The sequence below is a fragment of the Mustela lutreola genome, chromosome 3 (assembly GCF_030435805.1).
Source record: "Mustela lutreola isolate mMusLut2 chromosome 3, mMusLut2.pri, whole genome shotgun sequence".
NCBI classification, from domain to species: domain Eukaryota; kingdom Metazoa; phylum Chordata; class Mammalia; order Carnivora; family Mustelidae; genus Mustela; species Mustela lutreola.
This window is the reverse complement of record NC_081292.1, coordinates 184,430,794-184,499,819: the sequence shown is the minus strand read 5'-3', so window position 1 is coordinate 184,499,819 and position 69,026 is coordinate 184,430,794. Positions and strand designations below refer to the sequence as shown.

The 69,026-nt window shown below is 52.3% G+C and overlaps 2 protein-coding genes across 2 annotated transcripts; one reads left to right on the top strand and one right to left on the bottom strand.

Moving 5' to 3' along the window:
• Positions 1 to 10,682: 10,682 nt before the first annotated feature.
• IGFBP2 (insulin like growth factor binding protein 2) lies at positions 10,683 to 35,107 on the top strand. Its single transcript, XM_059168096.1, has 4 exons — positions 10,683 to 11,239; positions 31,899 to 32,128; positions 33,093 to 33,233; positions 34,608 to 35,107. The coding sequence occupies exons 1-4, from the start codon at positions 10,792 to 10,794 to the stop codon at positions 34,770 to 34,772; spliced, it is 984 nt and encodes a 327-aa protein (XP_059024079.1). The 5' UTR covers positions 10,683 to 10,791; the 3' UTR covers positions 34,773 to 35,107.
• Positions 35,108 to 41,441: 6,334 nt separating this feature from the next.
• On the bottom strand, positions 41,442 to 62,118 carry IGFBP5 (insulin like growth factor binding protein 5). Its single transcript, XM_059168094.1, has 4 exons — positions 61,011 to 62,118; positions 47,602 to 47,831; positions 47,272 to 47,391; positions 41,442 to 46,071 (listed from the first exon to the last, which is right to left on the bottom strand). Exons 1-4 carry the CDS (start codon positions 61,342 to 61,344, stop codon positions 45,940 to 45,942), a joined length of 816 nt encoding a protein of 271 aa, XP_059024077.1. The 5' UTR covers positions 61,345 to 62,118; the 3' UTR covers positions 41,442 to 45,939.
• Between the last annotated feature and the right edge of the window lie 6,908 nt (positions 62,119 to 69,026).

Sequence of the window (69,026 nt, the reverse complement as noted above, 5' to 3'; positions counted from 1 at the left end):
CTTTTTAAAAAATTCCCATACTTCTTAAGTTTCATGCCATTCTTCTGGCCGTGTCTTCTATTAAAGCTCTTGATCCTGCCTGTTGCTCTTTATAGGATATTTATTATCTCACGAAGGCAGAGCAGACATTTTTATTCTCACTTTATAGATGAGGGAACCAATCCTCAGAGACTTGCCTAAAATACCAAACCTGGCCAAAAGATTAAAACACTTTATACATTTTGTGCCAATATATAGTACACAAGCTGATTTTAGAAGGTATTCCAAGAAATTTCCTTCATTTGGCAAGATACATATTTTGTTTTCATGTATAGAGGGAAAATAGTATGTTAAACCTGTGTTTTTTTTAGCACATTACTGCTTGCAGTATTTTATGTAAATCAAATGAGTTGACTTAAAGATAATATTAAGTAAATAATAATCAAGATGGTTCAAAGATATGGTAAAATTAGAAGTAGTTTCCCGAATGACCGATATTTGGGTAGTGCTGCTTGGTGTCAGCTCTGTACATAGTGCCATGCCGTCTGTGGGGTTCTATTGCCAGCACATGGCCTGGAGCAAGAGGTAGGAGTGTCTGGTGGAGTGACCAGAGCTTAGGGGAGTGAAACCACATTCATCCAATGACCTTGAGTGAGGGAGGAGCTCTGTTTCTTCAGGCTGCAGTTCTTCCACTTATGGAGACATACCCGAGGCTGCCCACTCATGTAGGGAGAATGGGGTAATCTCTATCTGCTACAGGCGAAGCCAGGCAGGAGGAGAGCAGGAGTTGGGGAGAGGGGTGTGCAGGAATCAGAGACCAGTCGCTGCCCTCATTGAACTTTCTGGGTCTTCGGAAATGGAGGAGAGTGATAGAAGGCACAAGTAATACAAACGCAGATCTTAGGACAGCCTAGATAGACAGCTCCAGTCCTGTGAGGCTGTGTTAGCAGCAATGCACAGGGACAGCTGAGGTTTGTCACACCTTCAGGAAGGTGGTCTACAAGGAGTGAAGCTAGCACACCTGTTCAAGAGGGCCTGACTCCCTCAGGGAGCTTCTCTCATCCTCACACTGGCCTCAAGAACTGGTTCCAAGGAACCTTGGAACTGGGAGGGAAGGGTCTTCCTGTTCCCCTAGGGACTGATTCTTTGCCACCTCCACTCACCCCCACCCCAATGGCTTAGTTTCCAAATTGGATGATTTCATCCTTCCCTCCCATACTCACATCTCCCTCACTTCCCCCTCAGTCCCGGTGGAGCTGGTTCCTGATTGGAAGAGAGAGGCTGCAGTTTAATTACAGAGCAAAGGAGAACCAAGGGCTGTCTGTAAATTGCAGTGTGTGGTCTCTACAGCCTTCTCCCGGGCAGGAAAGAGGTGAGGAGTCAGAAGGGTGCTGTTCAAACCCATTTCTCACCACCCCTCAGCAGCAATTTTGTAAGAGACCAAACATGCCTACAGCAACTTCTTGCCTTCTCTGACTCTCTGTTGAGGCAAGAGATTTCCTGGAAAGGGGAGCTGGGGCCCCGAAGTGTGTGTGGTGTTGAAGGAGGGGAGCAGGGAGCGAGAGAGGACCCGGGAGGGGGAGGTCTGTGTGCTCAGTTGGACACACGGTCTCTGCAGCTTGCATCGCAACACGCCTTTGCAGAGGACTTGGGTTTCATCTGTAGGAGGGGTTCTGCTTTTTTTGATGTTCTGACTATGGGGGAGACTGGTGCCCTTGGGGGGCGGGTAGAAGGCATGCTGAGCCTGTGCGCCTGTGATTTATACTGCCAGGGCTCAGGAAAGCTGGCTGGGTCCCCTCCCAGACTTTATTTATTTAGCTTTGCTTGCTTCTCAGCGGCCTCGAGGGGGTGAGGGTGGGGGTAATGGGGAGATGAGATAATTGTGGGGGCCTGAACAAATTTGCTCAGACGGTTTTGTGTGGCTGCGATCCACTGGGCAAGCTGGGGAGAGAGAGAGAGAGAGAGACCCCTGAGAAGAAAGGGGGTGGAGGGAGAAAAACCAAGTGCAACAACACTGGGAGTCAATGTGAAGACGCAGAACTAAGAGCGGTGGGGCCGAAGGAGGTGGCCAGGGTGAGCCGTCTTGCTCCCAGCTGAGGGCCCGGGAGTGGGGACAGCCTGGATTTACCGAGAGGGGAGGGGGCGCCTGCAGACAGATTTAGGATTAAGCAGTCTGCTGTGCTTCAGAAGCTCCCCCATTGGAATAAGATGGGCTGTTGTTTACCAGGGCCTGAAAGGTTTATTTAACCATTCCAGATAGAGTATCGCCAAACAGATGCAGTCTTGTTCCTCGAAAGAAGAGCTGCGGTGGGGGGAGGGGGGCAGGCTCATCTAATGGAGGCAGCAGCCCCGCTCACATTTTCCATCGATGCTCACCCTGCCTGAGACCTTTTCAGGGAAGCCAGTTGCCAGTTCTCCCCCAATCTGAGCCAGGACCCCTGCCTTGCCTCCCTCTGCCCCCCTGTCTTGCCTTCCTCCTCTAAGAAGCATTGGGGAATGCTGTGTCCTCTCCAGGTCTTGTCCTGATGACCAGGAGGGTCTGCTGGGGCCTGGCCGAATGCCCGATCCAGACTCTCAGCTGGGGACACTGGGGCCCCGGGCACCTCCCTCTGGGCTTCTGGGCTGAATGTGGATGGAGTGGGAAGCCGGGGGGAGCTCTCATGGCTGGTGGATCACATTCAGGTTGGGAGTAAGACTCCAGGGTCTGAATGACCTCCTATGGCCTGACAGTCTTCGAAAGCCTGCTCTCTCTAATTAAGGAGGCCCCAATGCAGGGGTTGGCATTCTGCAGACCTCGGGCCAATTCTGGCCTCCATTTGCTCTCGTAAATAAAATGTTACTGGAACACAGTCACGCTGTGAATGTGTTTGAATATCACCCTTGGCCGCTGTGGGCCTGTAATGGTAGACTTGACTAGTTGTGACAGAGACCTCATGAAGCCCACAGTGCCGAAAAGATTCACTGAAGGGTCTTTTACTTTTGCTGACCCCTGATCTAGAGAATTCAGCCTAATCTAGGGAATTTAGGCTGAGGGATGCTTTGCTCAACCCCCCTCTCTTTGGATGCACTGGGTTGCAAGGTTTTGAACCCATCCAGAACGTCCACAACATTTTGACCTCGATCGCCTTACAAAAGAAGGTGGGGGGGGCATCTGATTTGTTTAATGGTGTACCCCCTACTCGAAGCCTGGAGCTCTGCAGTGCTCCATGTGAGACTGTGAGCTTCTGCAGCTGGGAAGGAGCGGCTGTCACGCTGGAGGTAAAAGGGTTGATTTGCTTCATTCCTATGGGCAAGCCTCTGGAGAGCCGCAGGGCTCCTTGTTCTCCAGGGAATGAGCGGCAGCTTGAGAAGTGGAGGATGCTGGAGTGACAGCTTACCTAAGCTTGTTGGTAAAGAGGGGTGGGGGCCATGCCCGCCATGCTCCCCAGAGGTGGCCCGAACAGCCTCTTCTGTCCTGCCTGTCCGTTCTCCAAGCCCCTGAAGATGAGCTGGCCTGGGGGCTGTCCGACCAGCAGAATGAGGATGATATGATGTGGTGAGACTTCTGGATGCCAAGAAACCTTGCAACTTCTACTTGTTTTCTTGGGACACTTCCCCTTGAAACCTAGCCTCTTCACCCTGAGGAGCCCAAACCACATGGAGAAGACCGGCCAAGGGGTTTGGGGGAAGTCACACCATGGTCGACCACACAGTTCAGCTGCTGGCCAAGAGCCAGCGTCTGGTGCTGGCCAGATGAGTGAGCTGTACTATCAGGCGTGTCCAGCCCAGTCAGGCTTCCAGAGATGACCCAAGTCCCAGACATCGTCTCTCAGAGCAACAGGAAAGGGCCTGTGTACAAATTACCCAGCGGAACCCAATTAATCCATAGTACCTCAAGAGATGATACAGGTGGTAGTTTGAAAATTTAAGTCTGGGGATGGTTTGTTACACAGGGAAAGGTAATGGGACGATGGCAGCATGGGCCATGAGGGCCTAGGGGACAACTGTGCCAGGTACCTCGATGTTAGCAAGTCTGGAGTTAGAGGGTTGGTTCCCAGGGTAGTGGAAATGTAAGGGTTTGACATCTGACTCTATTACACACTATAGATCTTCCTTGACTTACAGTGGGGTTATATCCTGATAAACCCATCGTAAGCTAAAAATTCTATAAGTTGAAAAATTTGCATGTAAGACACCCAGCCTACTGAGCATCCTGGCTTGGCCTAGTGCATCCGAAATGTGCTCAGTTGTGCAAAAGCAGCTCACACAAAGCCTATTGTGTAGTAAAATATTGGAATACCTCCTGTAACTTATTGATTACTGTACTGAAAGTGGAAACCAGAATGGTCATATGGATTTGGAATGGTTGTACTGTACTGGTTGTTTACCCTCGTGATTGAGGGCTGACTCTGAGCCTCGGCTCTCTGCCACTGCCCAGCAACAGGAGAGAAGACCATCCACTCATCCCTAGCCCAGGAAAAGATCCAAGTTGAAAACTTGAAGAACAGATTCTGCTGAAGGCATATTGCTTTGGCACCATTGCCCACTGGAAGAATTGTAAGCCGAACCATTGTGAGGCAGGGGCCATGTGCAGGGTCCGCAGACTGGTCATTTAACCTCTCTGGGCCTCATCTGACACTTAAGGAAATTTAATATAAGAACACCTGTGCAAGTGCTCTGAGTTTTGTTCCTTTCTTCCTCTGAGGTTTTGTTCCTTTCTTCCTTCTTCGTTCCCTGTGCCTGTGGCCATGCTGATCAGCCGGGTCTCCTGCTTATAGTAGGGAGAAGGTTCTGAATTCTCTGGCCAGTTCCATGCCTTGTTCCAGGCTTATGAGGCACCATTGCGCTCTGAGGTCTACTTCCATATCTTTCTTGTTACTCTTCATTGTATTTCCCAGAAGCTGTGTGCCTCCAGTTATCCCCTTCCTGCCTCACTGTGGGCTGGGGATCTATACCCACCCCTGCCTCCCCAAGCTTGGGGTGATTTCCTCCTCCTGCAAACATCTTCCCAGCTCTGTTATTTATTTTTTCTAAGATTTATTTATTTATTTTAGAGTGAGAGAGAGAGAGACAGAGATTGAGAGCATGTGCACGCGTGGGCTGGGGGCAGAGGAAGAGGGAGAGACTTAAGCTTAAGAGAATCTTAAGCAGACTCTGTGCTGAGCATGAAGCCCAGCGTGGGACTCAATCTCATGACCCTGAGATCATGACCTGAGCCGAGACCAAGAGTTCCAGCTTACTAACTGGGCCTTCCAGGAGCCCCCATCTTCCCAGCTGTACTAGAGCAAGGGCTCTCCTGGGCTCACACTGAGGAGCTGTCAGTCTCGTGCTCCATCCCCATACGGTGCCAAAGGACATGCGCCCCTCATCATGAGCAGGAGGTAATAATAACAGCGTGACTATGTGCCACTGAGGGCTGCATGCCGGGTGGAGGGTTTCATTTACTCTTTGCAGCTCCCCTCTGAAACAGGCACTATTATTATCCTCCCCTTATTAGAGATGGGAAAACCAAGGCTCAGAGAGGTGCAGCAACTTGCCCCTCATGGCACAGCCAGTGAGGGAAGAGTCTGGACCTGCGTCCCGTCTGGCGTCAAGCCCTTTCTCTTAACTCCTCTGCCAGCCTCTGGGGCTCCCATTCCCATTTAGATTTCCTTTAGTGTTCTCGCTGTTTGATTACTGTAAAGTCACCCAGCCCAAGCCCATACCTTCTAGAGGGCAGGGCTGTCAAGGAACCTAAGCCAGCATCTGGGGAGAGGCAAAGATGCTCCGAGGACAAAGATGATGATGGTGATGGGATCCAGTTGCCAGCCGGGCACGTGAGGCTGGTTAGGAAATCACCACGGAACACGCCGCCCTGGCCTCTTCCTTATCTCCGAGCACATTTTTCATTTTTTATCTTTCCCACAGCAATGCTTTCCAGATTTTCATTATGGAGTTTCCAACCAAGGCATCGGCTCAGAAGAGCCAGATGTCCTCTTGCTTGCTCATTTGACTTCAGGATTCGTCAAAGAAGAGGTACACCGTCTGCGGCAATTCCCAGGGGTGTGGACGGAGAGGAAAGCACACCCTCTGCTCAAGCAATACACTTACCTCTTTCTTTCTTCTTCCTTCCTTCCTTCCTTCCTTCCTTCCTTCCTTCCTTCCTTTCTCTTTTTTTTTGGTGCTTTTCTTCCTCCTGAAACAAACAAAACTAAAACAAGACTTCCATCATAGAAACGTCTGCACTTTTTAGGTGTTACTCATGGTACTGAATCATGATACATGGGTAGGACATTACGTAACATTATGTGATACGATTTTCTTTTAAAATTCATCCCATTCTATCATTTAAAAGGTACTCTGCTTCCTCAGTCATCCGGGAACTGCGAAATAAAACCACGATGCCGTGCACCTGTATATCCCCCAGAATGGGTATGTGAGAAAAGATGGGCTTTGTCAAGTGTTGGCTGGAATACAGAGCAAAAGACTGCTGGGGCGCCTGGGTGGCTCAGTGGGTTGAGCCGCTGCCTTCGGCTCAGGTCATGATCTCAGGGTCCTGGGATCGAGTCCCACATCGGGCTCTCTGCTCAGCAGGGAGCCTGCTTCCCTCTCTCTCTGCCTGCCTCTCCATCTACTTGTGATTTCTCTCTGTCAAATAAATAAATAAAATCTTAAAAAAAAAAAAAAAAGACTGCTGATGGCGGCAGAGACGCACACACTGACTTTGCAAAGCTTTCTGCCTGTCCTCTGTCTACTAAAGCTGAACACATGGATACCCCATCAGCCAGAAATTCCGGACCCAGTAGAGCTGCAACAAAAATATGTGCCCGTGCTCAAGAAGCAGCTTGTTCTAGAAGGTTCGCGGCGGCTGTGTTCAGAAGAGTCAAGCATGGGGAACTATCCAAATGCCCATCCACAGTACCACGGATAAAGAAATTGCAGGACCGTCATAGCAAGGAACACTGCCCTGCAAGGAGAAGGAACCAGTACCTGACCACATACGAGAATATGGATGCATTTCACCAGAGTGGTGGGGAGCATTGGCCAGACACAAAAACACTGCCTGGTGTATGTGTTCACTGATGTGAGATGCAAAAAGAGGACAAACTCATCCATGTTCGTAGAAGTCAGGGTAATGGGGTGCTGGAGGTAATACCTGGAAGGAGGCGTGAAGGGGGATTCTGGGTGCTATTTGTGCCTGCCTGCCTGCCTTCCTTTTTCTTTTCTTTTTTCTTTCTTTTTTTCTAAGCTTTCATTTATTTATTTGGCACAGAGAGAGAGAGAGAGACAGTGAGAGAAGGAACACAAGTAGGGGGAGTGGGAGAGGGAGAAGCAGGCTTCCCGCTGAGCAGGGAGCCCCAATGCCCTGCGGGGCTCTATCCCAAGACCCTGGGATCATGACCTGAGCCTCAGGCAGACGCTTAATGATTGAGCCACCCAAGCACCCCATGTTCTCTTTCTTCACTTGGGTACTTGTTATAGGGAATTTGTGAACATTTATCAGGTTTATGGTATGTGCACTGTTTTGCACGAACAGCACACTTCAATACAATGTTTTAAAAAATACACTTCTCCGTCTGATGACTTAATGGAGATAAATCCCACCTTGGGTCTGACGTGCCTTTAATATTTCTCTTTAGACTGGCTCATCTTTTGTTAACCAGAGGAATATGCCAGGTTCAGAGGCTTTCAGGAGGCAACAGTATCCAGCTTGAATGGAATGGCATTGTTTTGTTTTCACTGTGTTTATTTTTACGGTTGCCATCTATATATGGCCATCAATCCTGGCTTTCCATTTATGGTAGTGATATACCGTTTATTTTAAAAATAGCTTTTAGTTGCCAAGAAAAAAAAAAAAAGAGAGATCTGACTTCACATTAAACAAATATTATGTAAATAATACGACAGGTGGTACTTGGTTAAGGTAAACCTCCTGAGGGTGGAGTTTGTGAAACACTTTTCAAATGGAAAAAGGCAGGGATTAGGGGGAGGGGAGAAAACCAGTTTCAGCCTGTCCCCATCTCTCAACAAGTCCCCACTACCTGGCATCATCTCTCAGGCCTAAGCACATACCCTTGACAGAGGACTAGGAGCAATTTAAAGTAAGGTATGCTCCAGAAAGAGCAGGCACAGCAGGGACAAGGAGGACAGAGAGCCTGGGTTCACTCAACAAATATTTGTGGAGCCTCTGAGTGCCCAGCGCGGTTCGAAGCCCTGTGCGGGCAGTTAGAGAACAAGACGGGGTTGAGTTCCTCCACCTCTCCAGGCTTCGGATGGCAGAGAGCCATCTGGTAGCAACAGCCAGGCTTTCTGGAGGAGAACTCTGAACCTCACAGGGGTTAGGACTTAAAAAGATGGGGTTAGTGGCGGCGGCGGTGTGTACGGCTGTGCATGTGAGTGTGTGTGATAAAACGGACTCTTACCCAGGGAACTAGGAGAAAAGAATTGGGGTCTGGCCATCAGACTCATTCCAGAGCAATCTCGAGTATTTTGGATTTGTCAAGTTGGCCTCACTTTGTTCATCTCCACAGTGCTTTGCTTAGAGATCAAGAACTTTAAATAGAGCTGGAAAGAGGAAGATTCTCAAAGAGTCCTTGAGGCGCTGAATGAGTGAATGAAGGTCTCTCCAGCTCCTCTTCGGGACATCATAATGGAGAATGTTCTCATACTGCCCAGAGTATTTTTAGAGACAGTACTTTTCATCCATTCACTCATTTATTCATTCAGTATATTCACTGAGTGCCTACTACGTGCCAGGCCCTGTATTTTAGACCTGTGTCCTGTCCACGTGGTAACAGCTAGCCGCCTGTGGGTATGATTTAAATTTTTGGCTAGTTCAAATTGAAATGTGCTCTAAGCATAAAATACACCCCAGAGCTTGAGGATATCGTTGGAAAAAAGGAATGCTACATCTTTCATTAATAATTTATAATATTGATTACATATTAAAATGATATTTTGACTATAGTGAGCTAAATAGGGTATTAAAATGGGTTTCACCTATCTCTTTTCACTATAATCTAATGTGGCTGCTAGAAATTTGAAAATTGCACCGTGGCTCACATTTGTGCTGTGCATTAGATTTCCACGGGACCGTGCCACGCTAGGCACTGTCCGCATGCTGCGGGCACTCAGACGCTAGCGGGTGAGGACAACAGGAGCAAATGCTACCAGAGAGGTACAAGGAGCCAGGGCACACCCAGGAGGAGAGAGGACTGTCTCTTTCTACTTCTGTCAGATCTGCACTAGACACAGCTCTATGGACTCTTCTAGAAGTTCAGCTGCGGCACTCCTCTGCTCAAACATGGACACTAACTTTCCTGCTGGTCCTCCCCACCCCCAAGCTCTCTGCTGGTCTAAGTGGACCTCCTTTCTCCAACCTTCCTTTCTCCTTTGCTTTGGCTGGTCCCTCTGATGCCAGTGTCCTTGCTCTCCCTGTGTCTCCCTGGGTAGATTTCTAAGTTTAGATTTCAATTCTGATTCACCCAGGAGCCCCCTCCTCCTTCAAGTCTCTGACAAACGAGTTGTTTGTCCACCTTACCAAAATCTTCACCCCAAATGCTGGGGTTTCTCACTCACCTCCAGGACCAGGTGGCCACTTGGCGAGCAGTTGTGGAGTTCAGTCAAATGGCCAGGAGTGCTAAAGTTAGAGCAGGCATGGAGGGCTCTGGGGGTGGGGGTGGGGGAGGGTGGCAGAGGCTTGGGAAATTAAACCTAGGCTGGAGTCAGCTTAAAGGTGCATCCCTGATCAAGAGAACCTCTCTGACAAGAGTCTTTGTTAGGGTCACAACATGGGTAATAATTAAGGCCTGGCCCAGCCGGGGCTAGCCAAGAGAGATGACTCAGTTTAAATCAAACAAAACAGGGAAGGGAGGCCATCCTTGTCCATCTGCAAGACCCCATAGAGCTCTAAATGCCGCCCCCCCCCTCCTCTCACACCTGGCAGTCTGATCTGACCTCTCCAAGACCCCTGAGGCAGAGTGTTGGTTAGGGGGGTGGGGATCTGGCACATAGCAAATGCCTCTGGATCAGGGAGAGGAGGCAACTAAGGCATTACTTTGGGGGAAGTCAGGCAAAGAGGAAGGGAACAGGTTTCTCAGTGTCCAGAAATTGCATTTCTGGTAATTATATGTTAGCAGATGTTGGCAGGGTTGGGAAACTGCGGTGGTCACCAGGAGGGGCTCTTCAGGCTAGGCTGGTCTAGTGGATGGGAACCCGCTTCTTCCGACCAACTCACTGATGACCAGAGGCATTTCCCCAAGCAACGTGTGGGCACTGAGTGGAACCCTGAGGATGGAGGGAGATGGTGGGAGCGCACTGAAATCCACCTGAAGGCCAAGACTCCGTCTTATGTCCTTTGCATTGCCCCAGCACTTAGCCCAGTGCCGGCAGCATGGGAAGCACGCAAACTAAGACCTTCTGAACTGAACTGAAAACAGGAGACAAAAGCACCCACTTTTCTCCACTCCCGCGCGGATGCTACCCAAGCCCCAAGTTACTCGCATTCCGCGGGAGTCAGGGAGCCTGGGGTAAGATGGGTGTGGAGGGACGGAGGTTCAGCGGGGCGGCGGGGTGGTGATGGTGCAAGGGACCCACAGAGGCCAGAAGCGCGGCGGGGGAGGGTGGGCGTGCGGGCGTGCGCGCACTCACAGGCCGGCGCGCGGGAGTGTCGGGGGAAGGGGGTGGTCTCCAAAAGGGGGAGGGGAGAAGGCAGGGGGCGGGGAGAAGCAGGGCCCTTTAGGACCCGGCTGCGGCTGCCGGGGAGGAGGAAGAAGTGGAGGAGGCGGCTCCCGCGCTCGCAGGGCCGTGCCACCTGCCCGCTCGCTCTCCGCCGTCGCGCTCACCACCGCCAACATGCTGCCGAGACTGGGCGGCCCCGCGCTGCCGCTGCTCCTGGCACCCTCGCTGCTGCTGCTGCCGCTGCTCCTTGGCGCCGGCGGCGGCAGCGGGGTGCGCGGCGAGGTGCTGTTCCGCTGCCCGCCCTGCACGCCCGAGCGTTTGGCCGCCTGCGGGCCCCCTCCGGCCGCGCCGCCCGCCGCCGCGGCCGCCGCGTCCGGGGTGGCCGGAGACGCCCGCGCGCCCTGCGCGGAGCTGGTCCGCGAACCCGGCTGCGGCTGCTGCTCCGTGTGCGCGCGGCTGGAGGGCGAGGCGTGCGGCGTCTACACCCCGCGCTGCGCCCAGGGGCTGCGCTGCTATCCCCACCCGGGCTCCGAGCTGCCCCTGCAGGCGCTGGTCCTGGGCGAGGGCACTTGTGAAAAGCGCCGCGACGCCGAGTACGGCGCCAGCCCCGAGCAGGTTGCAGGTAACGCGCACTGGGACAACTAGTTCGGAGAAACTTGGAGGGCAGCGGAGCGCGGGCCGGGGGCCGTTCCGTGCGAGAGCGGCGTGCGACGGGAGCTCCGCGACCGCTTTAGTGGAGGAACAGCGGAGTCCTCGACCGGTTGTGGGCGACTGCTTGGGAGGGGGACCCGAAAGTCAGGCCCGGGGAGGGAAGCTGGAGTTAACAGCGTGCGGGAGAGCCCTGGCTGCTTACCGGTTTGGTGGGGATAAGTGGGCAGAGGAGAGGCATCCCTGTTACCGTGGTCTTCCCCGGGTGGACGTACCTCGACTTATATTTTGGAAGGGGGGATATACTGGGGAGGAGGGTGTTGGCCAGACCTGGGGGAGTACGAACTTGAGGCTTAGCTGGGGCACAGTTTGAGTCGGTGGCCGCCGACCGAAGGTTTCCTGGAAAGGTCCGGGTGGAGGACACTGCTGGGGGGCGGAGGCTGGCGGGTGCCGGTGACTTCGGGACGTCTGATGAGAGCGGGGCGCTAGGAGAAGGGCGGCAGTTCGTCGAGGGACCCTTCCGTTTGGGATGGTGAGGTGGAAAGAAAGGACTTGGTACTCCGTAGGGTGGGTTGCTTAGGAGAGAAACGCAGACGAGCTCTGCTCTTATCCCGGGGAGAACGAAGAAGGCTCGTGCTTCTCTGTTGGGAGGAACAATAAGAGAGGGGCATTTCGGAGTCTCTGCCCAGCAGTTGAGTCAGTGTAACTTAAGCCGGGTCGCCGGCTGCAGACCCGGGGCGGGGGCAGCAGTGCTACTCACTGGAGCATCTGGGCCCCAGGGCAGAAGGCAAGACGATGCCCGGGCGCTGGACTGGGCTGCTCTGACCGCGGGGAGGTGTTACCCCCGTCCTGATCCGGGGAGATCCTCCCTGTGCGGTGGAAGGGGGGGCCCCAGGAGTCTTTGTAAGGGATCCTCATTACCCCCAAAACGATTTTGATGGACACGACCAGGCAGTCAGAATCTCACTTTTGTTTTGGTTTTTGTTTTTAAAAATTACAAAAGCCTTCTGCCCCAGTGGTCTGGAGGAGACTGTAATTATTTTTTTTTCTTCTTGGAGACAGTTGGGAAATGTGTCCACTGCCTGCTGCTGTTGTTTTAAAAAGCAAGCGAGTCTGACCAAGTTCCTCAAGCTTAAAAAAAAAAAAAAAAAAAAAAAAAATGGAAGAAAGGAAGAAAAGGGATAAGTGAAAACATTTTTGCTTGCTTGTAAGCTTATGTGGTCATAGTCATGTACCCCCTCCCCGCCCCCCAGGACCGTCAGGCCTCCCCACCTTTCCTCTCCCCAGCCATTGTTTTTTCCCTGTTCTCCTTGGGAATGGAATTGGGGGTAAGAGTTGAAATCTTTCTTCTATTTCTCTGGCACATGTTGACCTTGAGTGCAGAGCAAGTTGGGGTTTCCTCAGAGGAGGTAGCAGAAACCCTGAGTCCCTTTCTTCTCCCTCTGCTTGCTTCCCTCCCCCCCCCCCCCCCCCCCCCCCCCGGCCTCCAAATTAACCCTTCCCTCCTGCTTCTCTTAGAAAGTCATAATAACAGGAAAAGACTTGGCCCTGTGTTCTTGCTCCGTGGCCCCCTCGCTCCTGCCTGCCACCACCCCCCCCCCCCCAGCTCCCCACCAGGGAGGTACTGTGCTTTTTGAGCTGAACTCTGACAAACTAAACATCTTCCTCAGCAGGGTGAACTTTTCAAAGGCCTCCAAGTTCACAGACTCCTTTGGATTGTGATCGTCTTAATCATTAAGTGCCGGGCACAGGTCCTCCCGAAACCTTGTACTTTTTTCACTCTTCCTCCTTTCCACTGGCCGCTCTCCTGCTTCCAAGCCCCAGAACAGATGCGGGAGATTCTCCCCATTCACTCCTCCCTAGAGCCCGAAGGGGGGAGTTGTCAGGGGAGCCCAGGGACAATGGGGTGAGTTCATGGGAAGAATGTCACTCTGGATTTTCTGCCTGGTTATGGGACTCCTTTCCGCCAGCTAGCCCCAGCTGCCTCCTCAGCTCTCTCCTCCCAGTGCCCAGACAGACGCCTTCCGCATATTTCTCTTGTGCTCCAGACTGGGAAGAGGGGGCACGGGGGTGGGGGGTGGGAGGTGGGAGCTAGATGTGGAAGCTGGGTAGGCACCCTGGAAAGAAGTGTTCCAAAGCAGGGTGCTGAGGCTTGAGGACTGGGCAAGAGGGGGCACTGCAGGGTGAAACCTGGGCTGGCAGGGGTGCAGGAAAGAGAGGGGCAAGTTTCGAGGCTTCTGTCCCAGAGAGGGTCTTGGGCAGGGGCATGGCACTGCCCATAGAGCCCTGGGGTCCGGGTTGGGTGTCACGGTGCACAGAATGTGGCCCAGATGCACCCAGAAGAGACCGTAGCCCTGAAGGCTGCCTCCTCCCCCCTCCATCACCCGTCCCCTTTTCTCCCCTCTCTGGAGAACGAGCTCTCTCCCATCCCAGACTGCATTCCTCTTTGAGCAGGTTGCTTTTGAGAATTTTAAACATACCCTCTTATTTTGAGGCAGCAAACCCCAGCAGTTCCGGCTTTGCTGTTAGCTCTTTTGTCTTTGTTCCCAGGACTCAGGGGCTGTGTCGCTGACTTCCTGGGGACGGCTGGGATGCAGGGGGTGGGGGGTGGGGCACATCTGCGGGTGCTGAGCCTCCATCCCTTGGGGGTGATGGGTCGGGACTGGTTGGTTCAGAGAAACTCAGCATGTCAGACTAGGGGTTGGAATAGGTGAGTGAGCCTGGAAGAAAAATGGGAGTGGGGGGCCCCCTGAGATCTGTTGAGGTCTGGATCTTAACAGTGTGTGGGTGTGTTTGCTGATGGAGTGGGCAGGAGTGCCTAGAAATGTCGGGGTAAGAGGAGGAAGTGGGCACCCTTTCAGAATTCAGGGTTGGCGGGGTGGACTGGCTCCCTCCGCATCTCCCTGCCTCCTTCCCTGCCGTGTACAATGCCTGGGATTATGCCGAGGGGCGGAGCCGCCCCAGTGGCCGTCTGGCCGTCTGCACATATAAACGTGCTATAGAAATGTGCAGTCATTCAAAGTCCCAGGGCAGGCAGGCAGGCGGGCGGGCGGGCGGGTCTGAGGAGCCTTTGCATCTGCAGTTGCTGGGGGACCAGAAAGGGGGGCAGAGGCTAGCGCTGATTTACAGTGGTTCAGTGCAGCTTCAAGAAAGGGGAGAAAAGCAATGGGACTTCTGGCTCCAAGCGCTGCTTTGCATCTTGTCTTGCATAAATTTGCATACTGAGTTCAAAGTCGTAAAATAGACTTGGGGAATGAGTGGGACCCACTGTCACTGATTGCTAACACCACTACCTTCCGCCACCCTCCCCCCTTCTGGACAGAACACCCAGCACTTGCCCCGCTAAGCTGCTCTGCCTGAGTCACCAGGACGCGTTGGGAGGAGGAGGTGGGGGAGTTGAGGTGGCGGGAGGGGGACTGAGACCGGTGGTTCCTGGGCCACCTGACTTAGTGGGATGTGGCTGTGTACACTCTGGCCTTGGAGGGAGGTCTGGTCTGGAGGGTGTGGCTCCCCAAGTCCCAACCGGGCGGGTGAGGAGGCAAGCAGTGGTGGGCTGGCTGCCTCCGCCGTCCCTTGTGCTCCTCTGAGGGCTGGAATCCGAGGAAGTCTTGGAATCAAGGGTTTTTTGCCTGCAATCTCCTTACTCACCTTCCACTCTGTCCGCATTGTTCACCGTGATGGTTCCCTTTGTGTGGTAATAACGATCTCATCCATTCCCCTGACAAGGTATTTGAAGAAGCTTTGAGGAAACCAAATCCTCTGTAACCAGGTCATAGGATCTTGTAAAAATAGGGCTGAGGAGTCTCTGAATTAGCATAGGTGGTGGTGTCCAGGGGAAAGAGGAATCTATGTGTTCACGACCACCGCAGAGGTCTGTCTTTGCAGTGGTTCTTGGTCAAGTTGAACTATTGAGTTTCCTGGCAGGCAGAGGGAAGAGGGAAGCTTAGAGAGTTCTAAGATTTTGCTTACCTTAGCACGGAGCTTTAAACTGAAATTTTCGGGCAAATCCTTCCTATGGGTTAGGGGACTATGTAGAAGTTAGTCTTAGAAAGACGCCTGCGGGCCTTGGGAGAAGGAGCCTATTTGGTTCCCTTTGTCCTGCATCTTGAGGACCTCCTTGGAGAGAATCCCTGTACTGGAGCCCATTAATCAGGTTAGCTTCTTGTCGGGTCTCACATTAGCTGTTCTCTGCTGTAGAAAACTGGATGCACAGTTGCTAAATTTTGATATAAGGAAGTTCCAAAAATTCTTGGTTCCAGTGAAATGCAAAATAGGACGACAGTTCCTGGTGGGGGGCTGGGGGCACAGCAGGGTCTTCTGAAGGGAATGAAGGAGGAGCAGAAAATATGTAGGCTCTGCCCACATTTGGTTTTGTTGTTGACCCCGCTCACATGCTACAACACGGTACCAGCAGCAACAACGATGACAAAGGGCTCGGTTATTACTATTTTTGAAGAGCCTCATCACCAGGGACAGCATTTCATTTCAGTCTGTCCGTTCTTAGTGTTCCCAGTCCCCCTTTCCTTCCCTGCTTAATCGATGCTGCTTTTCTAACCCCCTCTCCCCTGGCCCCCTCGGCCTCTCCCACTATGGCTGGGTCTTGAACAGCGGGTTCAAGCGGGTAAGGCTTGAGAAATGGCACAGAAGAGAGATGTACCCCAGCCTTCCACAGGACTCCAGGTAGGTGGAGACCCCGTAGGTGGTGGGGATTGGAATGCTGGAAACAAGTCTAATTCTGGGATGAGGAGGGTGGTTGGCAGAGGAACATGGGGCTGGGCTTTGTGGGGTGGGGGTGGGGGGGCAGGGGTCACCTCCCCAAGGGGGTTTGTGCTAGGGTTGCTCTCCCTGCAACCAAGGCAGAGAGGAGCAAGGTTAAGCTTTTAAGTCACCAGGGGAGCTGGTGTTCTGTTTGGCAGACGTTCTAGGCCTCTCTACTCCTTGCTGTCTCTGGCCAGCTTTTTGCTGAGATTGGCAGGCAGCTGCCAGGGGTTCGGTCGCCTTCCCATCTGTCTTCCTCGTATCATGAACTGGCTTCCTAGCCTGCTTTGTCTCCTGTCTTCCAAGATCCCTGTGAGGGAGAGAGGGAGGCGTTTTACCTCCATGTTGCAGCTTTGGACTCTGAAGCTCAGCTCAGGCTGAGCAGGTGAGTCACGAGCTGAGAGGCTGCTGACCTTCCTTCTGTTCCCCTCCGCCCCCGTGGTCAAGCAAGGGAAGGGGGGGCTGTAGGCAACAAAAGTCTTTGACCCCGTCAGCCCGAAAGTTTGTTCCTGGACACCTGCCATGCATAGGCCAGGTCTGGCTGTTTGCATTCCCTCAACTCCACCGGGAGGCTCAAGGCCTGGGGACTTCACAGAGAGGGAGGTGACCAGTGTGCTGCAGTTGGGAGAGACAAAAGGGTCCCAGGGTGGGGTGAGCAGAGGTGGGGGGTGGCCGCCCTGCTTGTGCCATCATGGGGACCGGGTTCCATTGCAGCCTGAGTTCGAGAACCCGAGTGCTGACGCGTGTGGGCCTTCCTCGAATACCAGTTTACCTGTTGGTGGAACGGGGACGATTGTGTCTCTTCAGCGGGGTGCGCATGAGGACAGCTGTGGTGTCGGCGAGCGTCCGGCCTGCAGCCGGTGCTCACGCACGCTGGCTGCCTTGACGGCAGCCGACTGTGTCTCCTCCCTGACGCCCAGCGAGCTGGCCTTCGAAACGAAGTCCACGTGGGCTGTGTCGGGCTCGCCGCGTGTCTCCCTGGAAGTTTGAGGGTCGTGCTTCGTGGCCTCATCGAGGTGTGAAGTTGCTTCAGCTCAAAGCCCGGTTTCCAACCACGTGCTCGCCAAGGCAGGTTCTCCCCCAGCCTCCGTCTTCCTTATCTGTAAATCAAATATCGACAGCAGCAACTCTGTAGGGGGGGCACCTGCACGCGTGTGTGTCTGTGTGTGGGTATGTGTATGTGGAAAGCTAGATAATACAGACAAAACTAAGCACTTCTTCTTTTTTTTTTTTTTTTATCTCTTTACGTATAAAATGGAAATATCCATCCCTCTGGCCTACTTTCACAGACTGTAGTTGAGCTGTTTGTAGAAAGGGTAAGGAAACTGTACTTTAAATACAGTATAAATGGATTTGACGTCAAACAAGTGGTTTGAGGTGAGAAGGCTTCCATTTTTTAGGGATGAATTAGGCAGTGCTCCTTAGGGCTCGTACCCCGATGTCTGAGGCTGACTGTTCTTCATCTGGGAGCTTCACCCTTTAATCCCTCAGTTGGGAGTGAAGGGACTGCAGGGACAGAAGTGGCCCCAGGGTTGGGACCCTGGGTACTTGTGCGGGCTTGCTGCTCTAAGCTGGTGACAGGGCTGGGTTCTGCCTTCACCCGGCCAGCCAGCCGTGAGGACCTAGCTGTCTGAGGTTTTCGGAGGACCAGAGGATCCCTGAGGCCCCCGTTCAGGGGTGGGAAGCTCCTTCCTCCGGGGACAGCCCCCTACAGGCGCCCTGCTGTAGACCCAGCTTCAGAACAATAGGGTCAGGTGGGAGCCAGCTGGTCTTAGCACACTGAGTACCTACAGCATGGGCCGGGCTGCACGGCCGGGGAGTTGTCCAAGGCAGGGAAGGCCCTGGGGTGCCTGGTTCCTGCTCCAGGAAAATGGGCTCTCACGTCTCTCTTGCCTGAGCCTTGGGTGCCAGAAAGTTGAACGTGATCCTGGCAAAGACATTGGGCATTCTGTCCAAAAAGTGACGTGTCCTTACTACGCTGTCTGCAGAGTGGACCTCGCTCTGAGTTGGGGAGCAGCCTCTCATTTCGAAAAGGTTTGATGGGCTCTCCACAGGAGTGCAGGGTGGCGGGGGGTTGTTGGGGAGAGTGTTTTCTGGGCTCTGAGATTATTCCCAGTGTCTGATTCCATTCGTGGTCCCAGAAAGCCCTCTGAGTGACCGCCTTTCTGGGCATAATGATAGTGGCGGCTGTGCTCTGGAGCCTCTGGTGGGAGGGAGGCCCCAGGAAGCAGAGAAGGGGGCTGCTTGAATCTTCAGGGGTCAGCAGAGGCTTGTAGTGAAACCCAGGACAGTTGGGACAAAACACAGCCCTTGCCACTGGGAATCTGAGGTGGAAAGTTCCTTCGACTTGGAGGGCCTTCATGACCATGAGGAGGGAGGTGCCGAGAGGAGAAGCCCACTTTACAGATGGGATAGTCAGTCCAGAGAAGCTTGTTGGCTTTCAGGTTCCAGGGTAACTGCAGCCCACCCCCATCTCCACAGTGAGTAGAGTGTACTGGCTATGGATTTTTTTTTTCCCTTCCTGGAAAATGGACCATCCCCCTAAGCCCTTCCTCCTGGGCCACTCCTGTTCTTTAACATAGCCAGGGAAGATGTGCTCTGGCTCAGCTCCTGGGTGTCAGTCAGGGCGCAGAGGGAGACCTTGCTCAGAAAGCCGGCTTCTCCGGAAAGAAATACAGAGTCGACTGTAGTCAGGAATTGTTTCCCCCCACAACCTTTTTTTTAGTGGGGGGAGGGGGCACTTGGCAGCCTGTGGGGCCCCTTCTGGCTGCCAGCCCCACATCTCTTCCTGACTGTTGGGAGGCAGGGCAGGAGTGGAGATTGGGGAGAAGGGGCAGGGGCTGGCTGGCCTCCAGCTGTGGGGCTGGAGAATTGGCCCATGGGCCCCCCCTTCAGTTGGCCTGAGCAGAGGAGAGCCTGGGGTTCCTAATTAGTGAATGGGTATAGGTGTGTCAGCCTGTGTTTCCTTCAAGGAGCTGAGTGCTGGGAGGCAGGAAGCCAGGAAGCCAGGGAGGGAGGGCCTCAGAACCCAGGAAGGCCTCAGCAAGTTGGGGAGGTGGGACATGGGGAGGCTTAGCATGTTGAACCCTTGAAAGGATTCAAGGAGGTGGGACCTTCTAGCAGGAGGGGTCTGGGCTGGATTGTGGGGTGCAGTGAGCCAAGGGTCTGCCCCAAGGGGTAAAGGACAAAATAATGGTAATTAAAATCACTTTCTTCCAGACATCATCCACTTTGACGAAAGTGTTCGTAGAGTTTTTTTGGTTTGGCTTTGGTTTTTTTTCCAGCTCTTGTTTTAGCCTCAGGATTCTCCCCACTTGACAGATGAAGAAATCAAGGCTGCATTCCAGTTCCAGTGCAGGCGCAGACCGGAGTGGATCTGGGTCACCAGATGCTTCTCCCAGGGCCTCAGTCCCGCAGACTCAACGCCTGCAAAGCAGCAGCGAATCATATATATATTGCTGCACGCTGCTCGGAAAAGCTCATTTTCCCTGGGAGGTGGACCTTAAGGGATAACTTCGCAAAACCGTGCCTTTGCGCAGCTCCCCAGGAAGTTTCTTTCAGGTCTGTCGCCTTGACTTTTGGATGGAGGTGCCAAGTTGCCTGTCAACGAGAAAGTGCCTGAGGCCAAGATAAAATGAAAATGGCAGTCCCCTGGGGGCCCTTGTCTCCAAACCGCCTGATAAGGCTGGGTCGTTTCTATAGCAACAGCGGCAGGAGGTGTGGCTGGCCGGGAGGAAAGGGAGCCCAGCTAGGATGGGTGTGGGAGATCAGAAGGGCTTTCCAGGGACAGGCAAGACAAGATCCCTAGATGAGGAGGGGACGAAGGTGATCAAACAGAAGGAATAAAGCCCTGGGGGTTAAAAGCTGCCAGTGACGCCAATGACCAGACGCCAGCCTGGTTCCCTGAAGAGCCCTGGAGCCGAACAACCTGGATTTGGTGTTGGCTTTGCCAGTGATGACGTGACTTTGGACAGCTGGCCTCAAACACTCTGGCTTTGTGTGTTTTTTTTTTTTTTTTTGTCAAGGTGAGAGGGGATAAGAAACTATCAACCTCGTGTGATTGCTGAATGATAAAATGCAGTTCTGTCCACAAAGCTCTTAGCCCAGAAACTGCGATAATCGATGTCCTGCAGGTTCTCCTTCCTTCTTCGCCTAATCGCAGCCCACGGAACAGGAGGAGAGGGACTGTTTTTCTGTATTTTCTGATTTGCCAAGTGTATTAAGAGCAGGGACGGAGGGATCCGGTTCAGAGGAATGGCTTCTTCCGTGGGGTGTGGCTTCCCTGGATGGCTGCCCTTGGCTTTGGAAAGCCCAGAATGGGGTTAGTGGTGGAGGGTTTTCCAGTGGGTGGTCATGGCCTTTGGTGCCACGGTCACTCATTACGGTTCTGCCAGTGGTTGAGAGCGTGGTCCGTTTACGCCCCAGAGTCGGGGAGTCTCCCTCAAAGCTCTGCGGGTTGTCCCCGGTTCCCGTTGCTGCCTGTCTGCCCAGAGAGCAGAACCAGGGAGGACCCCAGATGTGACAACCTATTTTATCAGACACAATTAGTGAACTTTTCGTTGAGGAAAAAGAAAAGCATGGTGACCTATTTAAAGACACTTATTTATATTCAGGACGCTTCTTGTGCTGGTTTTGAGAGTGTGGGCAGGCAATCCTGGACATCTTTACAGGTTTTTAGTTTCTGTTTGCGCCCCCCAGGTTCAGTTTGTCAGGCCCACAGTCCCTGGGAACAGCCTTCACGGGGCTGGAGAGGAGGCGGGCGGAAGGCGAGGGTAGGAGGAGACGCGTGGGTAGGACCCAGTCTTGATCACTCCGGGAGCTGGTCTGTGGGGTCATATCCTCCGAACGGAGTGTGGGAACGCTTGTTTGAATGTGGGTCCTGGGAGAGGGACGCGTCTTTTCTCTTACCTCTTTACTTCACTTGCTGATCCCTTTTTTTTTTTTTTCCCCCTTTTCAAAACTCCTGACCAGTCTTGCTGCTGGGGGTCCTGGATGGTGAGGGAGAGGCTGGAAAAGTGAGAATTAAATAGAACACAGGACCCTAGGCCAGAGAAGGGTGGGGTGGTGTTGAGGGAGCCAGCTGTCCTGATCCTGAGGGTTACACATGGAGGGAGCGCATGCCGTGTGCCGCGTGCGAGAATGTGAAGATGCGTTTGACACGCGACTCGGCACCAGCGGAGCCAGAGAAGCATTTCGTTTTATTTGAAACTTTTTTTTTTTTTTTTTTTTAAAGATTTAATTGTGTTCTTTTAAGTAATCTCCGGACCCAACGTGGAGCTCAGACTCACGACTCCAAGATAAAGAATCGTGTAGTTTTACTGACCGAGCCAGCTGTAGGCCCCAAGAGAAGCATTTTAAAAAGTTGAATATTAACTATGAAGGAACTAAAAGTCAGTAGAGCTCTTTATAAATTGAATGCAAGTGAAGGGGCAGCTTTTAGCCTTTTTCAACCAAGGCTTTTGGGAAGTTCTCCAGGTGAAATAGTGAGAACCCTTTCTGGTGAGTCGAGTCACAGGAGAGAGAGAATTGGGTTTGACGGGTCTCTCCTTTCAACTTAGAAGGCACCATCTTGTCTTCCAGAAAAGTGAATCGAGCACACCGAATGTCCTTCCGGCCCTCCTTTCATTTTTTCATACTTTTCTTTAAAGCGCTATGGGCGCGAAGTCCACATTTGCATCTTCAAGAAGCTCCATCCTTTGGAGGAGGAAGGGAGAGCAGGGACCCAGGCTTTTTGCCAGTGTGCTCTGGGTAGGGAGTTGTGAGAGAAGCGGAGTCCAATAAAAGAGTGCTTTGCCCAGGGATGGCCCTTCATAGTCTCAGTCCAGGGGCCTTTGGACACTTGGAAGCCATATTGCCCTTCTTCCTTGAAAGGTTCCTCCTAAACTCTACCAGAGCAAGTCTGCAAGTCTGCAGTTTTTTCCCCATCTGCCGTGTGTGCTACCTGTTTTAGTAATTACCGTGAAAGTCTTGAGTGGCTTCTACCCTGGATCGTTCTGATTCAGTTAAGGCTCTTACTCTCTGGGCCTCAGGGAACTGGAACAGCTGTCTCCCTTTCTCCGGGCATGACTGGCCTGTGGGCACCTGCACCACGCCACACCTGTGGGTGTCCCCGGTGCCCTGTGGGCTCCACTGGGATGCCCTTGTGCCCTTGGCTTTCCCTTCTCAGGTCTGCACTATCTTGATTCCTTTGTCCTCCTCTCCTGGACTCTGTGACTGTCTTCCATTCTCTTTGGGTCTTTCCTCTGATTCATTTCTCAGTTCTTCATCCCACAGAGACCTGGCCAGGAGCCCATGGTCAGTCTCTGGCAGGCAGGTGACCCTGGTGATACTGTCGTGGCCTGTGAGTGCCAGTGAAGTTGGCCAGGTCACTCATGTTCGGCCCTCTTGTACCCAGTGGGCTTTCAGAGGCACCCCAAGTTCACGGATACCCCTGCTTGGCAAGGAGAGGGAGGAATGAATGTGATGAGGGAAATGACTTGTTAAAGAAAATGGTTGTAGGGCACCTGCTGGCTCAGTGGTGTGTGTAGTTCTTGATCTCGGGGTTGTGGGTTCGAGCCCCACGTTGACTATAGAGATTACGGATTGCTTAAAAATAGAATCTTTTAAAAAATGGTAAAAATGCAGAGAAGAAGTAATAGGAATCATGCAGTAACACCAGTTTGCCACCCAGAACTGGGAGTGGAGGACATTTTGTCCTGTTGGCTTCACATCTGTTTAGCCGACTGAGCCACCCCCGTGTCCCAGCTTCATGTCTGCTTAAAAAAATATTTCCCGATGGCTTTCCCCACCAGCCTCTTGTTGCTGTCCCTTGTCCCTAGAGGCAGCCACCAGCATGCATTCCTTCCTGTTTCTGTTCCTTGGCAAAACAGATTTGCTAATAGATGCCCAACATCTAGAGTTCTCTGAAAATAAGTTACGTGTGCAAAAAGGACTCGTTCTGCAACTTTTTCTCTGTGTCAGCGTTAGGTTTAGAGGTCTGTTAGGTGGATAGATCATTGGAGTGATCACAGGTCCAAGCCATTCTGGTCAACTGCTGTGTATTACTCCATTGTATTTACCCTACTGAATTTCCTTCTCCGTTCACCTGCTGGAAGGCTGCTGGCTTGGGTTTGCCCCTACAGGTAATGCTGTAATGCATGTTCTTGTGTACGTGTCGGGGAGATGTAGAGTTGCTGGGTCAGGCACCTCCTTCCTGTTCCCGTATCCCCTATCCCAGCTTTGCACCGGAGCACACTCTCTACCCCCTTGGGGTTTCTGTGGCGGGGTTACCTTGCCGGGTTCTTGGATGGCTTTAGTTGAGCCAGAGGAGACATGTTTGGGACCCGTGGAAAGGGTGAAAGCTGATAGGGCTGTTTGCCATCTTGCTTTCAATTTCTCTGGCTCTTCAAGGACAGCCTGGCTCACGGAGTCCCAGGGGACCTTGGCTGAATTTGAGCCTGTTTTTGTTTTCTCAAACGGTGTGCCTCAGCGCTAACCCTCCCCAGGTCTTTGTGATTCCAGGAATGACCCTGGTGTTTATAAAGCAGCCCTTTAGAGAGCGCACAGGCAGGGAAGCTCTGTAGAGGCCGAGCTCTTCCTGCTAACTCGGTGGAGCCCGAGAGGAGATGGCGCCGTGAGGGCATGCTCTAGAAATCTCCATGATGCCTGGCCAAGAAGGGCCCCTGTTGCATCCATGCATGTATACGCGTCTGTTTATGAACCTATGAGCCTGTGGATGGAAAGACCTTATGAGACTGTCTTCCCATGAAGTCCTGTCCCTTGAAAAGAACTGGCATCATTCTCCCGTCACCAAGAAGTTCTTCAGCGAACTGAGGCAGGAGAGCGAGAAACGCAGAGGAATGGGGCCTTGGAAATGCCAGAGCTTGGAGGGAGTTGTTAAAAGTACAGAGCCTTTAACCTTTGCTCAGGCTTGCCGTGAACCCCAGGGGGCTGGAGTCCAGGACCATTCGTAGCAAGCTCTTGGGATGATTTCTGATCAACAGGCAAGACAGGGCGCAGTTCCCCTAATCGAACTCACTTAATTTATGGATGAGCAGGTTGAGCTCTTTTTTTTTTTTTTTTTTTTTTAAATACGTAATCTCTACATCCAACGTGGGGCTCGAATCATGCCCTGGAGATCAAGAGTCATGTGTTTTACCAACTACCCCAGTCAGGTGCCCCCATATATTGAAGCCTACACATCTTAAACCCCTGATGGGCATCACTCACTATCCGGGGCATGGTGCTAGCATTGGGATCAGAACCTTGCACACTGCCACCTCCCCGCCACCTGCCCCCCCCCCCCCCACAGTGCTTCTCTTCCTGCTTGGCTAGAGCAAGTTAGCCAAAGTTTTGAACTGAAGAGCTGGTATTCAAAGAGAATCCAGAAAGAGTTTAGGGTGGCTTGGCCGGCAGTGGGCTCGATGTCCTGCTTTCGTGCATCATCTCCAATAGCCCGTGGTAGTTCCAAGGGTAGGATGATGAGCCACAGGTGAGGTGACCAGTGCCTGCCCCTGTGGGATACAGCCTGGATGACGGGGGATCAGGAAGGACTGAAGAGGCTGCTTGTAGCTATTTCCTCCCCAAAGGGAGTTCCTTTTGTGCCATAGCCATGCCTAGGAGCTCCTGGTCTGTCGCCCGGAGGGTTTCTCGCCCAGTGTGGTGGCATCTGGGAGACTTCAGGGTTGCTTTGCTGACACCACACAGGGGTGCTGGGTGTAGGGAGCAGGGTCTCCAAGGTTGGGAGAGAATGGGAAGGGAGTTTGGAAGGAAGCTGGGTGCCAGCAGGGGGTAGATGGGCTGACCGGGAGAGTGTCATTCCTGAAGCTGGAATGTGCCATGGGTGCCAGCCTCCACCGCAGTGGATGTCCATGTACATACACTCTCTTCAGAATTCCCCTGTGAGCACCAGGGTGGCTGGCTGCCTCTGACCTTTAGAAGAAAGGAGGGAGGGAGACACATAAATGAGGCCACTTACCCAGAGAGACCAAGGACCTCAGCTGAAAGATGCCAAAAAAGCTCCCCTTTCTTCCCCATCCATGGCTACCTTCTGCTTGCCTTCCAGCGGGGATTGAATTCTCCACCCCAGCCTCGGGGGCCTGTGTTACTGCACATGGGGGCCACAGTCAGCCATCTGAAGGCACTGGCTTTACATTCTTTTCAAGACAGCTGGTTCCCCTGCATCTTGGTGACTTTACCGATGAGCCCTTTCTCCCCTATGCCTGCGTGGTCGTTATGCGCGCCTTTCCCTCCCTCCCATCCCCCTCCCGCCCCTCCTCCCTCCCTCTCTCGCCTTCCTTCCCACAAATTCTGTAAAGGTAAAGTTATTTAGGTGAATCCACGCTTGCCCAAGGACTTCCATCAGATGCCAGAGAACTGTGATGTTGAGCGACATACAGAATTCATACGATCAACAAAATCAGGCTTTAGAAGGAATATGCAGAGAGAGAGTATTACAGAACTTTCTGGTAACTCGTTTTTCTCCAGTGTGCATGGCCATCCGACAGATCGGATCTTCCCTACCCTTGCCTGGTACGTGAATCTTCCATTTACCCATTTAAGAAATTGATCACCTGTCTGCACATTTCTTCTGGAACTTGGTTTTGCCCACCCCGGGCAAATGGTAATGATAAGTCGCAGCCTTCACTGGAGTAGGATTCTTATACACGTTTTTCACACTGGAGAAGGGGGAGCTCGGGAAGGTTAGAGGGTTTGGCCAACATCATGGGTGAAACAAGCGGCAAAGTGGGAAGTCCTCTTGACTCCTGGAGTTCTCTGCCCATTCGACTTTGTTAATGAATTGTCCATTGCCATGGATGTTAATGAGAAGATGGGAGTTAGTATTAATTCTTTTGCCCAACATGTGTCAAGATTAAGTGCATTTGGGGAGAAACCAACAAAGCAGAAGCCACGTGAGTTCTGTGTCCAGCAAGAGTGGAACCGGGAAAGCGGCCAGCCTTCCCCTGGCCCATTGCTCGGAATCCATTCTCGCAGGGCCTGCAGTGCCGTTACCTGCGGAAGGAGGTGAAGCCACGGGAGGGAAGGACAGATTTGGAGTCAGAGTTTATCTTCTCTGGGGGACCCCCAGCTCTTAGATTTCCAGAGAGGAGGTAGGCTAAAGGAGAAGGTGAGAAATGCCTAGGTTTTCTTAAGAATAAAGACAAGAAGAAAGCAGGGAGGCATAGTCGTTTGTTGGAAGATGTGGCATGTTCCGGGGAAAAGTTCCCTTTTCTCGCCAGGCCTGTGTAAGGACAAAGCCTCAATCACACTCTAAGCAAGAAGGAGTACGGGGTTGCGTTTGGATTTCAGGGGCCTATTTTCCTAAGAGGGCTTTGAGGTTTTCTATAGATCAGGAATTGGAGTGTGGAGGTCAGAGCATCGCATGAGGAGAAAATGTGGTTTCATGAGAGTGGGACTCGTCCAACACAAGGGTTTTCATGCATTGGGTCAGGTCGTCAGTGCTACGATCCAACAAGATCACGTCAAGGAAAAAAAGGCTTTGCCAAAATTAAAGTTTAAAACCAGGGTATTAATGCGTAGTCCGGAATGCAGAATGAAGGTGCAAAGCTCTTTCTCCTGGAGGGAGTGACCGGTCCACCTAGTTAGGCAGAGCCAGAGGACAATGTTGGGGACCCCAGGCACTCTGTTGATGGCATAGCGGTAGTGTGTAGCTTGTAGCTCCTCTAGACCAGGTGGTAGTCCTTCTGGGCCTCGTGTTTGCTCGTTGCTTGCCTCTGATTGTCCTTGCTTTTCTCAGCGGAGCATACCTCCAGGTGCATGAGGTTGAGGGGCATGGCAGGATGCAGGAGGGGAGTTCTCACGCTCCAGGCCCTCTGTGGTCTCCCCCACTTGTCTTCGGAAAAACTTGACCTTCCATATATAGTCGGCAAACTCCCTGCTTCAGCGGTGAACCATTTCCTGGGGCGCTATGGAGTAGAGAACAGTTAATCCTTAGGGGAAGATCTCTGGGGACCCCGGAGGCCCCTGTGGGTTATCCCTAAGCCCGAAGCCTTCTCCAGTTGTGGGATTTGGACTGCTAAGAACCATTGCTTAGACTGACCTTTGCACTGCAGCCCATGGAGCTGCATACATCAGTGGTTGTGTAATAGAGAGTATTCTGAACCTCACTCTTGGGCAGGGGAAAAAAATGCAACTTGGTATTTTTGTTCTGAGGGCACATTCCATCTCTAATTGGAGTTCTCCATTTGGAATGTTTTCCTGCGGATCGCTCCTGTCCCCTGGAAGAGAATGTATGGAAAGCACTGGGTAATGATGGGATAAGGCCCATGTGCCCGGCAGTGCCGGGTGGGTACTTGCCCCAGTGTGGGGGGAGCCGTTGAGAGCTGGCTCCGCGTGCTCCCCGGCACTGTGTCTGCGGGCAGCGTCGCCGGCAGTCTGGCTGCCCACTGGAAGTGGGTGCTGTTGGTCTGTGATTTATAGATGAGCCGTGGAAACACAGAGAGCTTAAGTGACATGTCTGGGGCTGCACAGCTAAGTGGAGACCTGGGATTCGGTCGGGCTATGAGACTTGGGAGCCTGAATTCTTGAGCTTCTCGGCTGGAAATAGACCAGTCATGGAACCAAAGCTTGCTTCGGTCTGCAAGCTCGTGTGGTCTCCACCCAGTCAGCCCTCAGGCCCTTCCCCGGGCTTGGACTTCAAGGTGTGGAGCGTCAGAATGTGCGTCAGCAAACCAGACCCGTGGATTTCTTCATCTTAATAGCATGTGCGTTGGCAGCGTTGGGATCAATAATGGAATGGGACGAAACCTAGCCTGGAATCCAGGTGGCCTGCGTGAGGGCGGACAAACTGACCTTTACTTCAGAGAGGGCGGGGCCATCTCAGGATAGGAAGCCAACTCTGCCCTCCTGGGAGCAGACGGGCCCCGTAGGCCCCTGCCTTCTGGGGCCTGGTGCAGGGCTGCGTTCGGACTGCGGCCCTGGATGCCTGGGCATCTGTGGTCCTCCTCTGTGAAAAGATGTTAAGTCATATTTGGTAAATGTATCTTAGAATGGTGCATGTATTGGTATCATAGATCAAGACTTAAAAGAAAATTTACCTAAAAGCATATTTTTCCTTTTGATTTCATTTATTTATTTATTTTTAAAAGATTTTATTTATTTGACAGAGATCACAAGTAGGCAGAGAGGCAGGACCCGAGCCGAAGGCAGAGGCTTTAACCCATGAGCCACCCAGGCGCCCCTTTCCTTTTGACTTTAAAATAGACCCCCACATTTCCCTGGGCCCTTGGGCTCTGGGCCCGCTGTGCCTAATGACAAGCCAGCTCTGTCCGGAGCCTGCCGGCCTGATGCCTCTTTACCCGTGTGCATCTTGTTCGTCTTACCTGTTTTCAGATGCCTTGTTCTGAGCGCTAGAGGCGGACTGACCTCTGGGACTCTGCCAGCGGATGCTGCCTTGGCTCCTGTCAGTGGTCTGAGCCCCAGGAGAGCTCAGGGAAGGGGGAACAGGAACCTTCAAGTCCTCTGGAACCAGAGGGTGGACTCCTGGACTCTGGAAGTGTGCTGGGGGAGGAGCCGTGGTGGAGGGTCTTAGCCGAGGGAGGTGAAGATAGCAGTTTGGATCTGCCTTAGGCGGGGTCTGAGGTCATTCAGCAAGGGGCTCCAGAGAAAGCCTAACTTCTGAAGGGTGCTTTTCAGTGGGAGGCACTTTCAGCTCCTGGGGGCCATTAGTTTTGGTTGTCCCAACTTCAGGAGGGCTCCTGGCCTGTGGTGGGTAGAGGCCCAGGATTCTGCTTGGCATCCTGCAGCGCAAAGGACAGCTCGCCAGGGAAGAATCCTCTGGTCCCAGTGTCCACAGTGCTGGGGTCGGGAGACAGGGTGTGTGACGAAAGTTTGGGGTGGGTGGCTGGGTCTGATCGAATACGGAGGGGACAGAACTCCCAGCCAGCTTGGTGGCAAATGGCTTCAAATAGGCTATCCCCTGCAGGTGGTGCTTGGGCTTCTGGAACAGGATTCGACCTGTGATTGGTTTATCTATGGTAACACCCGGGCTACCCAGAACCCCTGGGGAAATAGCCATTCTAGAGAGAATTTTCAGAGTGCCTACTCATTTAAATAATTCAATTTTTGGGCTCCTGGGTGGATCAGTGGGTTAAACCTCTGCCTTCAGCTCAGATCATGATCTCAGGGTCCTGGAATCGAGCCCAGCATCGGGCTCCCTGCTCAGCAAGGAGCCTGCTTCCCCACCCCCTCTCTGCCTGCCTCTCTGCCTACTTGTGAACTCTCTGTCAAATAAATAAATGAAATATTTTTAAAAAGTAATTTATTAAAAATAAATATTTCAATTTTTATTTTTCTAAAGTTTAACAATTTTGGATAGACATCTTTTTTTTTTCTTTTTTTAATGGGGAATGCTTGGCATGTTACCCCCCGCCCTCTTTTCTGAATGTCCCACGGTCCTTGTCATTACCCACACAACTCTTGTTTTGGACTACACAGTATGGAAGTCCTCCGGGATCATCCATGGGTGTGGAGCTGTTTGTGATGCACTAAACATGCCCAAAGTTCTTACGTTTGTTTTTTTTCAGTCTCCTCTTATCTTCCTGCCATTCGATACTTCTCGCCACTGTCCACATGCCTTCCTTCTCTTTCCTTTTAATTTTGTTGATTTTATTCTGCCGTGGCCGTAGAAACCAGACATCCAGAGACCAGGCTCGCTGGAGCCATGCTCCTGCAAACCAGCAGTGTTCCTGTGCTGAGTGTCCCCGCGCCCTGTGAGGAAAGCACTTGAACTTGCCGATGCTTCAACGTGCTGACAGCTGTTTTGATGCTCAAGGGGTTCTCTTCCTCTGCTGCCTGGTTCTTGGGTTCTGCATTGCCGAGCGAGCAGATAATGGATAACTGAGGCAGTTGCTGTCTTCATCATCAAAGTACTATCACCAACAGGACACAGAGTTTCTATGTTCCAGGCCTTATCTTAACTGCTTTACCTGTAACATACTCTCAGCAGTCCTGTGAAGTAGGGGCTGTGATGATCTATCTAACAGTTCAGGTAACAAGATGGAAGCATAGGGAGGTTATATGTGCAGGACAAATACAGGTGGCGTAAAAAGTCGGGGAGCTGGGGGTGCCTGGGTGGCTCATTGGGTTAAGCCTCTGCCTTCAGCTCAGGTCATGATCTCACAGACCTGGGGATCGAGCCCTGTATTGGGCTCTCTGCTCTGCGGAGAGCCTGTTTCCCCCTCTCTCTCTGCCTACTTGTGATCTCTCACTCTCTGTTAAATAAATAAAATCTTCAAAAAAAAAAAAAAGTTGGGGAGCTGGGATTTAACTCCAGAATACCCTATCAGCTGGGGCTCGCTAGTCTGGAGGTCACGTGCTGGCTTTCTAAAGGAATGCTGCCACAGCTGGTGAGGACGGGCCCCAGGGGTCAGGTGGCCAGACTCCACCAGAGTCTTCTGGAGCTTGCTCTGTGAAAGCAGGTGTCAGTTCCCCAGGAAGCACAAGACTGTCCCCACCCCTTAGCCATGGAGGGAGTGAGTGAACGCCTCAGCTTGCAACAACCCAGAGTGGGCATCACGGCCCCCCTTTTACAGGGCAGCTCTTTGTCCCATGGAACTCTGTCCAGGACAGTGGGCATCTGAGCCCACCACCCTGTGCCTGAACTCGGAGGGGACTACCAGGTCCTAAGTGTCTCATCTGAAACCCTTGTGTAGAAATATTGTAAGAGCCATTCAGTTATGTTATCGGGGCTGTATTTGAAAGCACACAAAAGGGAAGAGAAAACGTGCAAAATTTGTTTAGAAATACTCCCTCCGCACATCTAGGTCTTGTTGGCACCTGCTGGGGGATGGCTTTAGGCCCCAGGGTCTGAGACCTGGTTGGCCCTCCTGTATCCACAGGGGGCTGTTGAGTCCCAGCCCTCCTAGAGCCCGTGAGAGCTTGTCTCCTTGGTTACGACTCTTCCATGCCCTTCTGTTCCTTGGGCCTCCCCTGGCTGGACCGACCGAGCCAGCGTGAGCCTGTGGTAGCTGGGGGCTGCTCTTAGGGCCCCTCCACCTGAGCTGTGCACCCTGCAGGAGCCTCTCCCTGGAGTTGAGGGGCTGGTGGCTGAGGAAGGTGGAAAGAGACTTAACAGGTACCTTTGAACGAGCATCGGGTGATTCTCCATGCTTCGCGGTAAGCGGAAAGTGCAGAGTGGAGCCGGTTCCTGTTCCCCGGGCTCTCTGGAATGTGGCTGGTGGTGGCATGCCGAGACAGACACGGGAATGGGTCAGGGCCGCTGGGGACAGTGCTGGAGCGGCCGTGGGCCTGAGTCATCAGCGGACACGAGAAGTGGGCAGGTGGGCAGATGAGCGATAGCGGGGTGTCAGACGCTGCGGGCTCTGGTGGTGGCTCTTCCCCCTTCTCACTCCCTCACCTCACCCTGGCCTGGCCAGGGATCTCAGGCATTAGTTTTGAAAATGGACCCAATCTGTGCCCTTTTAGGCCACAGATGATAAAGACCTTAACCTGGGGGTTCTGGTGGGTGAGCCTTGGAGGTCTCTCTAGGGGAGAGTGATGGCTTCAGGAGGACTTAATGCCATTCCACGGTGAGAGCCTTGCAAACACGTTCCTCCTTCCGTGCTCCTCCGTGCTGCTCCGGATGGAGGCAGTACCGAGGAGGCCTCCCAGGGGTTTTCTTCAGTCAGTGGGCCTGTGTTCCAGTGCCAGATTCGCGGGCTCAGTCTCGGTTCCTGTGTGCCTTGACTTGCGCATCTGTCAAAGTTGGGGTAACGCCCCCCAAGAGTTGCCACAAAACTGAAATCGATAGTCTATGTAAATTGTTTAGAACAATCGTATGGCTATTGGTCATCTCCATCCTCAGGGGTTCACAGGCCCCTGGGGGCCCTGCCATTCTGAAAACGGCACCTAGAGTTCTTCCTTTCCTCTCTCTGCAGACAACGGTGACGAGCACTCTGAAGGAGGTCTGGTTGAGAACCATGTGGACGGGACCGTGAACCTGTTGGGCAGTGGAGGCAGTGCTAGTCGGAAGCCCCTCAAGTCGGGCATGAAGGAGCTGGCTGTGTTCCGGGAGAAGGTCACCGAGCAGCACCGGCAGATGGGCAAGGGGGGCAAGCATCACCTTGGTCTGGATGAGCCCAAGAAGCTGCGGCCGCCGCCTGCCAGGGTCAGAGGGGCTGGGTGTGCTTGGAGGGGTGGGAGGTCTCGCGGTGGAGGAGGGCACCTAGTAACATCCGTGTCCTATTTGCCTGTAGACAAAGCACTTTCCTTTCTGGTTCTCCCACCAGCATATTCAGGGAACTTCTGGCCGGTCAGTGTCTCTTTCGGGGACCTCAGTTGTCGGCTGTGAAAGAGACTGGGTATATGGTTTCTTGAAGTCCCCTCCTTCTGAAACCTCCACATTTCTTTTTGGCGTCAGGGCAGAGGCAAGGAAATGGATGCTAGAGATGGACTTGAACTTGCTTGAGCTTGCTGGGATGTGTTCCCCTCACTCGGCTGCCCCCATTCCTCTCTCCAGCTGAGCTCTCTTGTCTTGGGTCTTGGTCCCGGTTGGGTTAATGGGAAGGGGTGGAAGTTGGCCCATGGGGTCGGGGCAGAGGTCCTCTAGAGAAAGCCATTTGAGGGACACCTGGGTGGCTCAGTTGGTTAAGCAGCTGCCTTCGGCTCAGGTCATGATCCCAGCGTCCTGGGATCGAGTCCCACATCGGGCTCCTTGCTCAGCGGGGAGCCTGCTTCTCCCTCTGCCTCTGCCTGCCATTCTGTCTGCCTGTGCTCGCTCTCTCCCCTTCTCTCTCTCTGATAAATAAATAAAATCTTAAAAAAAAAAAAAAAAGAAAGCCATTTGAATTCGCTTTTCCAAGGAGATCCCATTTTGGCCCCTGAAAGCCACTGACAGAGTGAAAGACGGGTGAAAACACCCATCCATGGGACTTTCATAGAGGCTGGCGTGGACACGATGACATATTAGTGAGATCGCTGTCAGTAGTCCCTGGTTGGTTCCACCAACCAGCTCTCTGGCTGTGGGAACATCCCTTCCTTGTGCAGGAGGTGGTTCTGAGGGCCATTGTTCCATGAGCTCAGTTTCACTCTGAGAATCCTCTTTTCCCATCTGTGCTTGTCTGTGCCCACAGACCCCCTGCCAGCAGGAGTTGGACCAGGTCCTGGAGCGGATCTCCACCATGCACCTTCCAGATGAGCGGGGTCCTCTGGAGCACCTCTACTCCTTACACATCCCCAACTGTGACAAGCATGGCCTGTATAACCTCAAACAGGTGAGAGGGAATGTCCTTGGCCCTGAACCCCAGCTGTGCCTTGCTCTTGCCAGAGGCTGCCTCTTCTTACTCAGCTGCCTGCCATTAGCCCTTGGTGTCCGGGTTGGGTGGAGCGCCTGGGAGAAGCCACGTTAGGTTCCACTAATGCTTCTCAACGTTTTTATTGGGCCTTAGAATCGCCTGGCAGTGATTCCTGGGTCAGACCATTCCAGAAGGCTGGGTGGCAACCAAGGGTTTGCATTTCTACTAAACTCCCAGGAATGGCTGATGACCCGTGGACCACACTTCCCGAATCACTGATTTATACCATTGACTAATTGCCTCTACTGCCCTCCCCCTGCACAGCGGTGGGGTCGGGGGGTGGGGCTCACGTCCATACCTCCCTCAGCCCAGGCAGACATCTTGCCGCTTGAAATACCAGTCTAGTGTTCAAAGCTGTTTGTACACGCGCCCTCTAAATGTGTGACGGTTACTGTATTTGGGGCTGAAAAGAAATAGTGATCTCTTCTAATGAAAAACAGACTGTGTCCTGTCCCTTACCGGTAACTGAAGGGATTTTTCATGGTAATTAATTAGTTTATGGATAAGAGCAGGGATCCTGGGACAGGAATGGCTTCTTAGCTATGCCTCTTATTAGCTGTGTGACATTGGTCAAGTTACTTAATCTATCTGTACTTCCTTCTGGTCATCTGTGAAGTGGTGGAGTAATTAATGGTCCCTGAGTTACAAGGTGGTTGCGGATTAAATGAACGTGTATGCTAGAGAAGAACGGTAGGGGGCGCCGGCTGCCTCAGTGGGACGAGAGTGCGACTCTTACTCTCAGGGTCAGGAGTTGGAGCTCCACGTTGGGCATAGAGCTTACTCACACGCATACACACACACTCACACTCACACACACACACACACACACACACACACGCTTAAAAACTAGTAACTGAATGAGCAGTGTGTAGGTGGCTCCCACAGTGCACGGCCCACACTAGGGCCTGTGCTCGTGTTGACTTCTACCATTACATGCGTTTTTTCACTTCATACTGTAACTAAACCCTGGTCTGCTGGCGACCCCACGGGACAGGACCTCCTTGTGGGTGGGGACTGAGTCTTTTCAGCTTGGGGCACTCCCCAGCACCTTGCTAACTGGAGCATGTTTGGTGGGTCCCGGTGTCACGTGGGAGCTTGTGCACGGAGTGGAGTTCAGCCCCGCTCCAGACCTTCTGAAGGCGAGTCTGCATGTTAGCGAGGTCCCTGGTGCACCGTCAAGGTTGTGAAGCACCAGCCTGCAGAGCTGCTCAGCGGACCTCAGGCTGCGTGAAGGGGAGGAGAGCTGCGGGCTTCAGGGCCATTCTTCCACATCCTTCTCTTCTCTCTCCCCAGTGCAAGATGTCTCTGAACGGGCAGCGTGGGGAGTGCTGGTGTGTGAACCCCAACACTGGGAAGCTGATCCAGGGGGCCCCTACCATCCGGGGGGACCCCGAGTGTCATCTCTTCTACAATGAGCAGCAGGAGGCCCGTGGGGTACATAGCCAACGGATGCAGTAACCCCCAGCCAGCCGGTGCCGGGCACTCCCCTCCCCCACCCCCTCTCCAAACACTGCCAGAGAGAGGAGAGCCTTGCGTGGTAGGTGGGAGGGTTTTCCAGGAGTGTTGACACGTGTATTTATATTTGGAAAGAGATCAGCACCGAGCTCGGCACACCCCCGCCTTCCCCCTCCCCAGCTGGAGCTGTCTGCACCCTCGCCTTCTCCTGTCCCTGCTGGGGAGGAAGGGTGATTGCAGTGGCCAAGCCGGGGGAAAGGCCTGGGAAGGGGGAAATAAATTTTTATTTTTGAACCCCCGTGTTTCTTTTGCTTAAGAATAAAGGAAGGAAAAATAAAGTGTGTGTCTTTTGCCTGAGTCTTTGGGGCTTCCTTGGGAAAGAGATACCGGGGCCTGCCCGTCTCATCTGTCCAGCTCTGTTCCCAACTCCTGGGGACAGCGCCTGGGAAGGGGACAGGCACGGCTTTGGTTGGGTTGGGAATGAGAAGAATTCAGGAGGAAGGAGAATGGCCTCCCTCACGTGGCCTTGGCCTAGGCCAACTTAAAGCCCCCAGTCCAGGTGGAATCCGCTACTCAAACCACAGGAATCTGCTGTCTCCCCCTGGACTCCCAGCTGAATGAAGCTTGGGCTCCCTGGTTGCCCCTGGGTGGGCAATGAGGGAGGAGAGGTGGAGCGAGTGCCTTTCCTTCTCCCAAGTTCAGGTGGATCGCAGAGACAGTGGAGGCATCTGGCGCCTCAAATAAGGAGAGCTCCCTTCTCTGCCGGGGTGGGGTGGGGGAGACAGTCCCCAGGTCCTTAAGGAAAGGGAGCAGGGTTGGTGTGCTCCAGCGTGTTCATGAAAGTGTTGCCTCAGAATTCAGGTGCTGCTCTCCAAGAGGCCCAAGTAACTGGCTTCTAGAATAGCAATGTTAACAGAGGCAGGGACTACACACTTGCAGATGCAGACCCTATCTCTGAAGCAAAATTCTATGTGAGTGCTCTACCCCCTGTGTTCTGGGGGCACCTAACCTCTGGAAAATTGCAAGGAGCTCCCCGACTTTGCACGGGGCCACAAGGAAAGAAATGCTCCCCTCCCTAGCACAGGACACAGAGCCCCACCTCTCAGTAGCCCCCCTTCTGTGTGGGGAGTCTGATCCTTTCCTTCCAGGGAAGTGAAGGAAGGTGGTTCCGTTCCACCCATATCCCTCCTGACCTTCCTTCTAGAAACTCAGGAGAGGCAGAGGGACACTTGGGGCCCTCATGAGTGGTGATGGTGGGGTGGGGAATGAACTTCTCCCCTTAGAAGAAAACCAGGTCCCCCAAAGCAGACCTACCCTAGTCAGTGCTCTAGCTTGTACCAGGCCAAGGCCAAGGCCAGCAGGCCATTTGGTCTGCTGCTCTGGAAGTGAGTTAATTCAATTAGTCCTCATGAATCCATAAATGAGGCACTATTAGCTCTACTTTCACAGATGAAGGAAAAAAAATCCCCAGAGGTACCCAACCTCCATGGCCCAGGCTGGGACCCCTAATTCCAGAGTGTGGGTGCTGCTCAGCCCTGAGTTATGCAGCCTCTCTGGGTGGAAGCAGGGTGGACTGCCTGGAGAGAGCCTAGGGCGCTCTGAATGCGGTTTGGAATTGCACCCTGTGGGACAGCCACCATTCCCTGGGATCTGATTCTGTTCATCCATGGGTGTGGGTGCTCCTGCCCCATACCTCTCAGCTGTAGCCGGGAGCTGGTGGCTGTTGTCCCAGGACAGGGCAGCGTTTCTCAACCTTGGCTAACATTGGAGTCGCCTGGGGTACTTAAAATACTTGTCAGCGCCCCACCATCGGACAGTCGGATCTGATGGGCCTGGAGTGGACCCCAGGTACGTTTTTCTGTTTGTTTGTTCGCTTGTTTTCAGGTTCCCAGGTGATTCTCATGCAGAGCTGGGCAAGAAGAACTGCTGGAGTCAGGATACCTGGGTTTGAATCCTGTCCCACGCTGCATTATTGCCCCAGAGCTATATCACTCGCCTTATCTGAGACTCAGTTTTCCTCATCTGTCTAATGGGCATGGTCTCAGCCTCAAATAGCAGGGTGATAATGTGAGACCGTGGATGGGCATAGGCTCTGCAAACTAGAGGACCTTATAAAATGGGAGGGATTATCGCGCAGCCGTTGCTTGAGTGAGCACTGCACCAGCCACCATGCCCCAAGGTTGCTGACTCGGGTCAGCTCTGTAATATTTTTGCAGAGTGCTTCTGAGCACGTCGCAGCTTCCCTGCCCATTTCCATGTCCACTTGCCCAGAGCCTCCCTGTCCTCCAAACCCTCTGAAAAGGAGGATTTTATGGGAGTGCCAGCAGCAGCTCTGCTGTGGTTCTAGCTACAGGAACCCCACTGACTGATGGATAGTATGCCCTAGAAACCTTTGCAGAGGGAAAATACTGCATCCAAGTGGGAAGATGGCTGGGCAGGGATCCTGAGGTTGTCAAGCTGGCTGGGGCCTTCAGGAACTGGCTGCTCTTGACACACACTGGGGCTATACTGCCACCGTGGGGCAGCATGGTGAACTGCAGATGATTTGACGCTGGCCCGCAGAGGGTCCTTTTGCTTAAGGGGTGGCCCAGGAGGCCCATTGTGGGTGCTTGTTAAACTCGCAGGAACAGGGAACCTGTCGCCGCAGACCACCTGAGCTAGAGGCTTGGGAGGGCTTCTGGGACTCTGCATCGAAGCATGCCCTCCGGGCAATTCTAATGCGTGGAATCACCCAATTTCTCGGTGACCCAATTTGTAGAATTCAGGGCAACTTCAGAGCCCCTTGTTCAGAAATTATTAAGAATTTCAGGACAGTGACAGCAGAGCTTTGAGCCAAGCACAGGGCTTGTGTGACCGCATGGGCTGCATGCCTAGGAAGCTGGCCCTGTTCTTAAGCGCTCTGAATCTGAAGGGTCACCGCTTACAGGGACCACCTTGAGTAATGTCCCCCAGGGTAGGTGAGAGCATGCGCCTGGGAGTGGGCGGTCTTTGAACAGACTTTGGACTACATGACTTATGACTTAGGTGACTTTGGACACATTCCTAAGCTCTGAGTCTCTTTTGCCTCGTCTTTAATTGGGTTAATTTCTACTTCCTACTTCAAAGACTTGCTTTGTCTCAGTGGGGTTAGTCCTGCATCCCAGGTTCCGTGTTCGGGTTTTGGATGTGAAGATGAAGTAGATTTGGTCCCCGTCCTGAAGGGCTGATACTGTGGTGGATTGAAACAGCCATGGGAGTCCTCCCTGATCAGGAGACGGAGGTGTGCCCAGGTGCCCTTAGGAGGAATTATCTGCACAGATATTGTCTCATAGTGGGTGCAAAGACAGTGGTAGGGAGGAAGTAGGGACACAGGGGAAGATTTGGGGTGTGTATGTGTGTGTGTGTGTGGAGGGGAAGGTGGAGTTCAGGCATAGAGAGGACAAGCCACACGTGGGCTTGAGGCTCCCTGTGATAGAAGGAGGGTGTGGGTAAGGGAGCAGCTGGAGAAGAAGCCAGAGGAGAGCTCATCAGGAAGGATTTTGAGGGTCTTGCTGAGAGATTTCAACTTCGGACTGAAAGGAAAGCATTTAAGCAGAGGATGGGCTGATTGGATCTGTGTTTTAGAAAGTGAACTCCTGGGTGGCTCAGTGGGTTGGGCCTCTGCCTTTGGCTCGAGTCATGGTCTTGGGGTCCTGGGATCGAGTCCCGTATCGGGCTCTCTGCTTGGTGAGGGGGAAGCCTGCTTCCCTCCTCTCTCTGCCTGCCTCTCTGCCTACTTGTGATCTCTCTCTGTCAAAATGAATAAATATAATCTTAAGGGAAAAAAAAAAGTGAACTCCTACTGTGCTATCTGGCAAGGATGTCCTGGTAGGAAGGAATGGCAGTAACCCAGATGAGAAGGGAGGGTGACTTGGCCTAGGCAGGGAAAGTGGGGAGCAAGGTCAGATGGCAGAGTTTTCGATGCGGTAGCTGATTCCTGGGACCTGGGGACTTGCTGGACGTAGGACGTAAATGAGGAATCAGCAATGAGACTAAGGGTCAGGCTACAGTGGCCGGGAGGATGCTGGAACCATTCTTGGGGATCTTGGGGATCACAACCAGAAGGGGAGGAGGGATATGGGAGAGAAGAGAGGGAGAATTTAGGAGGAAAAGTGATGAGTTCAAACGTTGCTCTTGTTTTTGATGTAAGCATCTGTAAGATGTAAGATAAAATAGGTAAGGTACCTGAGTGTACAAAATGAGTTCAGTTTTGGTCACACTGAACTGCATTTGCGTGGGGCCCCCTGGGTGGAGAAGATGCACTCGACTTTCCCATCACTCTCATGCTGACATCCAGGTTCATGAACAAGACCCATTGGTTCTCTCCACAAGATGCTGTTCCTATGTGCCCCCTTCACTCCCTCTCTGTGGCCCACGCAGCGGGAGAGGGGATTTGTTGGAGAAGGGCGGGAGCAATAGGTGGGAAGGGCTGTGCTTTGGAAACAGGCTGTGCTTTGGTTCAGGAAGGGGGAACAGGAAGGGGGAACAGGGTGGTGGCTTTCTGGCTAACTCCGTAGAGGTTTGGATGGGAAGGTGGGACATTCTCACATTCTCACTTGCTTTTCTCTGATCAGGAGAAGGCAGGATGGGGAGAAGCATGAGAAGGAGAAGGTGTAGAGATGAGGGGATGTGGGAGCGACACAACTCTTGCAGGTTCCCCAGGCAGGATTTGGAGCTTGAGGGTTCTGGGATAGTGTCAGCCCACACCATGGTGGGACATTCTCCATCGGGGCTCAGCAGGGCTGTGCAGGAGTGCCAGCATTGGCTGGTGAGGCTTCTCTGGAGTTGAGGTGTGCAGGGCAGGAGAGACCCAGATACGTGGAGATAACAGTGGAGCCCTGGGTCTCATCTCCTTAGGGAAGGAGGCAGAGCCAGAGAGGCTTGAAGCTTTGGAAAATAGAATGGGGAGACCAAAGTCTCATTCTCCCATCAGTGAAATGCTGACGTCGCAGAGCCTGTCTGGTTTCTTGCCGTAATATAGACTATGGTCAAGAGTGAGAGAGTGGGGTGTTCAGATTCTCCCTGGGAGCCCTGGGGCTCAGCGTGTGGCTTCTGAGCTTTGAGGGGATGGAGGCCAGACTGGTGAAGTCAAGACCGTAATGAGCCGTGTCTCTGGAATTTGGTTTTGGACAGCTTGACATGCTGGGGTGGGGGGGGGGGGTGGCGCGCGGCGTGGTGGTCGTGGCAGATGGTGGCATATGAACAGCCTGCAGGTGCCCGCCCAGTCCCCCTGGGTCACCAAGACCCCGTGAGTGTCTGATCACCAGGGTGCTGTGTGGGTTGTTCCGATGACCCCTGAGTTGTGTGGGGTAGGGTGGGACAGGGGTGGGGCAGCCAGAAGCTGCCTAAATGACCTGTGGGTGAGCAGGGAGTTTGAAGACGAGGGCTGCAGGGCCGAGAGGAGGCCCCGGGGACAGCTGAGGAGCATCGTAGAGTGGGCCTGGCTGAGGGGGGGCCCTACGGGGGAGCCACGCAGAGAAGATGCCTGGTTCGCCCCCACCCATCCCCCCTCCCCAACAGGATGTGGGTGATGGTAGAGTGAGCTGCTGATGGAGAGGCCAGGGACAGTCCTGGGGCAGGCGGTGCCAGGTGGCTGGACCAGCATAGCCTTCCTGAACGCCGTTCTTCCTGAGCCCCCGCATCGACCCCCCTGTAAAGGGAAGTGAGAAGACTCCAGATCCTTTTGTGTACCTCCTAGTGCAAGGTCAAGGGGCCCACTCCATCTTTGCCTTTCCTGCTGGGCGCTGGCTGAACGACGGCATGGCTGAAGGGTCTCAGGGAAGAGTTTCAGTGACCCCTCAGAAGCATGCATGCCCAGGGACGGGCCAACCCCTTGCCAGGCTGGGCTGCTCCCAATTCCTCCACTGGCCACAGGCCTCGGATGGAGCGGGGTCCTGGGTTTGGGCTGGGCAGAATAGGGACACCGCCGACTCCGTCTCTGTGCTGGGCCCGATGACTGGGCCCGATGACTGATGAGGCCCTTTGGGGTGCTGTAGGGGTCGTGGGGGAGGCATAAAGGGCAGTGTGCTGCCGTGTGCCCCACACATGAAGGGGGCACGTGGAGTTTGGAAAGAAGGCACCCAGGAGGAAGGAAAGGCAGAACGTAGTACAACAGCAGGAAGGTGAAAGAGTCGCTAACTGTTTTACAGCTTTCTTCCTCACTGGGCAGGCGGCCAGGGGCTGGGTAGAAGCAGGAGCTAGGGTTCACCTTGGCCAGAGGTTCCCAGGAGTTAAGAGCTTAGGAGGCAGTAGAAGAAGCCACTGAGGCACATTCTAGAAACGCCTTCCTGAAAATCCTCTCCAAGGAAAGGAGACCCATCACGGGCAGGCTAAAGGGTAGATTAAGGCCACTTGACTGAGCAGCAAGGGCTGAGATTCAGGTGTGGGGGATGGTAGAGCAAGCAGGCGCGGAGCATGCATCGGCCCCTCGCTGCCCTAAGCACAGGGTGTATGTTAACTCCCTGAACTATTTTGAATGCATGGAGAGGGGGGCACCCAGGTTTGCACGGGAGGCCTGGTCTGGGGGTTCCCCTCGGTCTTGCCTCTGCCTGGTCTGTTCTTCTTGCCCCTCTGGCGTCTGGCCTGAGTTGACCCCCGCGTGCCTCTCGCCCTTCACCTGCCTTCCCTGGGCCCTCGGAGGACGCTGACGCAGGCTAACTGAATGCATAACTTTATTAAATAAATGCTTTGTCATGACAAAAGACAAAGATCAAGGAGTAACATAAATTATACGTTGAATAAATAGTATACAGCAATCTTCACTTTTTTAATAAAACGTGAGATCCTCTGGCTTTTTTTTTTTTTTTTTTTATTTCCTCAGGTACAAAATGCTAGACAGGAGGCGGGCCCCTCTGCATTCAGGTGATTTTTTTTTTCTGCTTTTTTTTTTTTTCCCCACAAACTGGTTTTATTTGTCAATTTATTTTTTCATCCTTTTTCACCAGTAAAGATTATGAGCATTTATTTAAAAAAAAAAAAGTTTAAAACAAAACAAAGGGAGATAGAATAGAGCTATGATATGTATGTATGTAAGACTAGAGAGCTACAGTAATATGTGTGGTGGTTATTGCTGTCTTCAAAAAAGAAATAAAAAAAAACCGGTAGGCAACTCGGAATCTGAAGGAATCTTGTCTGACAACTGTCTATCCGTGTGGGCTACTGTGTGGTGGTGACGGCGGGCGGGCGGCGGCGGTGGGAGATTTGAGACTCAGGGTGGTGGTGGGGGACCAGAGAAGCTGGGGAGGAGAGGAGCGCAGGAGGCTGACACTCTCCACCTTCCCTTTCCCTGTCCAGAGAGAGGAGTTAGAGAAGGAGAGTGACAATGGCTAAACGGTAACTCCATTAGAAAACCAAGAAAGTATGTTTATAAAAAGAATCAAAAACCTAGGAGAAAAAAAAAAAAAAAAGTGGAGAAAAGCGCATACGTCTTGCACTTTAGTGGTTTTAAAAATAAAGACAGTACAATGCCCAGGGGGCTGGATGGCAAGTCCCCAACCCCTTTGCCACCACTTCTCAAAACTTAGCCTCCTTTCTCTAAAAATGTCCTCTTCGAGCCCAAGGCATGCTTCTCCTTGGCCCACGTCCCTCTAAAGTTCCAACCTGCAGCGCAGCCCTCTGCGGGGGTGGGGAGGGCAGTGGGAGCTGAACAGGTGGAGGGGGGCAGCCCCGGGGCCCCTGGAGAGGGGTGCGGTAGGCATGTGGCCGCCCACAAGCTAGGTAGCCCGCGAGCTGAGGTGGGGCCCACCTCCCCAGGGGAGGCTGACCCTGCAGGATTACTGTGGAGACCACTGAGACGGTGATGGGAAAATGGGTGCGGAGACAGGAGGTAGACCACATGGGGCCTCCCGGGCCTCCTGTCCTCCCCTGTTGGGGTGAGGGGGTTTGAATGTCTCCAGGCCTGTCTGTCCAGGCCTGGCTGTCTGAGAAACCTTACAGTCTCTTCCATCCTGCATGCCCTGCTTTGCCCAGGCGGGTAGGGAAGCTGTGGGAGAAGGAGGGTCAGTCCTGACGAGGCCCTCCTGGATCATCTGGCAGCAGTAGGAATGACAGGTAATCCTCTCCTGCTGGAGTGAGGCCTGAGTCAGAGGGCAATAGGAAGAGGCCTACTGCTGGGTGGGTGGGGCAACATTTAGTCTTGAGGCCACAGAGAACTCCAGAGCCTAAGGCCTGGAGTCAAGAAGACCCTTGCTTGGGATCCCAGCTCTCAGCGTTTCCCACCAGCCTCCCCGCCCGCCCTGCCCCAGGGATGCTCCATGTTCCTCCATGACTCCCTCCGAAGCCAGGCCTCCCTCTTGGGAGATTAGTCTCATCTGTCATGAAGGTCCAGCATCCTCTAGGGCGTGGCTAGCTGAGCAGAGTCATTGCAAGTGCTGAACTCACAGGTTTGGGGGAGTCAGCATGAACTCTGGACACCCGAAGACACTGGTGGACTTAAACCAGGCCATACTCTTCCCCGCCTTGTGGCTGCTGGCAAAGAGCCGAAGGAAGGGGCAGACACCCATTTGGAGTCCAGTAAATAGCAGGAGGGAAGGAGAGAGCCCCTCTCAGGAACAGGTCCGGGTCTTGGGAGGGGTGTGGGGTAGGGTATGCAATTCCTGGCTCAGTCTTTTCTTAGGGGGAATGGCACCCCAGTATCCACTTGGCAGATCCCAGTTAGAGGACTGTTCGAGATCCACAGAAAGAATGGGCAAACAGAAGAGTGAAGTGGGAAAGGTTTACAATACTGGCCTAAGACACAGAAATGTGAGTCAGGGGTTTGGGGAGAGCTGTGCAGAGAGATGGGGCACATGAACGCAGCAGGTCAAGTAAGTCCTGGCGGCTGCCAGCCCCATCGGGCCCTTTGTCCTATGACAAGCGACCATCTCTCTTGTCCCAGCCAACTGTCCTGTCCGGGGGTGGTGGGGGGTGGTGGCAGTGGCAGGAGACCCCCCCCCCCCCCCCCCAAGTTCCGTAGCTGCAAGCTTCCCACCAGCTGAAATCTATTTGCTTGTCTGCTGTCCCTCCTCACGGCCCCGAGTTCGGTGTTGAAGTGGTCTCCACGGCGTCACACCATCAGCATAGAGCAGAGAGAGCTGTGTTCACAGCGAGGAGGAGTATCCTTTGCCAGAGTCCAAGCCCCCTTCCCTGGTGGGCTAGCTCCAGCCTCTGAGGACAGCCCTGAGGTTGCTGATTTGTTGACGAAGTCAGCAGGAACGGGAATTCTCCTGGTTCAGAATCTGGCGGCCACATGCCAGCACCCTTGAGGCCTCCCTTCGTCCTGGGCCTTTCTTCCATCCCCCACTCCAGGGAGAAAGCCCGCACGGGCCTGGGGGGGATGAGGAGCTTGAAAGGCTCTGGCCCCAGTCCTTCCTTAGAGGGAGAAGGTGGCCGTCCGAGGGCACGGTCTTGTCCCTTCAAAGGCACAGCTGGCCTTTGCTGATCCTTGCTCCTGGCCAGCGGCTAGGTTCTAGAACCTACCTCATTTCTCTCTGAGGAACTGCACCCCTATTCTCCTCTTTCTGTCCTCTGGAATCCCAAAGAGCTTAGAGGGCGGGGACCCGGGAAGGTGCTCTTGGCTTTGTCCCCCCTTCTGCTGCTTGGCTCGAAAGCTGGAAGGGGGCAGTTCTCCACGCTTCGTCCCTCTGCTCCTTCTTCTCCGGCCGGCACAATCGCTTTTCCATTTCCCTGTATTTAAATCCGTTCACTTCCAACCCGCCTGCTGCCATTTCTCATTTCAGTCTCTCTCCTGCTCTGCTGGCTTCAAAACGCAGGTTCTGCCCCTTTGAAAGGAAAAGGCTGGGCAGGACCCGTGGGTCAAACTTGGACCTGATGTGTTCCTTTGGTGCAGGGCCCAGAGCCAGTGACTTCCGGAGGGTCTAAAGGCTAACTCGAGAGGGGCTGGGGCTGTGGGGCGCCCCACGGACAGCCCTCATCTACCTGGCTGGGTGCCTCCCATGGACGCACCTGCACCCGGGAGATCGTGAAGGCGTCCAACACCGTGGCCCGCCGAGGGCTTGCGTCTGCTGCTGCTGGGAGGCTGGCAAACACAGCAGTTACGGGGTGTGTTAGAAGAACAGGGGTTTTCTTGGTTTTCCCAGAATGAGGAAGCTCCTCAGAGTCCCCCGAGGAACTACTTTGAAGAGTTAATGCAAACCTTTCAAGGAAAGGAAAGAAGAAAGCAAAAAAGAAAGAACATAGACGTATATGCCTTACATATGACTATATGGAGCCTCGTAGAGAAGTCTGTACGAGGCCGCCTTGATTTCAGCCTATCCTCCCCCAGAGAGGCCATGCTGGTCGTGAATGGAGTGCCACGAGGGGCTGAAAGCACCCGTGTCGGCATGGTCTAGTCCCCTTGGAAGAGCAGTCTCTCCATTCGGGGCGCGTACTGCTTTCCCAAAGTCCGCACCGGGACTGGAGTACGCACACAGACGTCATCTTTGTGATTCTGTTCCGGAACACCTATCTATCTAACAGCACTCGGTTAGTCATTTGCTTTGTTTTGAGAGGAATGGAATGCATTTTAGTTTTCATAAGTTTGGGGGAGGGAGAACCCTCTGCTGGGGGAGAGGGGGGCGGGGGCAGGGTCAAGCCATGCAACTTGCTGGCTGGAGGTGGAGACAGGTGGTTTCCTTTCTCCCCTGTGACTAATCCAGACGGGAAAACGCCCAAGGGTGCCATTGAATGCCACACCTGGGGCCGTACCTTCCAGTGCCCATACGTCTCCCAGCTCAGGCCAGGGCTGGACACAACAGGTGGGTCCAGCCATGGTCCCGGGGATCTTTCCTTCCTCTCCACATTCTTCTTTCCTTCTTCGAAACTCAGCTTGTCTCCCCCTCTCCTCTACACGTCCACTTTCTTCCCTTCTCTCTCTCATGTTCCTCCTCCCTTTCCCTCCCTGTCCATTCAACTTGCCTCAAAAAGAAAACTATTTTGGGGGGGGCGGGGCGGGAGTGGGTCTCCTTAGCTGTTTGCGTCTCCGCTGTTGCCGGTTTGAAAGTTGAGACCTTGCTAGAGATTCCGAGGTCCTCAGTTTCCTCAAATAGATAGATATATGTATTTTTTTTTTCCCCTTAAATGAGATGAAATGAGTGGCGTCCTGGGGTGGAGGGAGCTGCTGGCTGGAGTCGGGGCTGGGGGTGGGAGGGGTGAGGGAAGGACGGGGAGGGGACGGTCACTCAACGTTGCTGCTGTCGAAGGTGTGGCACTGAAAGTCCCCATCGACATACTCCATGCCTGGCAGCTTCATTCCGTACTTGTCCACGCACCAGCAGATGCCACGTTTGCGGCCACGGGAAGGCTTGCACTGGGGTGGGGAGAGCAATAGGCAGTGAGGATGGCAGTTCCCCGCTGCCCCCTTGCCCGGGGTCGGGGGCTCTGCTCCTGCCTGGCCCTTGTTCTGGCCCTGCTCCTTATCTTCCATGTCCCAACCCTCAGGGTTGTGGTATGCGCCCTGCACGGGGGGATGGCCCCGGGGGGAATGCTCAATTAGACAGTCTGCCAGTGGCTAGCTCTTACAATCTCCTTTCTGTCCCCCATCCAGGGTCTCCAACTTGGGATTCTCCATAGGGCTACGTGATCTGATGATGATGATGGTGATGGTGCATCATTTCTACAGTACCAGACACTACTTAACACTTCCTGCAGAGTACAGCCTGTAAGTGTTTTATAAAGATTAATCCCTAATCCGTCAAAATTGCATAAGGACCGCAGGTACAATTATCATTCTGCATGAGATACTCGAGGCAGAGACATTAAATAACTAGGTAAGGAGGACGAAGCTCAGAAGGGGGAAGGCCAACAATTGACTCAAGGGAGTCTGGCTCTTGGCCCCCAACTTAGATGAAGGGAACACATAGGGAGCATCAGGGCCACCTGGGAGGGAAATTGTTAGAAACGCAGAAGTCTCAGAGTGGGACTCAGCAACCAGTGTTTTGATAAGCTTTCCAGGTGGTTCTGATGCTCCAGGAACAGGGAGAACCACTGGCCTAAGATATTAGCATTACTAATACTATACTAATACTAAGTGTACTAATACTAATACTAATAGTAATACTAATACTAATACTAATACTAATACTAATACTAATACTATACTAAGTATTACTGGTTTAACCAACAGCAATGCTGCCCAAAGGGTAGCCTGGCTATGAATGGGACGTAAATGATTAGCTGCCTCTGAACATTTGCTTTGCAGTCCTTATCTCTGTGTACGTGTTTATGTGTGTGCTCATCAGAAAACAGTATACGTAGCATGTGAATGACAGTGATATAAAGTTTCCTTTTTAAGGAATTTACGTTAGCGAGGGGGATCACTAAAACGGAAGCAGACTACAGTACAGGAGGGAGTGGGGAAAGTTCTGAGTGGGGGTACTCGCGTGGATATTGAGGGTTCCGGAAACACTATTGTTAATGACAGAAACCATAAGCATTGAGAGGAAAAGGTTTTCTGGCAAGTGCCGCTTTCAGGAGCCCTCTGAACTTGGGCGCATGGGACGGGGCATACCTGCTTTCTCTTGTAGAATCCTTTGCGGTCACAGTTGGGCAGGTACACAGCGCGAGGCACCATGCGGGGGCTGGCTTTGAGCTCCTGCAGGGACGCTTCCATGTGTCTACGGCAGGGGCCCTGTGTGAAGACGGTGGGGGTGAGAGATGTGGCAGGAGCTGAGGAAAGCATCTCTCCATGCAGAATGCATGGCCCAGGGCACTGGGGGCCAAGAGGATATATGGAGAATTTTGTTCCAACTAGTCACTCCCAAAGATTTCTCCTCTTTGTACCTGTCACGCTCCCTGGGTGTAGGAAGTGTGCAAAGCCTGCAGAGTCCGTGAGACTCACCTGCTCAGATTCTTGTCTCATCTCAGGGGCAGAGATGACCCGGGGATGCGCAGTGTTCTCAGCGCCCCCCACAAACTTGGACTGGGTCAGCTTCTTTCTGCGGTCCTTCTTCACGGCCTCAGCCTTCAGCTCGGAGATGCGGGTATGCTTGGGCCGGAAGATCTTGGGCGAGTAGGTCTCCTCTGCCATCTCGGAGGTGGTTGGTTCCTCGTGCTCATGGGAGTCTCTCTCTGCAGGGGAAGGAGGCAGAGGGTCAGTCTCTGGGGCAGAGCCATAAGGGCAGAGCCTGATGCTCGGAGGGTGTCTGTCCTCCAGGAGCTTCCCTGACCGGGGGAAAGCAGAAGGAGGATGAAAGAGTCAGCGCTCGTCCAAGAGCTGGGACGTTGGTCGCAGGATTGGAGTCCAGTGGAGCAAATCTAGGAAGACTTGGCGGGGTTGAAAAGACCATGCTGATCAACGAGGGCGGGTCGGACAGGAGGGAGAGGACATGCTGGGGGCAGGAAGGGGCTCGTGGGAGGGAAGGAGCCCCTGGGGGCGCTCAGGCACTGGTGAGGTCTTGTTCACCGAGGGGCTGGCTAGGTAGCTGGGCAGTGGCTGGGGTGGCCCAGAAAGGCACCAGGTGGAGATGCAGGCTGATGGAGGAAGAGAGGTGACAGCCCAGCATGGACAGGAGGTGAAGTCTATCCCCAAGTGGGGTCTTCATGCTTCCAGGGCTGTTGCAACAGATTTTGGGAAAACTAGGAGCAGGAGGGTCCTTGGGGTCCAGACTAGCAGGGTGGTGGGGAGCATCACGGCGAGGAGGGGACCTGAGAGAGCCGGACACGGGGGGCCTGCAGGGGTGCAGTGCGGGTAGGTGGGGGACCTGGAACCCCAAGGCCCTGCTCTGGCTCAGGGCTGGGTCTGTGTTCTGGGCCCTGGGAGGCTGAACATAATTCAGCTCCAGGCCAAGAGAAGCGGACAGCTGGCTGGGACTAGAGCAGTTATATATAGGACAGACTCGGTGACAGTCTATACTTAGCTGACTTATGACCTTTAAAGAAGTAGGACTTTGTTCATTTATTTGTTGATCCGATAATTCCAGCCCCTGGCCTTTTCTCCATGCACAGACTTCCAGTACGTTCTTATCTCACGGGCTCCCTTCTCTGGGGCTCCCTTTCTCTTCTCGGCTCCTTGACCCCGCCGGCCTCGGCAGACCCAGAGTGAGGAGGGCTCCACCACTCTTCCCAGGTGGGCAGGATGTGGCCAGGATGCCCACAGTGAGACTGGGTGTAAGTGGGCCAGGCAGGGGTATGGCAGCCTATCTTCACTGCCTCTTTTGTTTTCACATTTTAGAAAGAGAAGAATAGGGCCCTGGAGTGACCCTGAATAACTCGGATGAGATGAAGGAAAATCGTCTCCTCCACCCGCCTCACTGTCACCGGGCTCTCCAGGAACCACGGTGACAAGGCCCTGGAATGGAGAATAGGAGAGGGATCCAAGGAAGCAGGGAGAAGAGATGCACAGGGAAGGAGAATCTTGGTGAGAAGACACTGTTTTGTGCCCCCAGGGGCAGGAACCCTCTCTCCAGGGGAAGTGCCAGGTGTGGGTTAAGGGAGATGTGTGGGGACCTGGCCTAACCAGGTCCGGACGGCAGGTGGCAGGAAACCCCTGAGCACCTGTTTGTCTCTTGGCTTGGGATTTGTCAAACTTAATTGAATAGGTATCCGGTCTTTAAGGCCCTGGCAGAGGCGTTCCCTGCCCTGAAGAAGCCTCCAGAGGTCTGCAGTGTTTTGGGTGGTTAGCTGATTTTGGATCTTTCTCCACAGAGGGGGAAGGGAAGTAGTCACCGGAGAGGGAGATGATGGGGAGAGAGCAAACAGGAAAGCAATGGGCGGGCTTTCTCTGAGCAAAATTCAGTGCCAGGTCCCCATCCCCCACTTTTGGTCTTTCTGTCCCTCTTCCCACCTTGGCTTGACTCTGTGTTACGACTCTACAAACCTGCTGTGATTGTTCACAGCACGGCGGCGATGTGCCTGGCAGGCAGAGGAGAGCCTTCTAGGGTGAGCTAAAGGAGGGATGTTTGGAGTAAAGCAACTTTTCCTTCACTGTGGGACAAGCTAGCACGGGGTGGCGTGCAGGGGGGAGCAGAGCCTGCTTGGGGAACTCTGGACAAACCGAAAGACTAGGGCTCTGTGATCTAGTACATAGGCCCAAATCCGAGGCTCAGGTCTTGGGGAGAGGTGCGTGGAGAGGAAAAGCCGACTGAGGCTCAGAAGGGTGGCTGAGCCTATCTTGCTGGGTGATCTGAGATGCTTCACTCAACCTCTCTGGGCATCACCAAGCATCCTGACCCTGAAAAAGCGGTTGGCCACTGGTAGGAGAGAGGACAAGAGATGGTTGCCACTGAAAGGTGGGGGGGGGCATTCTGGGGGTGCATGGGGGACATTCTGGGGGTGCATGGTCACGCCCTTTCCCTAATCAAGATTGTAGGCAGATGAAGTGAGGGAAGACGGGTGGGAGGTCCGGGGCTGACCAGCACCTGTGAGAGGGCTGGACGGCAACTCTAGAGGCTGCTTCAGCTAGGCTGGAGGGCCCGTAAATTGGTCTCACGGGCACCTCCGTGGCTGGGCTCTAGGGGTTCCCTCTTCCACAGGGAGATCCCAGGAAGGTGCTTACTCCCAGTGGCAGACAGTACCAGCTCCTGGAATCCTTCCACTAGACCGTTAGGTCCATCTCCCTGTGTCCAAGCAGGAACAAGGACACGAATGTGTCTCGGAGTACTCTTTCTGGTTCTTAAGACATCTGGTCAGAAGGTATCATGCCCTCCTCCACCAGATGTGATGCCACCTTTCACGGGGCTTCTCTCTCTGGCCTTAGTGGACGTGGATAGAGGCATGCTGGCTCACTGCACACCGTGTACTGACAGCTCTTCTCAAGACCCTCCCTCTTCTAGGACCTTTTCTAAGAGATGCTGTGAGCTGCTTTTAACCTTGATTCACTCTTCCTGGGAGGATGGGGCTGTTCACAGGGGTTCAGTGAACTTGGGAGCAAATTTCTTTGACCTTAGTCTTTTCTCTGAAAGTGTTCAAGTATGGCCTTGGGGCTAAGCACATGTTGATACTGGAAAACGATGCTGATTCCCATATGTTCTTGTATGTTCCTTAAGGAACTCAAAGCACTTCTGCAAACCCTCTTTCCTTCCCTAGGGTCGCAGAGGTAGGGTTCCTGAGGGCATGCCCTCCCTAGTTCACAGGCTTTTTGGCTGCTTCTGGTCAGGCTTAAAGTTTTCATGTGCCTCCCGGTTTTAGTGCCACGTGACCCCGTGGGACCTGTTACACAGAGAGCAGGACAGTGGAGTAGCAAAGATACTCATCAGGGTTTTGTGGTCCCCTGCAGGCTGCAGAGACCACAGAAATGTAGCAAAACCCCAGGCAGAGCTACGGAGATTAAAAGGCTGGAAAGTAAGACCAGCATTGGAATGCCAGAGCCTGCGAGCCCTACTCAGCAGCTTCCTGGCCAATTCATAAATAGGCTTTCAGTTTGGGCAGGGTTTACGTTTTAGATAAGACAAGCAGGCACATGTAGACAGGCGGCTCCTGTGATCTTTCATCGAGAGAAAATGGACCAAGGTTGCAGAGGGGATTTAGGTGGATGAAAGGGAGGACTTCCTGGTGAAGTTGCCCTGCCCTTGAACAGCAAGGGAAGTTCCACAAGCAGGCCAATACCTCTCATGGCCAGTAGATGGCGGAGCAGACTGATGGCCACGCAACATGTCCCCAGCGCTGGTTTCTGGGGACTGCAAGCAATTTTCAGATCTGGGACTTAGGTGCTGCCCTCCCCGACTTCTCTGACAGCTACCCCAGTCCTCTCCTTCTGTGTATCTGCAGCACGCATTTCAGGAGTCAGGGGGATGGACGGGTGAGGACTAGAAAAAACCCACATACAAGGTATGTGGCTCTCATACCACAAAGGTATGAGAGCTGGAGGCTCAAGCGGGGAACAAGGCAGACCTGTGCCTAGCCCCATGCTCCTTCTCTAATCTGTAGCTGAAAAGTAATCTGGGGTAGAAGAGAGACCTGTCTGGGGTCCCCCCCTTCCCATCTCTAGATGTCATTTTGAAAGGATTCTGCAGCAGATGGAAAATGTGGAATGCTCAGCCTTGTTCCCTCCTCCATGGGTAGCAGAGGCATGGCCTGTGAATTTTGTGATCTCATCCGAAGACCACGGAAGCGAGGGCTACCACATTGTCCTGATGGTTGCCTTTCAGGTGGGTTCTGAGTCTGGTCTGCCTTCCAGCCAGCTCTCTGATGGCCCCTGCCCCTGCCATGTTGGGGTGGCCAGCTCACCCTCTCCTTCATTCATAAGGCACTCCCAGGTCATGGTGCTGTGCCAGCCTCCACGGAGGCACACACAGGTACACAGCCCTTCCTCTGGCAACGCAAACACCTGCTTGAGGACTAAGCCATCTCCTTGTCCCAGCAAACACAGAGGGTGTCTGGTTGTAGGCCCTGCTGTAGGCAGCACCACTCACACCAGAGCATACTATGCCTGTTTCCCACTCAAGCTCTCTCGCAGGGGCCAGCAGACGCAGGCACATGCTCTTAAGAAGCCTTCTGATAGCATCCTGCTCTCTAGTCCAGTGATGCACTGGAGCGATGTTGGGGACCTTGCTGCCCCCTGCTGTCTAACCCTCCATCCTGGGACTCTTAGTCATTCCCTAGCACCATGAACGCCTGGTCCAGGGCTCGTGGTAGTTTCCCACTCTATCTTAACCTCATCATTGAACTCCAGAGAACTCGGGGTGGCCCAGATACTGCGATGTTGCTTACGGAAATTGAAGAAACCAAGGCGTACTCAGAATTCACAGCTCAGGAGGAATGTAGGGCTTTGCCAGGCCACCTGGACTTGGGCAGAGGAAAGTCTCTTTTTCTAGCCAGGAGACAAGATGCATTTGCCCAGAATCTCTCTACAAGGAATGAAAAGGGGAGCTGGGTTTCCTCCGGCTTTCATTCTGACTCCTTCGGTGGAATCTAAACACTTCTTAAGGGTGGAGCGTTGTCATCTATCTTTTTCTCTCCATTGTATGGTGTTCAGTACATAATCTTTAAATGGGGAGATGCACAGATTTCCTGGAGCGGTAAAGAGAAGTGGGTCTAGAAGCGCGCCTGTAACATAAACTCGGGCGCGCCACAGTTCCGTGGATGCCTTGCGAGGTCACCTCGCTCATGCTCTGGCCTGTAAGCTTGTAGCTGCTGCAGAGGGAGCCAAGAAGCGGAGGAACATGTCTCGGGGGATGGGAACAAGCGGGGGCTCTCCTGGGTTTCCAGGGCTTCTTTGATCTAAGGTTGTGCTATCCGTGACAGTGCTCACTAGCCACATGTGGCCACTTAAATGAATAAATATTAAATCAAATTACAAATTTAGCTCCCCAGTTGCTCTATCCACTTTTCAAGGACCCATGACCACAGTGGAGAGTGGCTGCTGCCCTGGCAGAGCAGATAGAGGGCATTTTCCTCCCTGCAGAGAGTCCCATCGGACAGCTGGCCAGAGGGCACTGATCCACGCCAGGCTGTGGCTAGATGCTTTGCACCCCCTCCCCACTTTGCCCCGTTTCCCTGCCAACCTCCATCCTCCAGCTTTCTGCTAGGACATGAAGCTTACGGGGAATGATGGATCAGCCGCTCACTGTTTAAAAAACTGTGAGGTGTGTTTCAGTCTCCTGAAGTCTGACCGTTTCCCAGCTGTGTATGCCAAATGAATCAATGACACCGTGTGTGCCTTTGCATAAAGAGTGCAGGCATAGGGAGGGGCTGCTGAGCCTTCCAGGGGAACTACAGTGTACCTCCTCCTAGCCGTTCCATCCCTGGCCAGTGTCTGCCTTGCCCCGATCTCTCTTGGAAGACACTGTTTTCTTTTCCTCTGCGGTCAGTAACAGACATGCATGTTCTGGGCTCTTTTTAACATGAATTACGGGCTGAGAAGGAAAGGAGCGCTGTCTTTTCAAGAGGAAAACAAACCCAAACAACCGTGATCCTAAGGAACAGTTGCAAAAAGACACTGGAGGAGCAATTTCACTTGGGGTGAATGGCAGAGACGGGGAGCAGGTTCAGAGCCTCAGTGACTAGACAAGGAGGGCCACGGGCTTACCCTGCTGAGATCCTTTCCAGCCCTCACTCCGTTTCAGTCCAGGAAAACTAGGGGACTGCTCTAGACCAATACGAAGTTGGCCAATGTCGGTATGTAACATCTCTATCCTAAACAGAGAAATAGAGACACCAGATAGCCTGGTGGGTGAACAGTCAGAAGAGTCGGACTGCCAGAAAGTGTGACTGCCAGCCCCAGGCGAGAGCAACCAGTCCTCACCGGGAGAACTCCCTCCAAAGCATCCCCTGTCTAAAGGCATTCCTTCATGGTGCATCAAGGCACCAGGTTTCCTTCCAAAAGATGCAGAGAGAAGAGGTGACCAGCTGCCCTCGATGGCATAGATAAGTCAAGTTGGTGACACTCCCCCAGGATCAAAGGCTGGGGTCTCACTCATACATCTCTCACTGTCTTGGGAACAGAGGTACAGAAAGGATCCCCCTCAACTTTCTCCCCTACGGCCAAAGGAGGGTGGAGGGTGGGGACTCCAGTACATGATTTCTTGATCTCTGGGAGACAGGTGGTGATACATTTACACACATGAGAAATACACATTTAAGTACAACGTCCTAGATGATTGTCTCTGGCTGGGTTTCTCTAGAACTGGGGAAGGTAGAGCACGTTCAGTGGAAACGTTCCTATCTAATCAAGGGAATGGAGGGGCTAGGTGCAAAGCAGCCATTCAGAGGAGAGGGAGAGGAAGCACTTGGCCATTTCTCTGACCTGGCTACACTTCCACTCATGACTCACCGCAGTCCATTCAGAACATTACAGTTAGGCAGCCACCTTCCCTGAGAATGGTCCTGGATGACCAGAAGGGGGTGGCAGGGAGCAGGCAGCCAGAACCTTCCCCAGTCCCCCTAAGAAAAGAGAGCTGCTGGGTGTCAAACAAGAGTCCTGTGGTATCTGGCAATCCAGATTCAGACTCTTCCTTTTGGACTCTTTGGGGCAGGAGGGGAGAACGGAGACGTTACTTCCCTTCTCAGGTTGGGGGCAGGGGCACTTGCTGGTGGCATCTATACTTTCCAGTTGGGTAGGCTATTAGCCACATGTGGCCGTTCAAGCTTGAAATGTGGCTAGTGGGGTTGAATTTAAAGATTTATTTCATTTAGGGGAGCCTGGGTGGGTCAGTCTGCTGAGCGTCCAACTCTTGATTTTGGCTCAGGTCATGATGTCAGGGTCCTGGGATGGAGCCCCGAGTTAGGCTCCCACGTGATGTGGATCCTGCTTAAGATTCTCTCTCTCCTTCTCCCTCTACCCCCAACTCAAAGAAAAATTATTTCATTGAAATTAATTTAGATTTAAAAACTAATACTCAGTGTGGTTATTGGAAACTTTCTGAGTGTGTCTGGAAGGACTCAGGTGTATGAATCCAGTTCCTCAACTGTAAATTGTACGAAACTTAAATATACAGAAACTTAAATATACAGTATTTTTAATGCAAAGTTCGTGTCCAAATTCAGACATGCTGTAAATGCAAACGACACCTCACATTTCAAAGACTGCATATGGAAGAAAGAATGTAAAATATCTCATTGTAACTGCTTGTGTGTATGTAGTTATGATAATATCTTGGAAACATGGAATTAAAATAGTATGGTTAAAATGAATTTCACCTGTTTCTTTTTGCCTTTTTAAAAATATGTGTGACTAGAAAATTTGAAATTACATGTGTGGCTTGTATTGGATTTCAACTGGCCAGTGCTGCTCTTAAGGGTCTGGGACGAGGGTCCTCTTCAGTGGGGTGACAGAACGTGGAGACCAGTCAGCTCAGCTGTGACGGTACAACCCGAATGGTTCAGGATAACTAGGGCCCAACTCATCTGTGGGGACCAGCAGAGGTTGAAGGTCGCCAGGTTCTGAGTACAAATTTGGTCTGGTTCTTGCCTCAGGTTTCGGCAAGGGAAGGCCCATGTCTGAAGGTTGAGGTGGAGGGATGACAAATGAGGGAACTAATCTCTTTATATTTAACTCCACTGGGGTGCCCCTGGCAGGTCTAACCCATTGGGAAGAGGACCTTAACCTATATGCCTTCTCCTTCAGATTCTTACGAATTCTCTCTGCCATTCCTCAGATCCATCTGAAGCCCCCAGCTGTAATCAGGAGGCCTGTCTCCCTTCTCCTTTGGAAGGATGGCCGACATCCCTGCCTGTGTTCACAAACCCTGTGATTTTCTTGCTCTCTTCCTTAGCGACTCTTGGGGGCAGTGGTTTTCTCTTCCCCCTCCTACCCCCTGGAGTTCGGGTCTCCTCATACTGCTTGCCTGCCTCCATGAAAGGCCTGTGCTGGTGGGGGCTGGTTGCCATGGGAAGCTGGCTGCTTCTGGGCCATGTTCTCCTTCTGCACGGTGGGCCAGTGAGGGCCTGCCTGCCTTCCCACATCAGGAGAGAGCTCCCTGCGGTTCAGCAAAGGCAGCTGAGTCCATGGACCCAAAGTCTGGGCTCAGCACTGTCCCTTTCCAGCCTCCTTGTCCCCATCCCTCACTAAACAACTGGCCTAGGCCAGTCTTGCTTCCAAGACTATGGAGGAGAAGGGAGGCAACAGAGTGTGTTGAAAATAGAAAGGGTGTTGTGTTCTCCACTTTGAGGCAACGTCACTTCTTCCCTTAAAAGACAACACTCTCCCCCAGTTCGTCTTCACAAGTATTGTGCCATATTTGCTGAAGGCCTTGTGGCACGTTAGGCAGGGCCCCAGCAAGAGCCCAACTGACAAGTGACTCTGTACCCTCCACCTCAGTGTTCTCATCTGTAAAACCATCACTTTGAGTGCTACGATCTCGGGGTTCTCTCCAGCATTAACACTCTTGGGTCAATACCTAGACCATTCCTGGGGAGACACTAGGACTGAGCTGAGCCAAGTGGCCAGGTAAAAAAAGACACTTTGTCTCTCACTGAGGTTTTCAGTAGCTCCTCTGGATTTAGATATATGTATATATAAAAGGCATCATAATAGAAATCATGGAAAGAAATGGAACCGGAAACACAAGTGGGAGATCTTCTGGATATGAGGCAGTGGGGGGTAGAAGCTTAGAACCAGCTTCTTTGTTTATTTCCTTATTTATTTTTGCAAATATGCAATAAATCTCATTGTTTTGGAAAACGCATCCAGATTGCCATTTAAGGATGCTCTCTGGGGACTGAAACTTTTGGATCAGCATAGTAAAAATGCAAAACAAAAACTCAGACAAAACCCCTCCAAATTGCCTCATCATCTTTCACCACATCCAACTTCCCTCCACCCTCCGTCTTCACTTCTGCTCCCTGTTGGTCCCTCACTGGTACCTGGTCTGTTTATGGAGTTCTTCCAGTTTCTGGGTGCAGTGGGCTTGGAATGTGCACATCCCTTCTCCGAAGTTTCTATGTTCTATGCATTAAATAACCCAAAGTTTCAAAGGCATTGCTCAGATACAAAGTAAAAACTACAGATAAAAATCACCTTCCTTTCCTGCTAGCCATCTCCCCTTCCCCTGCCCCCGCCACCCCTTATTAAGGGGCCCAGAGCTTCTGTTGGGATTCCCGCTCCCATGCCCTTTGCTGTAACCCTCATAGTGACCTCTGCCTCCTAGGTCAGCCTGGTCCTCCCTCTGCAGCTGCAAACCCACCTGTCTGCTCAAATCCAACCCAAGCCCCAGCACTGACTGGCAGCTGCTCCAACTTAAAATCCAAGTCCCCAAGGAATGCTGTGGAGCTAGGGGAAGGAGGGGGGGTAGTGAGAGGAAGGGAGAAGAAAAGAGAAATATGGTAAGAAAATGAGCTCTCACTGTGGCCAACTGTCCGTGTCCTTCCAGTCTGAGCTGACACAGCAGAAAGAGGGGGCGGAAGGCAAGAAAAGTCAAGTTAAAAGCACCATCTCTCATCTTCCCGGCTCCCACTTTGGTTGGCTCAGGACACAGCCAGCCTCTCAAAGGCTTATTTCAAAGGGAGGGTGTGCGGGTGGGAAAGGAATTTGGCTCCTTTGGTTTTCCATGATCTTGTTCAACAGAGACACAAATCTGGCCAATAAACCTAACTCCAGGGCTTGACTTCTACACGGCATTTGGGCCAGGCTTGGAGAGGATGCCAGGGTGATGGACGCCAAACATCTCAGAGAAGCAAAGATGGAATTTATTTTTACTTCGGTAATATTTTTTCGTTCCCAGATCATACTATTTGTCCTCTCTTTCTTATTTCTCAACGACAGAACTGAAACTCAGAACCCATTTCTCCCTGTAACCCAAGCTTAATGTCTCATGCGCTCAGGAGAGATCTCCCAGAACGGAGCAAGTATGTATTTCGCCCTCCTGGCCAGAAAGCCACAAGGGTCCTTCTCCAAACAATGCCCAAGCAAAGCCCTGTGCTTCCTTGGCTGGATCCAGCTCACCCATATTTATTGAGCTTGGATCAATAAATAACTCCCGTCTCCCGCCTCCCTCCAGCTTCACACACACTGCTCTCTGTTTCTATATCTATCTCTGCCCCAGAACTGGCCAAAATAAAATGCAGGGCCCAGTGCGCTCTCAGCACCCAATTCCCCGGCAGAGCAGACTTGCTCTCGCGTTGCTTAGCAACGCGCCCAGCAAAACACCAGTCTGGGCCCGCCCCGCCCTCAGCTCTTCCTCCCAGCAGCTTTGGCTGCCTGCCAACTCGCTCTCCTCAGCTCCCCGTTTCGGATTCTGGAAACGCACTGTTTCTTTTGGTCAAAAAAAGATATGTATCTATATCCATATCTTTCTTCCTTTATGCATATATCTTTTGACTTAGGTGTGCGCCTATATATGCATATCCTCTCTATCTGTATGGCAACCGCAGGAGAGAGAGGCAAAGCCAACTTCTCACTGATGACTTTGGTAAGGAGACATGGTAGTAGGGTGTTGAGGAGCAGATTTTTTGGTCAAGGGAGCTGACACTCTCCTGCCTCTCTCTGTTCATTTCCTTCTCTTTATGAACCCTCTCTGCGCCGTCTCCAACTTTTGGGGCACCCACTCAACAGTTTTCGAGTTGAAAGGCTCGAGCCAGGAGTGCCCACTACCATACTATCTTCCGGGAGGAAGGGGTCAGCTCCTGTTGCCATCCTGCAACAATGGTTGGTCAGGCACCTGCCAAAGGCGGCGTGGAGTCCCAAGAAAGTCCGGGGTGGGGATGGGAGGCACCTTGAAGGTGGGTGTTGAAGAATGGTTGGCAGAGAAGTCTAAAGGGCATCTTGCTTGGGACAAAAAACCCGTGTGTGTGTGTGTGTGTGTGTGTGTGTGTGTGTTAGGTTGAACTGGAAAGTTGGATGATGCGCCAATTTGCTCTTCCAAGCAATTGCGCGCGCGTGCGCGCGCCTTGCGCGCACACCCTCACACCAACCACATCACAGCAACCACACGGTTGGGCAAATAAAAGCGGGGCCAGAATGCGGCTGAGTGATCCCTTGCATACTTTCGATGTGACCGGATTATTACCCAGAGCGCTCGCTTCCAAGTCAGGAAACGATTCATGCCTTTTCTCCACCCGTCCCCCTAACCCAGTCCCCCCCCTCCTCCGCCACCGCGCCGTTCTTAGCTCTTCCAAATCCACATCCCCGAAGATGAGGGCAGCCAGGACCGCCTTCGAAAAGTGGCTCTTAATAAAAATAACTCCACAAACCGGCCTCTAGGGCCTCCGGGATCTGCGCGTTGCACTCTGCTCCTTTTTGGCAGGCTGCAGTCTGGAGGACCACTGCCTCTCGAAAAGTGGGGGGCGGCTGAGGGCGACAGGCAAACCCTGCAAGCTTTGCGGGGAATCCAGGCTGAACCCAGGAAAGTTCTCCTGCCGCTTCGCAAGCGCTGACGCACTCTTACCGCGCGATAGTGTGCAGTTTGTAGTTGCGAAAACTCATATTGGGGTGCCCTAATGGACGGGATGGGAGGGAAAAAAGGGCTTCGCTCCAGTGGGAAACTACAGAGAACAAACACTATTTAGCTAAGTCTTAAGCCCTTTGGGGGAGGATGAATAACCAGATTGACGTTTCAGAGCCCAGATTTTCGTGTAGAACTCATTAGACTTAAAAAAAATAAAAAAGTAAGATCAGGTAAATCCAAAAGGAGCCACATTCTAAGGAAGGAGGGGGGGCAGAACTGTTCTGATCGGAACAAGCAGCTCTGTTAACTTTTTAAACCTTCGACTCCAGACACAGAGAATTTGGGGGCGGGGCCACTCGGGGGCGGGGCTACGTGGAGGCGGAGGGGAGGCTCCCGGAGCGCGGCTTTTCGGTCTCCGCCCAGTTGATTTTGCATTCTGTGTTTCCAGGGCCCCTCTAGCATTTACACCACACCCACTTGTGATCCAGTTTGAAAGATTGAGGTGGTGGGGGGTGGGGGGTGAGATTAGCACTGGCGGGGAAGTTGCGATGTCTGAGTTCTATATCCCTTCTTGCCCCTATATCCACCTTTCTTCCTAGGTAAAATCTGAACTGGGGCGGGGAAAAAGGAATTAGATTCAGGGACCAACACTCAACAGGGGAACAGAAATCCTTCTTTCCTATTCCTCTCAGGCCCCCCTCCCCCCACCTCCCCACCGCCGCCGAGCGAGCTAAAGTAATTTTATCCTTCCCGGAAGGAAAAAAGGTATTTGGCATTTTAAGATGTTTTAACGCTATGCCACAATCACACCAAGTCAAGAGCGATGGGTGTGCACGTGGGAGGGGCATAAAAGCCCCCCCCCCCCGCGAAAGGCGTTAGCTTTCAAGCGTTTCTGCGCGTGTGTGCGCGCGCGAGTGGGTGTGGGGATAAAGGGGAAGAAACGCCAGGACGGACTGGTAGGGGGCAGGGGCAGGGGCTGGAAGGCACAAAGGTGGAATCACCGCAGAAGACCGGTAACGCTTCTCTCTCCAGGTTCCCAATTGAAGCAATATTTTAACAAAGAGATTTTTTTTTTTTCAAGTTTAGAAAAAAAACCCCATATTGGGTAGGTGGGTACGTGCGTGGAGGAGGGAGCTGATAAAGGAACACGCACCTTCTGAGACTAGAAATTGAGTACCTAGGGGCTTGGACATGGAGACCGAACGCCCTCAAAGCCAGTATTCAGAAGGAGGGGGAGGAGGTGGGTGGGGAAGGGTTGGGGTAGGGGCGAGGAGAAGGAGCGAAAGCTGCGAGAGACACGGGTAAGAAAGCAGCCCGGGGTAGCTGGATCCGTCAGGCTCTAATTCCGAGGTGCAAGGACCCTCCCCGCCCTCCTCCCGGGCTACACTCCGGCTCCAAGCCACTTGCTGGCCCAAGCGCGCGGGGCCAGCCTCCCCTGTGTCCCCCGGCCGTGCGCCGCGTAACTGACTGGCACACTGAGCGCGCTCACCGATCTTGGCTTGCTCGCGGTAGCTCTTTTCGTTGAGGCAAACCCCACGGCCGTGCAGCAGGGCGTGCAGCGGCTTCTCCTCGTCCTGCCGGGGGAGGCAGCGCAGCCCCTGGGCGCAGCGCTCGGTGTAGACGCCGCACGACTGCCCCTCCGCCAGGGCGCAAGTCATGCAGCAACCGCAGCCCGGCTCTTTGACCAGCTCGCAGCCCAGGGGGCTGGGGGGGCACATGGAGAGGGCTTTCTCGTCACAGGGCTCGCAGTGCACGAAGGAGCCCAGGCCCTGGGCCGGCCCCGCACAGGAGGCCAGCAGCAGGAGGACCGCGGTGAGCACCATCTTCTCCGAGTCTTCCTCTTTACCTTGGGGCGGGACACGAGAGCGAGCGTGTAGGGAGAGAGGGGCCAAGAGGGCGCCCGGAGAAATTAAAAAAATTTTTTTTCTGGCAGGTAGAGCAGGTGCCCTCCCCCAGACAATTGCAAAACGTAGGGAGAGATGGAGGGCTGAGGTGCCTGCCGGCAAGTCCCAACTGCAAGGATTAAAGGACTTGCAACAGGTTGGGGGGAAAAGAGCCGCGCCAGGTGCACGCGGAGGGAGTGAAAGCCGGAGAAACAACCCCCCCAGCCAGACCCGCTCAGAATTACAGGGAGGAAAAAGCCAAAAATTGTTCACCCCAAAGCAACCACCGGAATAATGAGCTCGGAGGCTGTGGAGAAGGGGGTGGGGGGGAGAAAAATGGGGCTGTCTGCAAAAATTTTGTTTAAAGTCTAAAATGCACCCTGCTCCTTTCTAACCTGCAGCTGCCTGCAGCGCGCGGCTGCCGGGGAACAGGTAAGAGGCGGCTGCGGTGGCCGCGAGAGTGGGGGAAAATGTCGAAATCAAGAAATTTAAAAAAAAAAAAAAAAAGGCCCAAATCCCAAAGCCTAACACCTCTTTGCTCCCACTCTGTCACCACCTCTTCGAAATTTGCAGGTTCTCCGTGAAGCTCGAAGAAGGGTGCAAACGGAAGAGGGGTAATTAAAAGGAGCAAGAAAAGAGAAAAAATCCCACACCGATTTGCCCCTTTCCTAGCTCTTTTCCCCGGCAGAAGTTTCCAAAGAGACTACGGGCTCCGGTGGAGCAGGCGCTTTTAAATAGACGGCCCCTGGCCTCCAGCCAGTTTGTAGCTGCTATTTGAGCTCCCCAACACCCAACCCAGGCGAGGATGCCAAGGAGCTTTGCAGTACTAACTCACACGGGGTGGGGGTGGGGAGAGGCCTTCTAGACACACGGGGGCTCCCCTGAGCTCCCAGAACAGTGCCCCCCTCCCTCCACCCCCGCCCCCCCCCCCCCCCCGGAATGTAAGAAAGGGGGTTGGGGGACTGGGCTGGGCTGCCTACGAGGGAGGGGGGGGGAGTGCGAGTATAAGGGAGAATTGGAGGAGCTGGTGGACACAATGAAGACTAAGTCGGTCTCCCCCTCCCTCCCACCCCTTAACTAGCCAAGGCCCAGGCTGCAGGGAGAAGCATTTTCTTATTAGCCAAGTGGATATATACAGTGCCCAAGAAATTCTTCCCAAGCTTTGGGAAATGGCTGTCTGCTGGTGTCTAAGTTACTGTGTGAGGGGTGTGTGTGTGTGTGTGTGTGTGTGTGTGTGTATTTGAAGGGGAGTGTTAGTGTAGGATGGCCAGCTGAGGGTAGTGAGCTGAATTAAAAAGAAAGGGGGAAAAATAAAAGAAAAGCGAAATTGGATTTTCCCCCCTAAAAGCCCAGGAAAGGGGATTTAATTAAGAGCATTTCTCCTGCCCCTGGAGTGCAAGTGACTGTCTTTGGTCATATGATCAAGAGGTGGCCACTTTCCTTCAGCTCCATTGTTGGCCCAGGGAGGTTTTGTGTGTGTGTGTGTGTGTGTACATGCACACACGTCTGTGCACTTGCTCAAGCTTGTGGGTATCTGTATTGTGTATACTTGTGGGAAGGGATACTCATTCAACAGCATTGTAAAGAGTTTTCAGAGACTCGTGCTTCCCGGAAGATACTAAGTCTGAAAAATCTTGCCTGGTGACCTAAGGTATCCTGGTGTGGGCTTTTGGGATGGAAGAAAGGCAGCTTGGAGTGATACCTTCCCTTCACATTGGTTTACTGGAGCATTTCTACTGGATAGGGCCACATCTCTGGAGGGAGTGGGTGACAGACCAGAGGCGTGCCTTGTTACAAGGCTAACTGGCACGCACAGGTACATCTCAGGACTGAGAGCTGACAGGGCCGTGGGACTTGTTCTGAAGAGATCCTGACCAGGGACATCACTCTTCTATTTGAAACCTCAGGCAACCTCTTCAAACACTATTGGGTCTCTGCTTTCCTTGGTGAAACAGAATGAAAGCTAAAGTCTTAAAGGAAGGAAGGTAGTGATTTTCCTTTGTTTCTGAAATCCACATGGCTGGGCTGCGGACTCCACAGCCCGATCAGAGAGAAATGACTTGTCCTTGGGGCCCCATTTGGGAGGACCTGGGGTGGGACTCACCGCTTTTACATTTCCTTCATCCCTTTAGAAGTGCTCTCACTTTCCTTTGGAAAAAGGGGCTGCATTTCATGAAGTTTGCCACTAGACTGCACCCTTATCTGTGATAAGAATTCTGTCTGTAGGACTGCTCTTAAGAAAATATTTCTCTTGCTGGTTTGGTTCAGGAGCATCTCACTGTATGCTGTTAACATTCCCAGATCCTGATCTTCCTGCTTGCTTATCTGTTTGCTGAAAGGCACGTTTTTAAAAGAGGGCTCAAGCTTAAAGTTGCACTTTTATTTGTATTGCCAGAGGGGTTTTAGGTGTTGGCTGGGTGAGGGAGGAGGAGTTGTGTGTAGTGATAAAAAAAAACCCCAAAAAACTAAAAACCAACAGGACCCTGAACAACCTCCCCTCCCCCCAAACTGCAAGACCTGTTTGCATTGCTTCTCCCCTCTGTCTGGGGGCTTGGAAAGGTAGGGGGAGAATTAGTATTCAAAAATTTGGTTGAAATATTTCAGGAACCATGGGGATCATGTTATTTTCCCTTTTGTGTCAAGTTCAGACTGGAAGAGTGGCCCAACAGTGTGCGTGCGGTGTGTGTTCTGACCCCTGCTCCTATTTCTGCACCAGCTCAGTGGCAAAGCTGACTCCAAGCACACTGGTAGCATTTAAGATGAATGGGGAAATTGTGGTGCTCCTTCCAGAGAAACATGAGTTGCTAGTTCCAGCCACCCTCTATTCTGAGAGAGACGGCCTCCAGTGACACGTCTTTTTGTCTAGCCGACTTCCAGTGGCTGGAAAATAAAATGTGTGAGGACAGGTAGAAGGAAGAGGGGGATGATTCATGGAGAAGACGAAAAGCGTGGAAAGGAGGAGGAGGTAATGGCTGGGGCTGGTCCTTGGGGTAGCACGCAGAGGGGCGGTGGAGAGCGCGCACTCTGCAACCCTGTAAATGTGAAGTGACCATTCTGTGTGTCTGCTTAGAAATGAGCCTAAGTCATGAGGGGTTGAGAGCTGGTAGGACAGAGCTGCTCTTCTGGGGACCTCTGGCAGACTTCTGAAAACACAAAGAATTCTTGGTAGCCTGGGGCTGTCTACTGTGATTTTTTTTTCCTCAAAGACGGGACTGATCAGTTGGGTTTGCTTGCACGAGTCCATACTTAACACAAGAGAGTGGAAGAGAGGTTCTGGTATGTGATGTTGGATTATGGGGCCTGCCTATGGGCCTTTCTCCATTTTTTTCCCGTCCTCCCCTCCACTCTTTAGACCTAGATCTGTTCACAATCACCTTTGGGGAAAAAAAAATAATTTGCATCAATGAATTTAGCTAGGAGGGGCTCATTTACTCCTGCCAAATGCAAATGTCAGAGGTCAGGTTCCCTGCCCTCCTTTATTGATGATGTGCTTTCCCTGCCTTGAGCTTCCCAACTCGGCTTCCCACCCTGCCATGTCTGAGTTTTGATGCTTTCAACCACATTTTTCTTGGAGAAGTAAGAAGTTAAATATCATCCACTTGTGTCTCATCCCCTAGAGATCACTCCTCCCCATTCCTTTAAAAAACTAACTGCATATCAAAACCACGTCTCAAGAAATGAAACCAAGTAAAAGATTTATGCTTTTCTATGGACAACTTTCAAAGGGCGAGTAGCATTTTTATTTTATAAAGCTTGATTATTTTCTGTTAAGTTTTTAAGTGATTTTTCAAGGCAAGGGTGACACCCGATATCACAGTTTGGGAAACTGGACTTGTAATACGACATAAAGTATCATGGGTTCCTCTAGTTGGAAAGGAAAGATGTCAACTAAGGGTCTTGTCTTCATTCTTTTCCTTTGCAATACTCTCCTCACGGCCTTAGACAGACTTGCCGAAACCATTCCCTGTGCTGAGTAATTACTCTGTGTTAAATATCTTATGAGATTGACATCAGTCCCTTTCCCAGAGACCAGCACACATCAGGCATACTGATGCTGTCACTTCATCTTAGTTTAAAATGAAGGTATGGTCACCTTTAAGAAATAAAGCAACTGGTCACTCAGGTACCCCCCCCCCCCCCCCCCCCCAGATAAGGGAAGTTAGCAAGACTGAGGTTTCTGCAGAATGTTTAAGGCAGCTCTGTTGTAGTGATGGGGCTGAAGGCTAGGTGGCAGAATAGATACATCATTTCAAACACGCCTCCTTTCTCCAAGGGAAAGAAGCAGTCTCTGGTGGAAGTCTTTAGCAACAGGGACAAGGGTTGGGGAGGGGGGAACAAAGGCACCGATGGAGGGCCACATCAATACCCTGTGGGTCCTCTGTACATCGCCCTGGCCTTGGCACTTACTTACCTTTGCCATGATAGCACCGATCCAGTGGAGGAAGGCAGCTTCCAAGTCTCACTAGCAGCTATATTCATGATCACTGTACCTTGAAGACAGGTAGGGCCAGGTCAGAGCTTGATTACTTTGGGTACATCAAAGAAGGTCCTGAAGCTTCTCTGATGAATAGTTAGAATATGACCTTCAGCCAAAGTGCATAAAAAGGTCCTCTAAAAAATTTTCAATGTTAATTATTGTATATTTCAACCATTCCAGTAGCAGAAGATAGTGTTAACAGATAGCCTCTACTCACCACACATGTTTAACATGTTACTATGTTGCCATCCTTGTTTGAAATTTTGTTAAAAAGATCTATAATGTTACAGAGAACAGCTCCCCCCTTCCCTGCGCATGCATTCCCCTTCAGCCCCTGGCCCTTCTGTGCAGACGTAGCCACTCTTTTGAAAGAGCTTTGTATCTTTTTGCACTGCATTTTCCCTAGGTTTTACGTGAAGTTTCTTACAGAACAGAATTAGAACGATTTTGAGGGTGAAACCACAAGCTACTTAGAGTTAATTTTGTAGCGGTGCTTGGTATGGTGGCAATTTAACTACAGTCCACATTGACCCTAGGGCTGACTTTTGATGAAGCTGGAGCCAACTATGACTCACAGTGACTTATATTTCTATGTGAGCAATATGCAAGTTAATAGTTTTAAGAATTGATGTTTAGAAGTCTTCTGGAACTGTTCCAGAAAGATATGGCAGAATAGGGACAGCTCCATAAATACAGTTTCTGGTTGGAGGCCTTCTTGGATCATGGGATCTGACATGTTTGTACAATGGACAGCCCTAGAGCTGTGTTTGAATTTTGGAAAAATGAGATTAACCAGAAAAAGTGATCTGTTGTGGTTTTAAAAAACAGTGTTGGTAGAATCAGATCTGGGAGGGAGGGGGATGGGCTACATAGGGAAGACGGAATAGGAGGAGAGGGATAGTATGTTAACTGCTGGAAGCAGATGCAGCTGAGCCATGAAAAGGCCAAATAAAACCACAGTGCATGGTTGGAATCTAGGTTCCATTACAATTCAGGGGAAAGAAACCATAAGAGCTAGTTTGCCACCACTAGTCCATAGGGCAGATTTGTGTGATTTAGAAAAAGATACCCTTCCTCAAGACACTTTACATCTATTTGTCAGCAAGTTGTTATGAAATACAGACTTTGTTAGAATAAGAATCTTTACTCACCCTTCCAGGAAATTGTCATAATGAATGTACAATCTACGGGACTCTTATTATGCAGTACCCAACCTGCGAAACTGTATGTGGTGGCACTGGTTGGGAAAGTTGAGCCTGGGTTCCAAACGATTAGGAAACACTGTTTTTCTACTAGCGTGGAAAGGACTGGTCTAGTGACATGGTTATCAGAGTTGAGCCTGAAGGGGCCTGAGACCCTTCAAAGCAGCTGACGCTGGCTGACTCTGTTCTCAGCTGGGCCAGTCTATACCTTTGTGCTATTCCTTAGAGGAAACCATGCCTTTCAATGCTTGCATGATTTTGCATAAGCTGTTCATTCTGGCAAGAATGCCTTTCCCCTCTGTTCTGATTAGTGAACTAATCATTACTAAAGATCCAATTGAAATCACATCTACATAACAGATTTCCCCAACTCCCATGTGTGATTTCCTAAAGAAGCCTATGTAGCAGCCTTTATCCTATGTGGTCCTCTGTGTCCTCATCAGTAAAATGGGGTGGGGAGGGAGACTTATTTCCTACCCCGTATGGTTGTTTTGAGCCTTGATCGAGGCAGTGTCTGTGAGCCTCATTAATGCTTACTCAGTATTACCTATGAGACCAAATCTTCCCCTTTAGACCGGATGTTTTGAAGGACCCAGGGTCCTACTCATCTTTATCTTATTTCCACTTGTCCTTTTCCTACTTCTTGGCCAGGAGATTCCAGGACAGTTCCTAGCAGAGAAGGCCCTTAATAATTACTTATTAATTACTCTTGAATGAAAAACATTTGCTGACCCTTAATGATTCCAACATTTTTCTAATCACCTAGTTATGTCTGCATCACTCTGACAGTTGGTAATGTCCATGTTGGTATGTTTCTATTCTGTCCCTTTATATACTAGTCTGGTCAACACTTTGTTTCTCAAATGTGAATCATTTAAATAACAGTATTTTAAAATCTTTTAAAATAATAAATTCCAATATACTCTTCTTGTTGGGCTTAAAATATGTTAATTATAGTGTAACCTAAATATGTACATATTAAGGCATAGGCTTCATAAGCTCATCTCACCAGAAAATCCAACAAATACGTAAATGAACTCAATCAAAACTGCAATCCCAACAAAATACAAAGTGATACCATTAATTTAGCGTGTGGATGTTTAGTTGAATGGATGTTTTGCTGAAAAGAAATCACTCATGTCATGATTATGGTTTAACTGTTACAGTGCAAGTTTTTTGGGGTTGGTGTATACGTGTTTGATGTTCTTTTGATGATTTAATTCTCTCACTTTTTTTTTTTTTTAAATTACAATGGAGTCATGGCTTATGTAGTGGTTAAAGTAAGCTTGAAATACAAAAATCAAGTATAATCAAAATTCCCCTTGAGAACTCCTTTAATCCCTTGTGACACAAAATTGTCCCATGACATCTTTACCTCGATGACATGGCATCGTGTCCCCCTACTCGGCGCCGGTGGGTTGTCTCAGGGTTGGGCTCACATCCACTCTTGAGCCCATGGCAATGAACATGGTGCCACTTGGCTCTCATGCCTTTGAAGATGGAACATGTTTTCTAGAGCTGCAGGCAAGGCTGACTGATGTGGGAAATCTGCATACAGCTGGGTGACAAGCCTTGGACAAAAACACGGATCAAGCAAGTATAAAGAACATGAACGGGGCATCTGGGTGGCTCAGTTGGTTAAGCATCCGACTCTCGGTTTCGGCTCAGGGTATGATCTCAGGGTGCCTGGGATCCAACATCTGGAGCTACACTCAGTGGGGAGTCTGTTTGGTCTTCTCTTTCCCTCTCTTTCTGCCCCTCTACCCCCACATGCTCACTCACACACTCTTAAAATAAATATATAAATAACTTAAAAAAAAAAACACGAACAGTCTGTACTATGATGGCAGGGAGGGGTGTGTTGGAGGTTGCACGCAGAGATGGCGTGAGACATGCGAGGGAGCTACCGATTTGCAGGTAAACACGAGTGCTGGAGTGGATGT

What these genes read in the sequence shown, in the direction of transcription:
- IGFBP5 (XM_059168094.1), bottom strand. Translation starts at nt 61,344, where the DNA reads ATGGTGCTCACCGCGGTCCTCCTGCTGCTGGCCTCCTGTGCGGGGCCG. An exon ending in TGAGACAAGAATCTGAGCAG is followed by an intron (nt 47,392 to 47,601) that starts GTGAGTCTCACG and finishes GTCTTCACACAG; the next exon opens with GGCCCCTGCCGTAGACACAT. An exon ending in GATTCTACAAGAGAAAGCAG is followed by an intron (nt 46,072 to 47,271) that starts GTATGCCCCGTC and finishes TCCCCACCCCAG; the next exon opens with TGCAAGCCTTCCCGTGGCCG.
- IGFBP2 (XM_059168096.1), top strand. Translation starts at nt 10,792, where the DNA reads ATGCTGCCGAGACTGGGCGGCCCCGCGCTGCCGCTGCTCCTGGCACCC. An exon ending in CAGCCCCGAGCAGGTTGCAG is followed by an intron (nt 11,240 to 31,898) that starts GTAACGCGCACT and finishes CTCTCTCTGCAG; the next exon opens with ACAACGGTGACGAGCACTCT. An exon ending in GCCTGTATAACCTCAAACAG is followed by an intron (nt 33,234 to 34,607) that starts GTGAGAGGGAAT and finishes CTCTCTCCCCAG; the next exon opens with TGCAAGATGTCTCTGAACGG.